The sequence below is a fragment of the Sardina pilchardus genome, chromosome 17, assembly GCF_963854185.1.
Source record: "Sardina pilchardus chromosome 17, fSarPil1.1, whole genome shotgun sequence".
NCBI lineage: Eukaryota > Metazoa > Chordata > Actinopteri > Clupeiformes > Clupeidae > Sardina > Sardina pilchardus.
This window is the reverse complement of record NC_085010.1, coordinates 4,401,067-4,472,870: the sequence shown is the minus strand read 5'-3', so window position 1 is coordinate 4,472,870 and position 71,804 is coordinate 4,401,067. Positions and strand designations below refer to the sequence as shown.

The window sequence follows — 71,804 nt, the reverse complement described above, 5'->3', positions numbered from 1 at the left end:
TCCATTACTGCTAAGTTTGCTATTCCTTTCCTTGAACAGAAACTATCCACAGGCTAAACCTCAGTGGTTTTCTACCTTAGCAGAAAAAAGGCACCAATTAGTCTGAGGTGATGAGATTCTCTGTCAGGAGAGAATTCTGTCAAAGATAAGAGAAGCTGCCCCCTCCTATACACATCAACACTCACAACACGCCCTCCATCTCATGTGTGTTCTTGCATTGCTCCCCCATTCCACATTGTTTCTCTCCAGCTCCCCTCCATCTCTCCCTCCCTCTCTCCCTGCCTGTTTTGTGCCTGTCTCACGCCCGTGTTTGTCCCGTGAATGCCTCCGCCCACTCCAGGAGTGTGCTGTCTCCTCTGCCCCACAGCACAAAGACCCAGTGGCATGCTCTCCGTTTTATTTTTTGTCCTCCGTTGCTCTCTCTCTCTCTCTCTCTTTTTCTCTCCTCCGTTTGACTTTGAACTTTTTTGTGTGTGTGCATGTGTGTGTGCCCCTGAGAAGGAATGACAGAGAAGGTTTTCTGAGCAACACCCAAAAAGAAAAAAAGAGACAAAACGACAACAAAAGCAAAAAAAACCGACTCCCAATAAAACCATGGCTGAAAGCATCCTCTGCGCGTCCTTGTAGTGTTCATGTGTCCTGTGTGTCCATCAGTTGTCCACCACCACAACAGTGTGTATCTTCTCAAACAGGAGATCAGCATGGCCTCCACCCATCCCCATCCCCGCCATCAACACTCTTTAGTTGCAGTCAACATCAGTGTGTATATATATATATATTTCTGTGTGTGTGTGTGTGTGTGTGTGCCTATGTATGATGAATTGTACGTGTGTCTCATTGTGCGTTCGTGTGTGTGTGTATGCTTGTATGTATTGTGGGTATTTCTTGCAACCACTCACTCACCCACAGCATGCCCATGAGCTTTAGTGCTGTTAGTTCCATGGCCTTCTCTGCTGTGCTGGAGCCTGTCTCCTTGACAGACCAAACTACTGGTGCTTCACTTGTCCAGTTCCCAGCTAATGACCAGCACTCCTGCGAGGCGCAGCCTGTCCGGCTGAATCCTGCTGCCCCCTCGAGCACCACTCCGATTGCTATTGGTTTCTGCCACGACGGAGACCTAGAGCCACTCAGCACCTTTGCTGCCAAAAGACACAGTTATTGAATCTCACCACCACTTCTGAGAATTGCTGCCACTGCAATCCTCTGTTCTGCTAAAGCTCATTTGTATTGCAGCCTACAGCTGGGAACGTCTGCGCAGTTCATTGTTGTACATCAAATAGTATTGAAACTGCAACATAAAACCCAGTGACTTACGCCAACTCTCTGGCTGTGATTGTCTCCAAAGTATATGCAAATGGCTTGTTTGTAAAATGTAACTCAGGACTGTTTACATATAAAAGTGAAGGCATCTAAGTGGCCTGTCAGCTGTAAGGCACAGACTAGTAGATGAGAGCAGCTGTTGTGAATAGAGAGCTCACTCAGACCATCCTAAATCACTTACCTTTGAACCATCCTAAATCACTTGTCTAAGAACTGACGAGCGGCAGTCATCTTGAATAAATCTCACTCGTAGAAATAGAAACCTGTCATGCATATTCAGTGATCCAAATGTTGCTCAAACACGTTGTCTCAGACACGAGACTGAGTGTGTGTTGTGCCTGTGTCACCCTGCGAACACCTCATGAAATGTTAATGTTGTCAGACATCAGTTGGGTGCTCAGAGAGCTGACGGAGGGAGTTGATTACGGTGAAGGAGGTTTTTTTTCCTCCTGTGAGTGCGCAGCCTCTGTGAGCATCTGTCTGGGCAAACTCACCATCCATCAATAACTAGAGGCTGGAGTATCGCAGGCCCCTTCATCAAGCTGACTGGTTAAATCAGCCGAGGGGGAGAGGGGGAGGAGGGAGAGCGAGAGTGCATGAGAGAGAGAGAGAGAGTTGTTCACCGTGCCACTGCATTCTGATGTGTAGATATGATCAGAGCGTCGGAGGGGACTGGAGGCAGGCCGGTGCGAGTCAGACCCACACCCAGAAGCACCCTGACCAGCGTGCTGCAGTTCCTGGGTGAGTGCGCTGTCCTGCATGCCATACCACACACTCCACATCGCCCCCTACAGGTGGGGGCTGGGGCTGCTCGGTTTGGTTCATGTGAAAGTGATGCGTGGGGGTGTGTGTGTGTGTGTGTGCTTTGTTTGTTTACGTCAGAGTCCCGTCCAGCCCCCCACGGGCTGAGGCCCCCGAGGACCCCCAGCCTGCAGGTGCAGCCCCCGCGCCGCCTGCTCTCCTCCCTGCCCAGCCACGGCTCACTCAGCATGCTGGGCAAGCGCAGCTACCAGCACCACAGCCGCGCAGAGGCCGAGAGGAGAGGAGCCTCCGCAGCGCAAGGTCAGCTGATCCTGTCCTCTCCTCTTCCCTATGCGTTACGTCACACACATATACTCATATATGGCTAACATATGGCTAATGTTGCATTTCTGCTCTAATAGATAACCCAGGACACATTGTGGGACCTGTTCTGGTAAGCTTAATTATTTATATATATGGACAGTATATGATAGGAGTGTTATATATACAGTATAGATAAATAGATAGATAGATGGATAGATAAATTGATTATGCTAAATTATTAACTGGTAAAAAAAGCAAATGATAGTGTTTGAATCTGATTCTCAGCTCTTTATCTCTCTCTCCCTCCCTCCCTCTCTCTCTCTCTCTCTCTCCCTCTCTCCCTCTATCCCCCTCTCTCAGCATAATGGGAAGAGCAGCAGCGGGTCAAACATGCGTGCTAGCAGCATGATGCTGCGTAAGCGCCGGCCTAATTGGATTGACGCCCCTGACGACAGCTTCTTTCTCGTTTCCCGGGAGACCAGGTAGGTTTGCTGGGTCATGTCTCACCTGCACGTTCTTCTCACCGTCGCATCGCAGCACACATTCACTCCCGTCTCTGCGGCCACTTGTGTCAGTGCCTGTCCAATGAGAACTAGACCACGCCAAAGCTAACTGACCCAAGGCCAGTTTGTGGAGAGACAATACCTAACTTTGTGCCCAGAGACAACAGACCCAGACATCTCTGGCCAGACACACATGGCCTCCCACAAACATCATGAATTCTGACTGTTTCAATCCAATCACGAAGGCCTCGATCCAATTTAACACACAACAATAAATCAAGACAGACACAAATGACAGAAGGGGGCTCTTGCCCCCTGGTTAACATTGATAGATATCTCCCTGGTTAACAGTGATAGACAGATGTCTGTCTGTCTGTCTGTCTGTCTCGTATTTTGATACTGCCCACACAATAGTGTTGCAATGACAGAGTGTAGTGTTTCTGTAATTTCCATATATTGCCCAAGCACTATTGCAAATGTATTTAAGATCCCTGTTGGTTCACGGAGGTTCAGTTCCCTATTTTCCTACATCCTCAGCTGTCTTTAGCATAATTGGCCATTTTGTTCTGTGATGAATGCTCCACAGGTAACTTAAGGCTGGAAAAAGACAAAAGCACACACAAATGCTCACACACATATCCAGTTGCACATAATCATGCCATTTATACACAATTGTTTTGATATATTTCTACATATCGTGCCTTGTCATTGTGAGAATTCCTTCCCTGTTAATTACACAGGGCATATTGTGTAGCAGGTGATTTCACCTGAGCTATTACAGCATTCCTGGTACGTCATTTGCTCAGAGCCACGGGAGTCTTTTTGAATCCCACCTACACAATAACTGAATGTTGATGCTCAATCAGAGCTGAGACTTCAAGGCCACGCTGTAACCTGAACGCGTCCATCCATAAAGGGACGCGGTTACAGACCATGGTCCAGTGGTGGGCAGTGCCAAAGCAGCCTAATGGACGACGCCTCTCTGTTCTTTTTCTTTGTGGCAGTGTGTGGGTCCCTCCGAGGTCCCCGCTGCACCCGTGCCCCACTGCATCATGGGTCACGTGTCATTGTGACTGTCTGCTAATGACTGGCTGCTTGTTTCATTTCAGTGCTGCAGCCGTTAGACACCTGCTCATGGTAAGTCCACTCCACACACACACACACTCCGCAGACACACACACACACACACACACACACACTCACCAACACAAACCTAGCTTACCTGTGGAGATCTAGCATCACACCAGAGAATAATATTCCCTAAAGCCAAGCATTGATTCCGGTCCTTAATGTGCAGTGAGTTGCTGCAACCAGATTAAAGTTTAATGACTGCTTGGCACCGGAGATTATTTCTTATCGCCTCCTGATACATTTTTCCCCTGAGCAATAGAGTGGGCCAACAGTTGATCACTTCCTTACTGCCACCGGGCAGTCTGTTGCAGAGAGGGAGCAGCAATATCAGGCTTCAGAGAGACACACAATGCAGACCCAAGAGACCTCATAAAATGGGATCTTTAGAACAACTTGTTGATGCAGGCCAAATGTCCCTTTCTAAAATAAAGATACATAGAATAGCATATGATGTTAGTCCTGAGTTTGTTTACATTTTGGTTGTGGATATTCAGCCAGTATATTTTCCTGTATGAATGACCTCAGACAGCATGATAGATTTAGTTAATGTAATTATTTTATTTAATAATTTCCGCTAAAATTCAAAGCCAAATTGCCCACACATATTCAAGATGTCTTAGCCCAGCCTCTGCGAGAGCCCAGGCAGAGTTAGTGCTCTCATATGAGGGCTGGTGGGGAGGCCCAGCTGGGACTTCAATGGAACTCCACCCTCCTGCTCACACCCACCCACTGGGCTATTAGTGGAGCATCAGAGTGAGTCACGGCCACCCCTGCGCCCTGCAGCCACAGCCGGCTGATCTCCGACCTCCTGGCCAGGGAGAGGGCGGCAGGGCAGGCAGGGCGCAGGAGGAGCCGCCAGCGCTCCTACGGGAGACGGGTGAGCCCACGCCAGGCACCAGCGCCAGCACCGCCTGCTGCTGCGGCTCCGCGTAAACGGCAGCTCTTCACGCGCGAACGGCCCTGTTAAATAATGATCTGATATCTCACACAGTCTAATGAGATGCCAGTTTCATGCATGCATGAGTGCATTGTAATTCTGTTGTTGAAACATCCAAAAACGCTTGCTTGTGTTCCACCTCAGTATGTGGGTATTACGTTCGTGCGAGCAAGCAACGTTCCATTTTCCACCTTCCATGTTGTTGCAGAAAGCTAAAATCCCCGTTCATAAGATGTATGTCTCAAATGCACAGGAAATGATTCGATCCCTGGGAAATGATTGTGTGGGAGTGGCACTGGGGCTGGCGTCTCATTCATCACGGGTCCACTGAGATTAGCCGTGAACCTGCTGAGGCAGGCCGGCCCTGCGCTGCCCAGCGCTCACGGGTGCCCATGATTGATGTGTTATTGTGCTGGTACACAAGCAGAATCATCTAGAATATTCAGCAGCCCTGACAAATGTACAAATCATCATGAGCGCCACATTTTTCTCCAGCATAGATCCCCCCCCCAACCCCGCCCCCCCCCCCCCCCCCCCCCCGTCTCCGCCCGCCTCCCTCCCATTGGAGCTGTCACGCGTGATTGGTGATGTGATGAGTTGATAGACACGCGTGTGTGTTAATTATCTTGAGATCAGAAAAAAATGGTGATAAAAAGAGTCAGACAATGCACTGGAACTGCATTCTCTTAATCTCTCTCCCACCCTCTCTCAAACACAAGCGCAAATGCATGCGCGCGCACGCACACACACACACACACACACACACACACACACACACACACACACACACACACACACACACAATTACACTAAAACTCACACACTTTCTCAGGCTCTCTCTCTCTCTCTCTCTCACACACACACACGCGCACGCACGCGCGCACACACACACACAGAGAAACATACACACACACACACACACACACAATCATGAATCAGTTAAATGGACCATTTGAAACCCAGCTCGTGACTTTCTCATTCGTTTCTCTTGCATTTTGCATGAGTTTGAGATGTAGGCTAGAGCCATAGTCCATCACTCAGATTATTACCACATCCCAGACATTTATTTGATCAGGTCTGTGGGTGTGCTGAGCTGATGGTCTCAGTGCCTTTGGATCCTTGAGGTCTCAATGAAAGTACAAATGAAATAAACATGAATCAAACTTTTCTGTTCAATAATGCACGCACGGGCATGAAGTGTCCACTGGAGTACAAAACTATTAGAATATCAAACACAATGTTGAGCATGCAAATGCATACACACACACACAAACTATAGTTTGTTTGCACAACTTAGAAGATCACTACAGAATAGTACTTTACAATAAAAAGGCATCAATCCCCCTGCAGCCCCTGCAGCAAGTACTGCAAAGGCACACTGCACCAGCGCATAAAACAAACTCACTAAGTCATATGTTTTTATTATTTATTATCATTATTAAACAGTGTTTTATTAATGGGCACCCTGTCAGTTAGGTTGTTACTGTATGCCATTTGCAGAATGTGACTTAGAAGGACACTGCAGCGAAGGGAGTACTTCACAGTAAAAGGCTTCAATCTGAGACAGATTCCTCTGCAGCCCTCTGGTTTATCACGTATTCCATACGGTGCAGCTGATGGAGCAGCTAATGGAAAGAGAGATGAAACCTAAAACTTTTCATTGAGATCACTGATGCAGGGTACAAGCTGGAGGAGACTTGCTGACTTAGCAGTGTCTGAACACCACCACTCACACAGTGTCTGAATACCAACAACCCAAACAAGCATTTAGAAAATCTCATCCTCAAACTCTGTCACACGCTGGGGCAAGCGCACCATAACAGGGCTGACTTTTACTCAGTCACAAGGGTAAGGATAATGCCCTTTTCTCAACTGATTTTCACATTTGGCCCTGGCTATTAGCTAAAGGGATAGATGTATTATATATAAAAGCAATATTGTTGCTATTTTGTGAATGTGCTTTTTAAATAGCTTGTTTGTCTATGTGCTTATAAGATAACAAAAGCATTTGACCAGCTAAGTGACTTTTCAAATGATTGCACATTCAGTCACATTCTTTTCTCTCTGTCTTTCTCTGGCCTCTAGGAAAGCTCGGAGGCTGCTCACTCGCTCTCAACTCAGAAAAGCTTGTAGGCAGCCGTGTGAGCAGATCCACCTGCGCAGGGTCTCCCAGGGGCCTCCTCAGGGGCCGGTGGTGGCCCCCCCTCACCCCAGCCTGAGGATGCGCGGTCCCATCGTCATCCACGACTGATCTCTAGTGCTGCTGGCCACCCTCTGCTCCGACCCCCTTCCCAACTGCCCCGCCTGACGCCTCTCATCCCCCCTTAACCCCCACGCCTCACCCCGCCTGCCCCACACTGCCCAAACACTGCTCCAGATCACTCTCCTACATCCCCCCCCCCCCCACTCCCAAAGAACTCCAAATCTTCATTCATGTGACCGCCTATCCTCCAGTATTTCAGCACAGGCATCTGATAGACTGCACAGAGTCTGTATAAATGCATCCAGTAAATCTTTCTTTAAAAGCTGACCTCATTCATTGCTGATATGATATCTACCTTCTAACTTCTGTCCCAGCCCTTGGCTGCTCCCGATACGGCCAGCTGTGCTTCTGCTTCTGACAAGAGTGGATAAGAGATGGCAGCTTTAACGTTCTCATGTAAAACAGGGTGCCACTCAGCAAGGTGACATGGCTGTGCAAGAACAGTGTACAGATTCCCTCCAACAAACAACAAAAAAATGGCAACACCATTCAAAACAAACTTCTCTGGAAAGATTAATGTGCTCTTTTTATAAAGTTATTAACAAACCTTTGAAGGATTCTTATTCTTTTTCATCTATCTTCTGTGAGTGCAAACATGGCAGTACCAATTTATGTGCTTTTTTATTTTGAGAAAAAAAAAATCTTTTCAGCCATGAAAATGATGTATGTACAGCATGTTGACTATAGTGAACAGACATTCATTTGGCCTTCCTCCAGTACAATACTGCATCAGCATTTGATCATATTCTACAACAGAGGAATGGCTAGCAGACCGCTAATGCCAGCTCTTTTACATCCTCAATCACTGGCTGCTTGAAGCCTCTTTTGATTATCAGGCAAAGCGACTGTAAGAGGACACCTGATATGATGTCTAAACAACTGCGGAAGTAAAAGCCTGGTTATTTCTCCCATGCTGTCTCTTACAGGTTCTATACTATCTCTTCTTCAAAAATTTTGAATATAAAATGGGACTTCTGGTGACTATGCGCTAGTCCAAAGAGCCATCACCATGGGACCCGCATCTGCATGTGACCGTTGTAATGATGACCTTTCATTTCTAATTTGTCATGTTTTTGTTGGTTTCCCTTGTATGTCACACGTGTTTGATGAAATATGCTAAATAAAAAACAAAAATTGAAACACATTTATGCGTATACATCTACAAACAGGCATGCACACTGTATGCATTCAGTCCAAATAAGACTACATTGTGTGACTGTGTTATGTGACTTGTAGTATATGAACACTACATTAGTTTACAAATCCCCTTTTGAATTGTGGAGCTGGCAGTCTTTCCTTCATTAGCTGAACTGTTTAGAAGAGGATAACAGAGGAGGAAATGATGTTGACCCATCTGATCTCATCAGACGTATTCGGTGATGAATCCTCCGCATTATTTCATCCCAAAAAGGATATTTTGAACGCGTCAATGTCTAGACACTTCTCTAGTCCACAGCAAAGAAATCCGTTTCAGGCTGTCTCATTACATAGTGGGGGTTGCAGAAGTATTGCCTAGTCATTCCCCTCCCTTAATTGAATAAAAACAGAAAATTAGGAACCATTATAGACATAAAGGGTCTGGAGTTTCTGAGCCCTGCTACCCTCATCATCATTGACTAGCACAACCAGTGGAGGATGTTCTGAGCCAGGCTGTTGCCACCAGACATTTTGTGGTAAAAACAAACAAAGCCACAACATGTTCTCTCAAAATGGTCTTCTTCTGAACAGCTAGGTTTCAAATGGAGAAGCTTCTTCTTTGGTACAATTTAAACCACACTATTTTAATCCTATTACTAAAAACATGCTGCTAGGATCTACTAGGATGCAGCAGAACCTTCCTACAAACAATGTCATCGTAAGAAATTAACAATAATAGGCTGATTAGATCATTGTAAATGCAGTTTAATTCTACAGAGAAAGGTGAAATATGTGTATGAGAAACACTTTTTTCCCCCAGATGTTCATTTTTTATACAAAGTGTACAAATAAACAGAGTACTTACATATTTGTATCGTTGTAGTGTACTTAAACAGTACACAAATGCACAAAATAGAGGTTGGCATTTTTAGATTTTCCATAATTTGAGAATGTAGTACTGTGTCAGTGGAGCTGTTCTCTCATGCCTTCAATGACCCCTTGTGGTTATGAAATGTGTTGCAAAAAATATCAGAACATTGGGAGAAGGTAGTCTATTCATTCTGAGGGTAGATTTAGGAAAAAAATCATCAAGGTGTAAAAACGCAGTATAAAACATGTGGATGATAATTATGATTCTTATCCAAGGGAAACCGTTTTAAATTGCACCACTTTGGTCAAAGTTCACACATAGGATTTACTGTCACAAAGCTGTGATTTGAAATTCCCTGACACTCTCCCGGTCCATCACTTAAGAGTAGGTATGTTGATGTGCTTGATTTCGTCCACTCTGTTCTTGTGCATCTGGAAGGCAGGAGTCACCCAGCGGCCACAGGAGCACTGCTCCCCATACCAGTTGAAGGAGCCCAGCTTGGAGGTGCACTTTGGACACAGGAGCTGAAACAAGGAACACAGAGGACAGGGAATCCATGTTACTGTGCAATGAACCGCACACTGGTTCTTCACTGGTACTGTTTATGTGTCCACAGAATTCCAATGGCTGATTCATGCTCTTTAGGATAAATCTCAGCGAGATATTATCTTTGCTTGCGCATTTCTAGCTATTACAGGTATATGTACAGTGTCCTTTTCGCCTCAAAAATATATCCCCTTTTCAACGTTTCTCAAGTCTCTGCTGCTTCTTCAACTGTCTCCTCCTCAGAACAAGTCCTAAAGCTTTCCCCATGGCATTCTACTCTGCCTCTGATTGCCTTTGCAGGTTAGTTGGTCAAGAGTGAGATGGTTAGTGTAAAAATGTAGCGGTCAGACCCACACAGAAACAGAGTTATTGGGTGTGGCAGAATGCCGGTGGGGTAAAGGCAGTATTCTCAGATCTGCGTGATTCTCACATCATTCACTATTACACTGCATACATTCTTAGAAGGTCCTATACAGAACCAAAAATGGTTATATTGCATGCTTCGTATATGGCACCCATAAATGATTATTTAAACAATTTTGAAGAGTTCATCATATTAACCCCTAAGGCCTGCATGGTTCTATATAGCTTTTTTTTTGTTTGTTTGTTTTAAAGAGTGTATTATTTGCAACTAACAGAAAGACTTCTACAGTATGGTGCAGTGTGTTGACTTGTTGATGAGGCTGAGAGGTGATTGACTTACCTGTCCATCCATGACTCCCAGCAGGGCGTCCTCCATCCACCGCACTGGTTCAATAAAGTAGGAGGTGCAGCTCGTGTGGTGTCCAACGCCAGGGCCTGCAGGCTTCTTGTGGGGAAAAGCATTTGGGCCGTTACCCACATCATGGCTGAGAATACTGGAACCACAGAAGAGTGTGCGCCTGGATGGGGGTTGAAACTCATGGAGGTAAGTCCCATAGAAGTGGAGAAAATGACTAATATTTTTGGCAGAGGGGATAACATACCTGCACTTCCTACATCTGTAGGAAATCTCTGTGTTTTGGCTTTGTCCAGGATCTGCAGCAAAGACCTCTTTTGGCAAATCTTTCAAATCTGAAGAGGTGAAGAGGAATACTGCTCACTGCAATAGTCATCTAATCAGAAATACATTTTCTCATATAGCTTATAATATAACATGAGGAATATTTCCTAATTCACTGCGGTCTGACCGGAAAAGTTAATAAGCAGGCTACCTGAGTACCGTTCCGTCAGATTTTTTAATCTGAATTGTTTGTACTGTGGCGAGGAGAAGTCCACTACGTATCCAAACGACTCGAACAATGTTAACTGATCCAGGAAATTCTCGTTTATCCTAAAAGTGTGACATTGAGACACGTTAAAACTATCTGTGCAAAAAAAAAAAGAAAAAGAAAAATCACAGCTTGAGTGAGTAATTTATAGAAATGGCTTACTTCACATCAGGTTTAACCTGAATGAGTTTACTTTGAGCTTTTTCAAGAGTTATCCTGTGAGTTTTCATGAGGTATGCTGCCACCACCGCAGCACTCCGACTTTGCCCTGCATGACTGTGAGACAAGTCATTGTCGATTAACCGTCTGTAAATGTGTAGCCTATACTGACACTGTCACTTGTTCAACCCATAGTCAACCCACAACATGGCACCTTACCAGTGAACAAGTACTGAAAACGAGGGTTCCTTCCCGATGTCGATAAATTGAACGCACTCGTCGAATTTACTCAGAAGATCAGTGGTCGAATCGTCAAGGGCCCGTACATATTTGGTGATGAACTGAGGCGGCAAATCTACTTGTTCCGAGTCCACAGTGAGAATATGAGTGATACCCTGACTTGATACGTTTGAGAGGTCTTTGAGGTCCGAGGCAGCCCCAATATAAAGACCAGATTCAACCAAAATCATGCTTATGAGAACAGAGACGACATAACATCAAATCTCTAAAAATCGATTTAGCCTAATGTAAAGCTAAATGCATGGACTAGTTACCCCTGCTCACTACTACCACGAGTGGGGATAGAGCAGTTTGTTGATGTACTCCGTCTGTGCAGTCCCGGAAGAAACAACTGCAAAGAAAGTTGGTTCCGACTTGATTATTTTCTTGACGCTGATGGGAAGACGTCAAACCTGTCTACCTCAGAAACAAATAATCAGCGTACCTTTGAGTCTGGCTAACAGCTCACAATTGCATTTGTAAAATGATGTATGTTATTGATGTAAAATGATGTAGCCAATAGCCGTTGCATGTGCCGACCTAGTCAGACCTTGAGCGCTAGATGGCAACAATCGACCTGACATATTATTCTTACATAGTCGAAGATTACTGGACTATCTTAGGTGGACTAACCTACTTCCCCAGCGTGTGTTGGTGGAAGAAATGTGATTGAATTATTTTAAGAATTAGCCTGTATGTATCAATAGGTGTAGACGTTTATAGCCTTGCAACAAGGTGCAAGGGTAAATTGACACTGGGGTAAGTAGATGTGGCTGATCTATAGGCTAGGGCCTAGGCCATGTTTAACATCTGATGGAAAATAGCTTACACGACAAGGACTGCACCTCTTGTCACGGACAGAGCTCTAATATACTGTTCAATTCTGGGCAGAGGAATGTAAGCTTCTTTGATAGCAGTTTGGCCAAATGCTGATGCAGCAGGGCCTTCCCGCTGGCAGAGCAGTTTTCATCACTCTAAAGTTCCCTGGAGAGAAGCAAACTTTGACAGAGAGAGAGCGAGAGAGAGAGAGAAAGAGAAAGAGGACCGACTATTATATCCTGTAGTTTAGCCACTTTCAAGATGATCCACATAGGGGATTATGTCCCCTTGATCAGTGTCACAGATGAAGAGTTCTGCAGTCTTATGAGCTGGACTGCGTACCATAGGCTGGGTAAACCCTGCCTGAGCTGCCTGAGCTGCTGGTGATTTGGATTTTGCCCTGCAGCTCAGGCTGGAAACCTGCACATCTATCTCTCCTGCTTCCCGTCCGCGTCTGCTGGGTCCAATCACAAACTAGCGTATCAAAAAGGTGCGCTGGATTGTTGGTCTGATTGGTTGAAGGAGTTTCCAAAAGCGTCATTTGAACTATGCCTGTTGATCACGCCTCTTATGCTGTAGAAACAAGCGCAGACTCCCCAGACTAGTGCTCAATCTTAAAAGATTGTGCTCAGTATGGTGATAGCCAGACTATACCACCTGACTGTCACAGGCCAAACTCTCTTCTCTGGTGCCAGTGGCAAAGTGCAGGTAGTTCACAGAATGGACAAAGGCAATCAGTTTATAGGTCTTTGCCACAACATGTAGCGAATGCTGGTATTGGTTAATTATGATCTAGAATTACTTGAAACACATTAAATGAAACTTTATTGTTCAAGGTGTGACAACATTTATGAGTTAAGCAAAGCTGTAATATACTTAGGCTGGTAGTACATAGTCACACACACGTCTTACATTGATAAATAATTCCCCATAACTCTTTGATATGTTTTAAATAAAGTATTTTATTTATATGTATATATATATATATATTATTCACATTAACAATAGTACATTTGGTAGGTGTGTGCGTGGTAAGTGTGAGGGTAGTGTTCATGTGTGTGAAGGTGAGAAAGTAGTGTTACAAGTTTAGAGTATCATTTTCATCATTCCCCTTCTTGGCTTTGTCTTTGTACATCAACAATAACTTTTATTTTCAGGAAACAGAACAAGCAAAACATACACAAACAAAGAAGTCTACGAAAAAAAGTGAAAACAAGTGAGAGTGAAAACTGCGGCTACAGGCGGAGCATTGCATGAGACACGTGGACGTATGAACAGCACACACACGAAGGGAGCCGATGCCCCTTATATGGGCTACTGTCTACCAGTTGAACTCACAACCCAGACAGTAAGTTAGATAACTCCTCTCCTCTCCTCTCCTCTCCTGCACCTCCTCTTTTCCTCCTTTTTTTCTCTGCCCCCCTGCCAGAGTCTATAGTTCCAGCTCACTCCGTGATATTGAGGATCTGTGAGGACAGGCCCTGGTGCCAGTTCTTCAGTTTAGCAAATCGTGGGCCTTTCACCTCATTCTCGAACTTCTCCCTGTGCAGGGAAGCAAAAGGAGAGGTTATGAATGTGTTAGAAATATTTTACAATACCTTTGGGTTATCCTGAAATGACACAGTGTATATTCTCTACACATGATGCACACAAACACCTGTACTATGAGACAGGAGACTGTGGCACACTCAGGTTTTCAGTACCTCGATTTCCTCAGAGCTTCCTCATCTGGGTCTTGCACTGTGAAGAAAGGGAAATATGAGAAAAGAACTAACATTCTCGATAATTAACTAACTGACTTTATTTCCATCTAATGTAAGGGGCAATTCCATTTAGGTCAGGACCGACTGAATTACACAGTTTATCTGTACTTCACCATCAACCATGTCTTTAGTTTACTTTGGGGGCTTTGTGTCTTTTTTTATTTAGGGAGCACACTGGACTGGAAGTGAATGGCAGAGAGAGATTGGATCGGGGAAACAACTGCAGGTAGGAGCACCTGGACCTGTACATGCTACTTGCCACAAACCCCCCAAAAATAAATTTTATAAATCCGAGGACAACTGTAGTGACTGAATAGAGGACAGGAAGAGATGAGAATTGGACTCACTGTATTCGGTCCCTGTAAGATGGGCTAGGATGCGGAAGGACTTGGACTGTAGGTTGGCTGCACGGCGAGCCCACTCGGACAATTCGGGGTCCTTCTCGTCTGGCTTAATAACGGCCTGGTATACAGGGGAGGCACTGTCTACCAGAGGGTCTTTAATTGGGAGAGTGCTAGAGAGAGAAATGTGTGAGAGAGTTGTCAGTATATCAGTCGGCTGTGGATATCCAGAGATTTATTCATTTAATAAAGTTAAGACTACTTAATGTCATAATTATAATAATATTGTGGACTTAATTAAAGACCCTATCAAGTGATTATTGTACAGTGTAATTGTTACTCCAGTTGAATTGAGAGTTTGGAGAAGCATATTTAAAGAAAATGACCCAAGTTCAATTCTGTCTGAAGAAGATGGTACACAGTTACACATAAGTATAGGCTTTCATTATGTGATTGTAATAGGGCAGAGTAATCTCTGCTTTACTGTTGCGGTCTACGATGCATCTCCATTTGTTGTTGTCATGGCACCAGTTCCAGCCCTGATTTTTTTTTTATTAATCAAAACCCGTCCATCAGTCAGTAGAGTGTATTCATCAATTTCAGTGTAATTGAAAACTATCTAGTAGAATGCGCTGCTGTCCATTCAACAGAATCAATAGAACAGTCTCCGGTGGTTTCCATGTCCTGTGGGCCTGGAGCTGAGAGCTGAGAGCGAGCCTGGGAATGCTCCTATCACAGACACAGACGCTGTATGGAGGTGGATGGGCATGCACGCGGCTGATGATGGATCAGGAGAGATGGGCGAGGTGAACGGGCAGCTAGTGGGCAGAGAGAGAGCGCGCTCAGATGGCTGTGGGGTTTACTTACTTAAAGGCAGCTCCGGGTTCTGGCTCCTCACTAGTGACGGTCACATGATGGGCCAGAGGTGGGTAGGAGGGCATTGAGGAGGGGTGGGGTGGGGTGGGGGGAAGGGAAGGGGTGGATAAGCAGAAGGGAGTTGTGGGGTGGTGCAGGTGGATGAGGTGAAGTGTTGGTGGTGTGTTGGTGGAGTGGTGGTGTGTGGATGGGGGGGGACAGAGATCAGAGGGAAAGCAGAGATGAGGTTGATAGACAACAAATGCAAAAGCTCAAAACCTAATCACAGGGGAGGCCAGCCATCCCAGACTACACACACTTCTCTATGTTTATATTTCACAGACTATAGATATAGAGCTACAGATTACAGAATCCACTGTACAGTTTATTGTCATCATTTACCATTCCACTATCTGCAATAATGAAGTACAATTCAATGCAAAATTTTGCATGGCAAATGCAAGACCCCATAGGTCAGAGGTCAGCAGGGAAGGAGATATTCCTAATTCTGCACTGCCAGAAACATTCAGCGCTATGCTTGCCTAAACAAGCGCAGACGCTGTGGACGAGAGGTGGTGGTGAGTTGCGGTCGAGTTCTGGCACGTACCTTGCTCCCTCGTGACCCTTGGCCTGCGCCTGGCCGGCGATGGCGTCCATGATGGCATCCTGTGAATACATACTGATGGGGGTGTTGTACTGCGCGTGGATGATGGTGGCCTTGCCACCCGGCCCCTTCACCTCAATGGGCTTGTGGGTGGACAGGGCGGAGTCCTTCAGCACACTGGGGTTGAAGCTGGGGACATACTCTTGACTGTGAGTGGCAGGAGGGCCAAGGGTGGCGTTTAGCAGGGTGGTGAGAAGTTGGTTAGAGAGGGGTTTCCACACAGGTTGGAGAGTTGGAGAGTGAGTAGTTGTGGTTGTGAAAGAGAGGGAAACAGAAAGGGATAAAACAGGTTGTGGGAAGGGGACTGTTAGAAGGAGGAAGCAGCAGGAGGAGCTTTTGGATGTAGCCACATTAATTGGTCTGCATTTGAGGCAGAGGTGTAAAAAACTCTGGCTTCACAAAGTCCTACCATGTATTGGTTCTACCTGTGCAATTAGCACAGGTGATATCACCACTGAGGCACCTGACTAAAGACAAAGTTGTTAAGGCAGAGCAAGATAAGCAAGCTTTATCAGGAGCCACTTCCGGGAACCTGGAAGTGCCCCCCCCCCCCCAACCTTATGTTTTACGGATTCCTGGAAGTGGCTACTGATTAAGTATCTTGCTCCGTCTTAACAATCTTTGTTAAGGATGTGAGAATCCGTAGATATTGCTGATTTAGTGAATGGTTACCAAAATACGGTAGGACATTTAAGCACTCCACAAATAGGCACCAACATGAGTGCACTATTACTTGCCACACATACCAGCGCCAACATTTTGAACTGACAAGCACTTGCTCAACAATGGATTTTATTGAGCGGTGCTGCCAGAGATCAATCTCAATCAGTATTGACACTATGGCAGCAGCAGAGTTGGACGCTACGTGTGGGGTTGTACTGAAAACAGTGGAGTCTAATGTATTCAAACATCGAAAGCAGATAGTGTGGAGAGCCTTTGCTCCCTCTAAAGCCAGAATTTTCCATTTTTGAATTTAGTGTTTAAGCTTGCTTGCACACACGCCAAGACAAACTTACTTTGATGGACTGAAAGACAAAAGAAGACAAAGACATACAGTATGTGATAAATCAAAACAACCAGATGGGGGTGCTGTTGTGCAGTCAGATGAAGTGAGCTCAATGGGATGTGTTGAAACAGTGCAAAGTTTCAGAACTAATGTGCTTTAACTAGTTGTGACTAGGACAAGTTCAGTTATATTTTATTAACGGTGTGGGCTTTTATCTCATGCTCATTGGTCTTGGGGGTTTTTGAATACTTAAATGAAGAGCAGGCAGGTCTATTTTCATGCACTACAATATTCCCCTCAATACACACTGCGCAGACTGTACTTTTTTGTCAAGGCTTATGATTTAAATGAAGCAGATTAAGCACATGCCCAAATGGAGCAGCTTCTGTTGATGTTGAGAGTTAGACGGATTGCAGATTTATCACACATTTATCACATATGAAATAACAAACTTCAAACAACACTCAACTTTATTGATACATTAAATATACTTTTAAATGTATCAGTACATGCATTCAAATGTAAGTCAAATAAACACATTCATCACATCACATCACATCAGACAACCAGCAATGTACACTCTTAATGTCAGAAGTAATGTAATACAGTCACACCAGTACAGGCCAGCACACACAAACACACACATGAGCAGATTGTACAAGTGTTGGTACTGACTTTCCAGCTGTGTTGGCGATGATCTACAGGAGAGAGCACAAGAGAAACAAATAGGGAGATTTGTGTTCAACATTGTGTTCAGAGGCACCCATATTTGAATGCTCAGGTCTATTCTGACTGTCATGCTCCCATGCTCATAATTTCATAGGCTTAATGTTCACTGGTATCAGAGACAAGCAAAAACAATGATTTAATTGTACTCTAAGTAATGCGTAAATTACCACAATTTGTACCAGTGTCTCAGTGTCAGTGTCAAGTTATATCAGTGTATCAGTGGCTGTGGTTGGTGATTAAAGCTGACGTGTTTGCTTTAACTCAGTAGCACACTTCACGGCTCATCATGAAAAGGATTGTACTGCCTCTAAATTATGTAACAATTACAACAACTTCATTGGATCAGTGTCCAAAGAAATTCAGCATGGCTGTGGAAATCATCTGCTCAGAAAGCAATGCAATTTTTCTCTGTGTAAGCAGCAGAGTAAATCATGATTTCACACAAGTTGATAGACCGCACATCTACTACAAAACCCATTCCCTCAATCGCAGTGTGATGACAGGGTACAATATAAAAAAAGAAATTCCAGAAACTTTTCTATCATTTCGATTCCATTTCCACCACAATAATCCCAGTCATCTTGGATTATTATTATGGGCTGTGCCCTTCTTCATCTACTGTTTCAGTCCTCAATAACACTACATATCTAGTGCATGTCATGCATACAGTCATGAATATATCCTTCCACTCTCAGCGTCATTAACTAACCATGGACATGCTGGCACGTGCTTTTGTCTTTTCAAGTCACATGATGCCATAGATATTAGTGGTGTACACCTCATTGGGAAGAAATGCCCAGGCCCACAGGTGGACTGTCTGTGACTGACAAGGACAGATGTGAGGCGTCCACAGCCGTGCCTGTGATTAACGTTAATGTAACATTATGTTTCCCTGAAAATGATGACACGATGATGACACACAAGTCAGGCTGCTGCATACTGTGTGGATTTAATGGGAGGACATACAGTTTGGCCCAACACTCTATACTGTCTTAAAGGTCATCAGGAGTACAACACGGATTAAATGCCCCCATCGAGTGTTAGAACAGCGGCACGTGTAACTGGCAGAGACACCATGTGCTGTCTCTTGGTGGGAATTCTGTTCCCGTGCGCTGCAAATAGAGGCTGGAATAAATTATGGAACATACCGGAGAGGGGTTAGATTTGGGATATGGGGGTAACCCAAGCCATAACATACCACCTGTAGGTGCTGAGAGGCAGAGGAGTGTTCATGCACATCGAACAGATTGTTGTCTATCTATATCAAATGCTTCAAATGGTCCCCAAGCATGCTCTCTAGGCTCTTGAGAATAGGCTCTCGCCAATGAAAACGTTATGCTTCCTAGACAGTGCTAGCTTAGAGGCTATTTTGTTTGTTTGTTTTAATCTGGCTAAAGCTTTCAAAGTGATATGAATGCTATGTGCCGGATATCTTTTAAATGATCGTGCTAGGCTCCTGGCGGCCAACTTTTCCAGGAAACGTGACACTCATCTCGCGGCAGAACCGTCATGAGCGCAGTCCAAAATAACCACTGTATGCTGTCATTGGAAAACGCTTGCACTCATAGAAGCAGGAGGCTTTTGCCAGGGTACTGTTCATGTTACCAAGAGTAGGGTTAAGTGATGAGGGCCGCGGGGGACTGAGGGTTGATATGGTCGGGGTCAGGTAAGCCTGGCATTCTCTTCAGCAGGCACATTCCCAGCTGAGCTTGGCATGTGAGGGGTTTGAATGTGCAGTGGCAATTACGCTGTGTTCTGAGTATCTAGCCTCTCTTAACTTCCACTCTAGAAGAGACTGTAGTAGGCTATGGTCCAGGTAAAGAAGGCAGGTAGAGGGCTGTGTGTGTGTGTGTGTGTGTGTGTGTGTGTGTGTGTGTGTGTGTGTGTGTGTGTGTGTGTGTGTGTGTGTGTGTGTGTGTGTGTGTGTGTGTGTGTGTGTGTGTGTGTGTGTGTGTGTGTGTGTGACTAGCAGTCTTTCATCTGTTCTGGATTGCCATTAATGACCAGTGACCACAGTGTGCTCTGGGCTTTATGGTGGGCAGCAGAAGTTCATCCAAGAGCAGCTTTTAGCAGCTTCTTAATGTTCCTGTCCTTTCTCCTCTTCTCACCTAACCTCCCTCCTACTCCCATCCTCTCTCTCTCTCTCTCTCTCTCTCTCTGTCCATCTCTCTCTCTCTCTGTCTATCTTTCTCTCTCTCTCTGTCCCATGCCTCAGCTTCAGCTGCCGAGAAGCTTTTTTTGAGAGGCTGTCTAGCCAAGTCTGACAAGCACTCTGTCGGGACTGTCCTCTGTGTCCTCCACACTCTGACATGCTTTCCTTCTTCTCCTACTCGACCCAGACGAGGAACATGTGGGCCAGCTCCAGCTGCTCTAGGCAGGTATTATGTAAATAATTCAGGTGCGAGTCCTCCCAGAGCTGCCATCTTATGTCATCACACACTGCTTATACAAATGAGGGAGTTCAGGGAAAGCCAGGAAACGACAGCTTTTTAAACAGCTGACTGTAGGGGAGCGGGGGAAGTCCACAGCCATGAAAAGATCTCAGAGGAAATCTCCTCACACAGCTAAATATGGACCAGAGGCCTAAATTATTATGTACGTTTGAGTGCACATGTATAGTATATGGATGTGTGTGTGTGTGTGTGTGTGTGTGTGTGTGTGTGTGTGTGTGTGTGTGTGTGTGTGTGTGTGTGTGTGTGTGTGTGTGTGTGTCGGTGTGTGTGTGTGTGGGTGGGTATGTGTGTGTGGGTGGGTGTGTGTGTGTGGGTGGGTTGTGGGTGGGTATGTGTGTGTGTGTGGGGGGGGGGGTGGGTGTGTGTGCGTGCATGTGTGTGTGTGTGTGTGTGCGCTTGTGCGTTTATTTGTGTCAAGCTGTTTGCCATACCTTCTGGTGTGGGATGACTGGCATTGGTGAGTCCATTCTGGGGGTTGCTGTAGGAACAGGGGCAGGGCGTCTCGACCTGGAACACAATGACAGCACCTATGACTGTGACTGCCTCTGATCACTCAACAGCTAGACCTTTACACATGGACTGTGTAAGATTAGAGAGGGTCAGCCCATCACACCACACTGTCCTATCCTTTATGAATGATCCTATCATTATCATAATCATCAAATTACAGTGATAATGTATCTCATCAGATAGGGGTCGTCATAATCCATTATGGCATAGCATCTTTTAGAGGCAGCGTTTAATACGTATCTCATATCAGTGTTATTAAATATCACCATGAGGGGATATCCACACTACAGCTTCGTTAACACCTCTTGGCTAGACGGACCTACAGAGCAAATCCAAAATTTTCCGAAGGTTTGATTGGGTACTCCCAGACTATCCAGGCTACTGATGATTCCACATATTACAGGGAGACAATTGCCCGCACAGTCATTCAGTTGTGTGTGAGTGCCCTCAACATCACTCATAGATAATTCACATAAAACTCCCCAAGTCTATTCAATATGAGTCCATTCAATATGAATATCATGTTTATGACTTTGTGAATTGTCTTGATGCCATTCTAATTTGTGACCCTGTAAAGCGGAACCAGTCGTTTCGGTCAAATTAATTAAATTAAGTTATTGTGCTCACGTGAACGGCCATAAACTAAGCTTTCCAACGATATGTATATCGAGGGTATTACACAAACTATCGCTAAGATAACAGCATCCAAAGTTGACATGGTTCTCCTGTCACGATATGCCAGAAGAGGAGAAATCACCTTTTTAAGCAGCGCGTGCACAACGGCAATGACAGCAAATGTGTTGAATCTTCTCCGGGTTTAACAGTCAAAACGTATGTTTTTCCGTGAAATGCGTTCACGATATGAAACTGTAGACTGTATACAGTCGAATGAGGCGAAAACGTGAAATTCAACATTTTAACCCGGAAGTTTGTTATTGTTGATTTTCTCAAAATAACGTTGTGCGCAAAACGACTGATTTCGCTATGAATGGTCACATTTGTTCAGTTCTACTCACTTTCTGTGTCAAACCAAGACATTAGTAATTGCCTGAAAAGTTCCTCTCTCTTTCTCTCTTCCGCATACAAATGGTGTCTGTTGCCTTAAAGTTTTCTTTTAAAGATCGTAGATAATCATAGCCTAATCCCCTGTGGAGGGTTACATTTACTCTGGAAAAATAGCAGCCATCTCTAAACAGTCTCCTGAAATCCATAACCCAGCGCTCAATATGAAAAGCAAGACTGCCCTATTACTCTGCAAAGCTGATCCTGTCAATCACTGCTGCTGGCCCAAAAAAGAAGGACACGAACCGAGAAAACAGAGAGAGAGTGAGAAAAATAGAGCTGTAAACGGGACATTAAATAATTCATCAAGGTGTGAACACACTCAAAATCACAGCATGCTCAGTGCACATTTCGAAACCATCAAAGGAAATGTGTTTGGATCCCCATCAAACAATCAGGGTAATAAAGCTCTCTAAATTGCAATCGAACCTAAAATGAAGGCCTTCTGTTCTAGTCAGATATGTGGGAAAGGAGGCTGTTGTGGGACAAGTGCAGGCAGATGGGCTTGTTTGGCAACATAACAACAATGATTTTTACCCAAATAGGAACATATTGCCCATATGTCACCTATTGCTGTTGAGAGTGAGGTGTGCTTCATCCTTCATTAAGGGGCATATAGAGAGAGATATGAAGCTAAGTGAAATGTGTCTCATCCAAAATGTCATAATATATTCTAACACTGGGTGACAAGTCCCCTTTGGGTCGGGAGGCTTTTGTTGTGACTAAAAGGGGGATAAGCCTCGCTGGGATTAGTTTGGAGTGCATCCCTTGAAGGAGGGAAGAGCCACAAGATAAATACAAACCACAGATCCCTTTGAACACTGTTTAGATACACCAGGCAAAAATATTTCAGCTTTCTCTTCTCTAAATTCACTTATCTTTCATCCATTGATAATGCTTTCAAATGATGCTGATAAGATTGTCATCCCCACCATCAGTCACTAAACATGGAGTGGAGTTATTCTGATTTGTGTGGATTTTGGGAGGTGTACAAGTTGTGGGTTCTAGTTTTCGTTAGTGTGTCTTTTCATCTTTATGATGTTGTGGGGTTCTTAGCTTACATACACAAAGGTGAGAACAAGATGTGTACTTTGTGTGCACTTGATCCTTTACAGGAGAAGTGTAATGCTGACTAATGTACCAGTGTACAGGGAGGATGCTGATGCTATGAGTCTGGCATGAATTGTCATACTGCAGGACTGGAATGTTGGTTTTGGACATTGCTGGTCTGGTGTGAGTGGATAGTGAAGATGGGTTTGGTGTAAGCAGTTAATATAACTCTGCATAGTGAAGATGAGTTTGGTGTAAGCAGTTAATATGACTCTGCATAGTGAAGATGAGTTTGGTGTAAGCGGTTAGCATACCTCTGCATGTTGAGAACGAGATTGCTGGTAGCTTGCTTGATCTTGTTCTGGGCCTCCAGGTGGGTCATGCCTTCCGTGCTGACGCCATCGATGGAGGCGATAATGTCACCCTGGTTCAGGTTGCCTGTTGCTGCCTTGCTGCCTGGTGAGATCTGAGGATAGAGAGATCCATCAGTGGGCACAAATCTCACAGGACTGCTGTCACTCTCAGCGCATTCCCTGAAAGACGTCTTAATACAGCCGATACTGCCAGTAAACTGCCACAAGCCACAAACGTTGCCCATGTTGGTATTTCAGTCTAAGGATTAACTACAATGGAGCAGTTAAATTATACAGTGCTAGGAAACAAAGTATAAGCTATGACCTCTGTCCTACAAGTTCATGAGTACTCCAGCATATGTGGGGGCTATTACTTACTATGACATGTTTGGGATGGCTGTGTTTTGTACATATCCTATTACTAATGCCGTAGCAGAGGTAGCGGAGATTCTTTTCATTATAATGACGCACAATTACACTATGAGGTTCTTTTTATGTATCATCTTCCCCCAAGAATGATTTTTACCACGTTTTACCAAACAGGCTTAAAGGAAAGCGCACAACAAACAAACAAAACAAAACCCTCCAACTGACTATACACCGGGGCCAGGGGTGCATGACTACTCTTACAGACAGCTCGTTAAAGTGTTAAAAATAAAGGCTGTTGTTCACGCCCACTCCCTCCAACCGTTTGACCCTGCGCTCCAGTACCCCCCTCCTCTGTGCCCGTCCATATGCTACCATCACTCACGGCCCAGGGAGGCAGCAGCATGGCACAGCAATGCCCCTCGCCAGCCACCGGTCCCCGAGGTGTTCCCTTAACGAAGAGGTGATCCTAAACGCACATGCACGGCAAAACTCTCCTCGGTAATATCCCAGTAAAAATACCAGCTATTTGTAGCTTTGCTTCTCAGCATGGGGTGGGTGAGCATCATCTGTTCCATGAGATCAGCACACAAACTGGGCTCATTAAGCCGGTGAGTTTCCACATGATAGCTGTGATAAATGTATAAATAATATAAATAATAAAATGTATAAATACATTTATCAGCCTCAAACATGCATAATCAGACATGGTGGACCAATGGCAGTCAAGTGACTCATGGCTCCCCTGTTTATTGTCAATATATCTCCCTCATGACAGTGGTGTCGTCATCCGTATGATGTTCTCCTACAGCTGGCGCAGCTCCAGTGTCTCCTACCCTCTTCATAAAGTCCCACCAGTAGCACTGACCTGCAAAGCCTCTGTAGACTCTCCCTTCAGCCAGGGTTTATTCGCCCTTTCACCACAAATAAAGGGATTTCGATGCTTAAAGCAGTGGGCACACTACGTTAAACTTGGAGCAGCCCCCCCCACCCCCCCCCCCCCCCCCCATCCTCTCCCTCAGCAGAGTTCGCTGCAGGCACGGAGTGGCTCCACGCTCGGATGCCATGAGCTTTTTTCGGGCTCCTGGTTATGTCGCCCATGAGGTTTACTGTTGCACTTTGCTTATGTAAGCGCTACATGGAAGAAAGAAGCGGAGGCTGGGTGTGGCTGCACTCAGGCTTCAGCAATGTTCAGTTTTCAGTTGAATAACCGAGACAATCTTTTGTGGATCAAGACCTGCAGACCCGAATAACTGGAACATTTGGTGTCCTCGCAGCCTTCTGTCGAGAAGGACTCCTCGCCGAAAAGCTTTGAAGTGATCAAGCCAAAATGCCGGTGTCCATCTGAATTCGCTGCCTTTGAAGACAAGGTCTCACAATCTCACATGAGTGATTCAGAGTGGTCACTAGGATAAAGCAGTTCTTCAAATGTCCAGTGTGTGAAAGTCCTTCTACACGCTCCTATGGGACCATTGCATCTCTTATCAATAATAGGGGCCTTTGGATCATTCTCATTTGCTGGCTTTGTCTATCTGTGTTGAGTGGCGAAGGGAACCCTAATTAGACGAATGATCAAAACCAGAGCCCTCACCGTTCATTAAAGCCTCTCCTCGCCCTGGCACTGGGAGGCACTAGAGAAAGAGGCAATTGGCACAGACTGCCACTGGCACACACAAAGGAGCCCCACTTTGATCACACTTGTCCACACGTCATGAGCGCCCTCATAAAACCAGTGTGAAATCGTTGTTTCGGCTATCAATGCAATTAGCCACAGAGGCCATGAAAAGCTTCGCCATTTGCTCTGTGTTGAGGCAGCTAAAGGGAGGGGAGAGGTGCCAAGCTGGGAAGAGCTCTGTGTTGATTGTTGGAGCTCTTGCAGCTGAAGTGTCCAGACCAGTGGCGATTAGGGGGACGTGTGTGACAGAGACTCCACCAGTGAGCCATTGGTGCGTGATTGACAGGTGCCCAGAGGGAGGCCGTGATTGTGATGGTTGATGATGGACTGAACATCCCTGCTGTGTCCCAGGCAGTGTCCTCTGGGATAGTTCCATATGCACAGAGCACAACCCATTTCCCATTATTACTGTCGGAGAGTACTTCACCATGAGAATGGTACCTTGACCTTTGGCTTTTCCAAACCCGATCTTCACAATGCATACCTTCCCCCTCCTCCCTATGTCAGAATGCTGTCAATACGCTAGAAGTCTCATTCATACACAGAGGCTGAGAAACTCCTACATATAACCGAGAACTCAAACAGCAAGAAAGCAAGAAACAGAATTGGTGAAAGAAAGAGGGGGGGGGGGGGCAGAATACAGACACAGCAGGAGAGATGACTATCACCCTTGCGAGGAGCACATTTGCCAACAGAACATGCTGAAGGGAGACTTTCTTTTGGCAGAGAGAACAAACCCCCTCACAGAAATAGCAAGAGTGTTATGAGTGAATATGAATGATGAAGGGTTGCCCATGGCCCCCATCAACATTCCCATGCATCTTTATTCAAACATATCAGGAGAGAGAGAGAGAGACAGAGAAAAGCAAGAGAAAGAGAGAGAGAGAGAGCAGCCATTGTCCTTTGCTGTCCATTGTCTTGATCCCAAACATATTTATGGCCCACCAAATCTGTATGAGCTCCGACCTTCACCCCCTCATCCCCATTCTAAATCAGTTAGCAGGCAGAGCCCTCCGCGTGGCAGGACGCCATCCCAGGCCCAGACATCAGCTGAGATTACAGCATGCTTTTTATAGGGGGCCCCACACGGACACCCGTGACTGATATGGACAGAAAGTGACTTATGGTTTTATGTGTAAACGATGTAGTGGGGCATTATTTAGTCAGCGAATGATTCATTCTGTGGTGCTGTGTGTTGAAAACATGTTTGTTTTGAGTGGTGGATGTGTATGGAAGAGAATGAAAGGATTGATCATTTAGCACTGAGCGTTGGAGCAGGCTAGTATTGCACTCATTGTTTAATCCGAGTTGTGTTTCTTTTTGCTGTGTGGGATGGAATGTAGGATGTCAGTGTCAATGCAAGATCACTCACTGCTGCAACACTAAGACCACTAAAGCAGGGGCTTTCTCAAAATGACATTTTCAAAAGGTTGCTGCACAAACACAGATCCATTTGTCAATACGTAATGGCCAATCTCACAGTCATGGGCTGAATGAAATGTCAAGAAAAATAACAAATTAGATCAAATTTATTACATTCTCTGTTTGTTCTTTGTCACACACAAAATGAAAAATCTATGAAATTGCATGGGATGTTTCTCCCCTTGATTTCCTAGTATAACCTAGCACTAAGACACAGACAGGTTCTTACAAAAGCATACATAAGCACAGGGCATATACCGTCTGTGCAATACTGGGCTATGATTTGTTTAAGGTTTAGCGAAACGTTGTTGATTTTTGTGCTACAGTCAATCAGATGACGGTCCTGCATTCTGTGCTCCTGAGGGCCCTGTTGATTGACTGGAGTAGTTTATGGCTCAAGCCACTATTTTCATCTCCCACTGAAAGAGGAAGGAAGCATTGTACACAAACACTGTTTTTCTGAGTACAAACATTGTACAGATAGCTCAAAGAACGAGAGCAACAATTATTTGAATTTGATAATTGAATAAATGCGATAAGAATCTCAGACTGTTCTTTTAAATACAGACGGGGAAGATATTACATAATCACATGTGACTTATAATGGTCAGCAAGTCTTACTCCTTGCATTGCTTATCAATACCCAAACTTCTGTAACATTTGACTTGCCCTGTCAGATCAATTTTAGTACCAAATTTGAGCGCAGATCTTTTTGGTGTTCAGAAATATTTTTCATATCCTTACAACCACCATGGATCCCCTGCTTTGCAATGAAGGTCTTTCCTGTCATACCCCAAGGCATTCATATTGAAAATGCTTGTCAAACTCAAACTCAGGTGGATTTTCTGTATGAATGTTCCCATATTCCTAATGATTCCTGTATTCTCCTTGATACTCTAAATGACTAATATTTACTTGCACTATTGCGCTGTCTCTCTCTCTCTCTCACACACACACACACACACACACACACACACACACACACACACATACTCTCTCTTTCTCTCTCTCTCTCTCTCTCTCTGATGTGTGTGTTTGGCTGGGCACACCTCTACCTGACCCAGCAGCTCAGTGCCAGACTGAGAGGTTGGCAGTGCCATCAGTCAGAACACATCTCACGTCCACGTGCACATCTCACGTCCAGCAAGCTTAGATTAAAGCCTAAAGGACTAAAGCCTTTTGGTTTCAATGAGCTTAGGCAGTAACACCTTGTCTCTTAGAGAAATATATGCCCAGACCACAGTGGGCGAGGGAGCTGGCAGTATTAGCTAATGTAATGCCCGCTCTGACTCACGGTGGGGGACCTTAAGGCTTTGGTGCTTGTGTGTTATGGACGGGGTGGGTCCACGTGAGCAGGTAACACTCCCCAGGGGTGACGACGGCTGGAACACCAGAGAAATAAATCATTTAAGGAGGAAACCAGACAGCTCCCTCAAGAGCCAAAGCCGTGACAAGACTATGTGTAGCGGATAGAGAGAGCCATCACAGCTGAATTGGGGGGGGCTCTCACCTTTCACTTACCCTCAACTTTAACACACACGCACGCACGCACACACACACACACACACACACACACACACACACACACACACACTCACATGTATGCCTCCACACATACACACACACACACACACACACACACACACACACACACACACACACACACACTCACAGACAACTATAGCACAAAGCACACCTCACCATCAGCTATTCATAGGCCAACAGACTGTAAATACCTCTGAAGATTCACTGTCCTAAGGCCATGGCAGCCTCAGCCCATCCATAAACAATAACAACAGAGAATGTTCTAGCACTGAGGTGTACCAGTCTCCGTTCCATTCCATCTCCATTCCATCCCCATTACATTACAAGTATACACTACAACAGATATTTTCAGTGACAGTAGAGGTGAACATCACATACCGGTACATAGATCTGAGAAATATGACAAGCTAGACTTAAGTGAAGGGGTGTGGTGCTGTGAAAAGCGTGTTAACATGCTGTACACTTGAAGTAGGTATGTAAGAGATAGCCTTAGTTGGTGTGTAAGAGTTTGTATTAAGCTTGTATGGACCACTGATAAATGTTTCAGCACTACCCAAGTGTAAGCAGTGTAATGGGACAGTGAAGTATGTGTATCTGGTTGGTTTGTTTGTGTGACATTTGTTTGCAGCAGGCAAGTGTTTGTTTTGTTTTGTTTTGTTAGTGTGTGTTTGTAGTTGTTAGCGGGTGTTGGAGTGAGCTATGCACTAGTGTGTGTGAGATGAGTGTGAGCGGAGAGCACTGGTCAGTGGATGCTGGACACCAGGTCCTTACCCTGGAGATGGTCAGGGGCATGTTGAAGTCCTTGCCTCCCTGCAGTCTGAAGCCCCAGGGCGCGGGGCCACTCAGGGTGACGGTGTAGTTGTTCATCTTGATCCGAGAAGTAAGTGGTGCGGGAGCTCGGGCGCTTCTTTTGAGCGTAGGGGGGGGGGTTGGTGGGCGACGGCAACTCCGCGGAGCGTTCTTCCAGTCACGTCTCTCCCTGTGCGCGGGGCGACGGCTGCCGGAGGAGCCTCTGTAAACAGTCAGCAACAACAACAACAACAACACACAGCGGAGTCAGACGTCGGCCACTGTGGGCCCTTAACAGCAGCAGTCTCCCTTGCCCACGTGCACACAAGCGTACTAGAGCCCTCGCTCTGAGCCCGACCCCACCCTCTATGATAGCCCCCAAAGACCCCCCTAAGCTCCCTGAATATTTAGTGGAAAAGGCGCTAGGCACAGGAAGGAGGAAGCGCTCTTGCCTGCTCGGATGGCCTGGACAGACAAGCCTAAGAATAGCCCCTCAGTGAAGAGTGCCGCTAGCGCTCCGACCCCCAGGCTCCATGTATGGAGTGTAAGGGGACACTGTGGTTGCTGGGGGGCACCGTGATTCATGCGGGCGAATTTAGCCTCGTCTTAGGCCAACACATTCTTCTCATCTCCCCTGATGGGCACACACACACACACACACACACACACACACACACACAGACACACACACACACACACACACACACACACACACACACACACACACACACTTACACACAACATACACACACATGCACTCACTCATTCCGTCTTTGATGAGACCACGCACATACAGACAATTACACACGTGCTTGTGCTCACAGACACACACACACAGCTCATTGTCTTTCAAATGGAAATATTGGCTCTTCTTTCTTTCTGTTTCCATCCTCTATATCCTCCCATTCTCTCACTTCCTTTTCTCTTTCCCTTTCTCTTTCTCTGTCTCTTTTTTAGCAGTGGACATGGGCACCCATGAAGGCGGTTTCAGCAGCCTAGTAAGCCGGTGTGACGAGGGTTAACCATCTTAGGTCCCTTTGATTGCTTTTCTCTGCATGTCTGTCAGTACGATAAGAGTTACATAATATGCATTTATGTGAGTTTGTGTTTGTGTGCGAGTGGTTGTAATATAATCCTGTCTTCTGCCTGTCCAGTAACTCACTGCTGCCACCACTTTGTAGCCGGTGCATGTGTGCTGGTGTTAGACAACCCCCCCACATACTTACACGTACACACACACACACACACACACACCACACACACACACACACACACACACACACACACACACACACAAATAACAAATAACAAATATAAAAACACTAGCAAACAATACCGTGTTAATTAATGATTTTATTTTAAAAAAATAAGTAAAAACACAAACACAAAACCAAATCAGCATGAAATCACTTCAGCTTCTAAAGCACACAACTGCTGACTGACCTCACAGTCACCCGTAAAATATACAGTGCATTCAAATCCATGGCGTACGTGAGAGAACTAGACATGTACCTGCAGCTAACCGCACACAACAGATGGAGGACGGATCTGCCTTTGAACCCTCCGTGGCCCATCACAGCCTGTGGGAGCCATAGATGCCCAGCAGACAACAGTAGAGAACAGTCCACCTCCAGCCGCATGGAAGCCGTATTTCAAATATGCATATCAAATTTGCACGTGTTTTATTTCACAACAGCAGAAACCACATGAACGTGAAAAAGAAAATACGTAATCTAGACAATCACTCGACAAACATCATCTGGACAGCTCTTACAAAGATGACTCACATCACTGCTGACATTACATTAGCACAGCTTGGATAGATAAATCATTTATTTGGATGGCAATGATCTTGCAAAACACTACAAATGATTACAATACAGCTCTATGTACAATATCCATGATGAAAACATTGTTCAGGTATCAAAAATATCATTACATTTATTCAAATACGTTAAGCAGTTGGACTAGCGGTCACTGCGGTAGATAAAACCTGGGGAACGAGCAGAGCTGGTGAATGTGGTGGAGGAGGAGATGACACAAGGACGGAGAGATAGAGATACGGAGAGACGGAGAGATGGATGGAAGGGAGGATGAAGACAAAGGGCTTTTAGGAGAGCGAGACGTCCCCGTGTGGGCTCGCCCAGCTCCCGGCTATCCGAGCTGACATATGAAGAACCACCAGGCCTTATTTCTCCGGCTCGCCTGGGCCACCTCAGGGAGAAGGAAAGACATCTTTCTGCTCTACGCTCTCCAGGCCTCATGCCTCGGTCGCTAATCTCAGAGACAGATAGCATCTGTCCAGGCCCCACAGCCTCATATCCACGGTGCCTGTGGGTGACACAAACACACACACACACACACACACACTCACACACACACGTGCATCCTGCCTGGTGGCCTCCGCAGAGCGCTCCTCCGGGGCACGGGAAGGTGCAGGAGGCGTGGCGATATGTTGGAGATGTCCATGCTGCGCTAGGTTTAGTGCTGAGTGAGAGGAGATCAGGGGAGCATACTGTACTGTAAAACAGAGGCTGGGTGTGACTTGGGCCAGTGTGTGGGTGGTCCCACAGGCATCTCTCTACATGAGGAGGGACACAGAGGCGGAGGAGTTTGGCTGGGCTGTGCTGTGAGATTTATACAGGTTGAACAGGAAGGACAGGATGCTATTTGGCTGACACAGAACATGTCAGCTAGTGAAAGATTCACTCTGAATTCTGCACTTACTGTATTCCCCATATTCACTCACACACACACACACACACACACACACACACACACACACACTATTTTTGAATCTTTTGCTTTTACCTTGAATACAGTGTGTATTTTCCATACGCCTGAGAGAAGACAATCTCAGCAGTTCCTTAACTCCTGACCATTTCCCTCAAAGCCCCAAGCACTTTAACCTCAGAAATTCATCAAACCAAAAACTTAAATTATATTTTCATATTTTACCACTTACACTACCTTGAAAAATTCATTTCTCCCAGGGCAGCCATTATGCTGTTCTTGCAGAGATTATGAGAAAGCTGTAGCTCTCCCTCTTTGGGGCTGGAGTGTTACTCTACAGTGCTGGCACTCTATCTGCTCTTTAACGCTGCAGGATTTGGACGCTCCACTCTACACCACACCAGGTCCTGGCAGCCATCGCACCCTCACAGGTCCAACCCCGCCTCCACCCTTTAGGACACTGCGCCCCCAAGCGCCCTCTAGCGCCCCCTAGCGCCCCCCTAGGGCCCCTGTCCACCTGCAACAGAGTGAGCCATGCGGGAGAAGAGCCACTGCACACTTCTACTCGTGCCCTGCTCTGCAGCGTTGCCGTAGAAGCCTTCACAGTCCGGCTTCACCGATGAAACAGAAACGTGCGCATAATTACATCAAAAACAGACGATGACGTGGAAAATGTCACACATTGAGGCAGGCGAGTGGAGGTGCACGATGAAAACTGGTTACAAAGTCGGGTCAAAAGGATGGGATTAGGAACAGTGCATGTTTCTTGTTGAGAAAGCCTTACTTGGACTTCAAGCACAGAGAGAGATAAAGAGGCTGGGGTTTAAATCAGAGTCTTAAGGCAGCGGGGGAGTGGAGGAGGAAGTGGCCAGCTCAGGGGCACCGGCAGGCTCCGCCACGCTGGATGGAATACTCTTTCCAGCTCGGTTGCCACGGAGACTGGTTGAGGTCAAGGTAGGGCTGGATTCTGAAGTGACAATGATGGAAGGTATTTGGCTCGAATGGTCCATGACTGTGCATGGCTGCAACAGAGGAGAGAGAGAGAGAGAGAGAGAGAGAAGGAGAGAGAAAGAGAGAGAGCATATCATTCTGCTTTGGAATGTAGGTTTCATTAAAGTATGTTTCTTATCTGGCCTGTCAGATTATATTTATGACTTGCTATTGTGAAGTGCAATGCATTCCTGTGCAAGATAATCCTTCCACAACTTTCAAAACGAGTGACTAGTTACAGGATACATTTTGTACCAACATTCTTAAGTACAGTATAACAGCAACTGTTCTCTATCTTTTCATTCATTTCCTTTCAGGCCCTACTTATTGAAGGTACGCTAAACTATTTCTGGTGATGGGGTTCTTTGAATATCCATAATTTCTTAGGAAATGAGGAAATAATTATAAAAAAATTCTCAGAGATTTGTAAAAGACCCCTGCTCCAGCCAGGAAAGCTTTTAGCATCCAGAATCCAATATGCGGGGCACATTTCGTTTTGCTCCACCTACAGAGGAACAACAGGAACTTTCACCCTTCATTCATCTCAGAGGGAGATCAGTGGCTGTTTGTTGTGGGTGATATCAGAGACCTGAGGAACAGTGGATCCACTTCCCAGACTTTCCCTTTGGGGGACACAATGCAGATTGGTCCAAATTGACCAGTTCTTTTTTGAGTGAGATGATTCCACCAGATGGCAGCCTAGAGCTGAAATGGTTAAGTACCAAAGGCCCCTTTAGTTTTTGGAGCAGAGATGACATTTTATGCTGAACGTTAGTAGTAGGATATGACTCTTTTCCTGTTTACTTAGTTTAATAGTTTGTGTAAATTGACCATCTTGTTGTTTGGTTAAAACAAAGCAAATTCAAAGCCCCTGAGGTCATGTGGTTCATGGGAAGAATTCTGTGTAAAAAACACAGATGTCTGATGCTAAGATCAAGAAAAATCTCCTTTGGGAAATTAATAGGATAAATTTATATAGTAGTGAGAGTCCTGAGAATTTGGTTCAAGTGGGGATCAGGCGGATGTATCGATATCAGTCAGGGGGTGGCGCTAGAGGAGTCTTGTTCACATCAAACCCATAGAGACTACAAGATTGTTTTGAGATTCTTGTCATCAAAACGGATTTTCTTGGAAAAATCTGGAGTATAACCTTTCATTAGTGGGGACATTTCAGGGGAAAAACAATGCATTTGTTCATGCAAAAACATCCCCGCCCTTAAAATAGCAAACCAATTTTTCTTTTCAGTGAGTCCCAAAACATTGAGAGGGGCAACCTTTAATCCATTAATGAGCCATGTCCACAAGCTTCCCCTCTAACCATAGGATACTGACAGAACCAGAGATGAGGAAGACAGAGAGAGAGTGAAAGATAGGAAGAGAGAGAGAGGGGAGAGGGCAAGAGAATATGAGCCAAGAAGAGATGGAATCAGAAGGGCAGAGAGAAAGAGAGATAAGGAGTCTGGACGAAAGATAAGAGAGGGTGAGGGGGGAGGAAGAGAGAAAGAGGCCGACTGCAATGAAAGAGACATTGCAAGAGGAGAAAGGGATGAGGAGGAGAGATGGAGAGAGGGCACAGCAGAGGGGAAAAGCCGAGAACCTGTCTAGTGCCATCTCTTCCACAATTAGCGCAAATGTGGCTGATGATGTCCCCGATAACAGCTCTCCCAGTGGCCACTGAGCCGTCACAAACACTCCCACTCCTCATCCGGACGCGGCACACACCACACAGGCCAACGAGGCGCAGGAGTGAGGCGGGGGAGCAGAGAGCCGGAGTCGGGAGCGTCACTCACGCATCTTCCATTAACTCCGGCCGACTCGCCGGCTCTTCCATATTTCAGAAGGGTCCTTAGTGACACAGAACGCGGAACACAATTAGGACGAAGCCTCCCATCTTTAACGTGACGCAGTGTCCCCTGGTGGGTCAGAGGTGGACGGCTCCGAAGTGCTTCGTCTGTGTCCTTTCGGTGGTCAAGTGGATGTGTGTTGCTGCTGTTTGATTGTGTTTTGGAAAACTCACTCAGAGACCGACTAAAACAAACTCATTCATGCAAAAGGAGGCAATCTGCCAGGCAGAGCAAGAGCCCTGAAATCAATAGCTGCTAACCAGTGAGGGTAGACGACTGGCCACGGTGACGTCAGTCAGGGAGACGGCGTCTGCATCCATCAGGGTCTACAGAGAAGACAGAAAAAGGGGGAAGGACACGCAAGGTCTGAACTGAAAGGCCATTTTGAAATGTAGCAATACACTGTAGATTTTAATAAACAGGTGTATTCCTTTGGAAACAATGATATAAAAATGATTGTTATGGCTGTCTCGGAACGGCAGGTTGGTCATTCCTTCACTGTCCATGCACACTGATAAGAGAAGCAGCAACAAGTAAAGACAGTGACGTAAGCACTGCACTTTCAACCCCACTGCCGCGCTAGAAAGAGCGGAATTAGTTTTTCCCGCTGAGAAGCAGGTCATCGAACGATGCCTTGAGGATATGGACACTCCCGCTCTTGGCCAGTTGCGGGATTATGAGAGGGACCGTCAGATTAGGCCGGCCAGCGAGGAAAGGGAGTCAGCACTAATCTGGCAGCGGAGGCGGTGGAGGCCGCGGAGAGCCGGCCTGGCCGGGCAGACACTGACCCACATCAGCCTGTGGAGCTGAGCCAGCCCATTAGAGCCCAGGGCCTCGTCCCTCGGACGGCCTCGGCTGGCCAGTGGAAAAACTAGAGGAAAATCAATGTCTCACTCACCCCTAACAAGTCGATATGTTCAATGGCTTGCATTCATTCACATAAAAAAAGGAAAATGGCGCTAAGAAATCTTCCCACAGTGTGAAACGCTGTGAAACTCTGCAGTCGCTGTTGCACAATCCACCCAATAGCCTTAATTCTTCTGGGGACTAATCTGATCATGTATGACCTGCTGCATTTATGCTAAAGCATGTCTCTGTCAGTTACACAACCACCTTGGCTGGATAACACGCTCTTTCCATTTCCTCGTATTATGGCGCACAAATGGATTGATTTGCTCTAGATTATTGCCTGTAACTGATACGTCTCTTTCCATGGAGTTGTTTTGTGATGGACCACTCACATTGTAGTTCTTTTGAACCTCAACTAGAAAATGGATCTGGTACACCACTGAGAACTTCTACTAATGGAATTATTTAAGTGGTTCCAGAGTACTGCTTGCTCATAAAATGTATAATATGTGCAAGTGGATTAGGTACTTGGGAGTTCAGAAATGATTTAAGACTGGTAAATAATGAGTGCAGTTGTTAATATTGGTCACACATGCATGGGTCACGTGCCGTATGAAACGAGAGTAGCGACTCACTCTGATCTGCTGAGACCGGCTGCGACCCACTTCTGTTGGGCTTTGGCCCGACTTCTTGTCCGCGGTGCCGGAATCGAGACGATGCACTTTGACCTTGAGCGAGCTGGTGGGCCTCAGGTTGACCAGCTCCGCAGTGTCCCGTCTCGGCACGTCACAGGACATCTGCCGACTGACCGGACGAGAACCCATGCTGGAGAGATCTCCGTCCAGATCTGTCCACCCCTGAGTGAGCACACACATGCCCACACACCCACAATTGAGCACTGACCGAGATACACACACTAGCCGTGGAGATGTGCAGGGCGGGCAGGGGCGAGGCTGGTTCTTACCGACTCGCTGTCGGACACGGAGGACAGGCAAGGCTTGACGGTGCGGTGGTAGTTGCTGTTCTCGGACGACTGGCTGGTGACGGTGGAGCGGCGGGTGGACATGAAGCTGCTGCTGGCGAAGCGGTCTCGGCGCGGGACACACATGATCACGCCCAGCCACGGGATATACTTAGCGATGGCTGACCTGAGGACAGAGAGGAACAGAGACCAGAGGGAACCAGGGACAAAGGTACAGCCATCACATGATCTGGTGATTGTAATATAGTGTGAATGCAAATTCCAGAACAGCATTACATCTCTGGGGTGGACTGATTTCACAGACCCATTCACAGATGTTACAGGGTTAATGCTAAATACAAGCGTCATAGGATACAGATGGAGCATGATTGCAGGAATATGATATATTATTATCCCTATCCTGAAAGCTCTGAGAGCATCTCTGACTGTGAGGATAAATAGACCATGACACATGTGGTTTGTGAAGTGTGGGGTAAGTGCTGTAACACTGCAGCCGACCTAAAACGGGGAGGTGAGCGGTGCGCAGGTGTATGAAGGGCTGGATTGGGACTCCAGCATTGATTTCCTCCTCTTAAAGGTTACAGTGAAAGATTGTGTGAGACAAGTGTGTGCAATCACAACATCTCCCATTTCTGGACTCGGCTGGACCGAGTGTTCAGCGAGTGCTGGATTTCAAAGCGGAGGGCTCGGGCGGCCTGCGAAAGCATCTTTCTCCTCTCCAGAGGAAGAGGGCTTGGAGTGCATAAACACCGAGTTGCTTGCTTGTTAGGAGGCAAAGTGAGTCACTCTTCCCTGGAGAGGATTATCTCGTTTTCCTTCAAAGGGCAGAGCGCTTCAGGCACCTGTACAGTTTTTGTTTTTTGCTATTTTTTCCTCTCCGCGGCCCGTAAAAACTGTTCATGAACTTCTAATAAAATTTGACACGATGATAGCAAACAGCCCAGTCCAGCAGTCCAAATATTCTGACATCTTTTCTTGCTTTCATGATTTCGGTGTCTGTTCTCGGCTCTATCTTACACCTGCAACAGAGTAAATTTGGCCTGACATTTCAAGTATATAAAGGAGGGAAAAAACAGCACTTAAAAACTCGAGAGCCTTTAGCGTTATGATAATTGTCACGGTTGATGTGTTGCCGAATGGAAAGGTCACACCTTCGCTGGGAATTCTCATTTCTCCCCTGAGCTTTTGAAATGCTGCCAAACAAACGTGCATGTGTTCCCCTCGACACGTGGAGTCAGGCTGGCCTTATGGGCCTGACTACTTATGACCTTACCGCTGCCATATGTGCTTTACGACAAAAACGGGGCGTGCTGGAGCTGCAGTAGCGTCGCTGCCAGACAATCGGTCAGACCTGGGCCTGCTCAATTCCTGTCACGTCTTTGTTCTAACATGTATGATTGTGTCTACAAAAGCCCAGCTGCCATCATTTAATGGAAGTAAAAGTCGGGTCACTAATTCTCCATTACTTCAACAGTGCAGCTGCCATAATTGCCGTGTGATGGTGATGGTGATGGTGATGGTGGTGTGTGTGTGTGTGTGTGTGTGTGTGTGTGTGTGTGTGTGTGTGTGTGTGTGTGTGTGGCAAGGGAGGGGAGGGGAGGGGGAGCATACTGTAATAACAACACACTGTACCTGTACTTGGGATGTGTGATGGCGTAGATTATGGGGTTGTGGATGGCAGAGGCCTTGGCAATCACCGCCGGCACAGAATGAATGTATGGTGTGAGTTTGTCTGCATAGCTAGAGGGAGGAAAGTGGAAGAAACAGATTAAACATAAACACGATGGACTCACAAATGGGTGTTGTATAACTCACATGAGAGAAGGTAATAGCTAGCTGAAAACTAGAGCATCTTCAGAGAAACAGGGTAACCTTGTTCTGCTCAAAAACATGAACATGTGGAGATATACAGTATGCACGCAGGTACTGTACTGGTATGTTGTTAAATAGTTATGAAGCGAATTATGATTTCAAAGATCTCAAATACCCTTGTTTTCTCATTGCTTAAAAGGAGAATATTCATTATATTCTCTCATTTCTGTCCATAGATACCTTTGGGAGGACAAGGTAATACTTTTGTCTAACTGTGTTTCTAACAATAATTAAGATTTTCATTGAACATATTTTGTAATTTCATGGGTTTATTTAAAGTAGAAAATTAGCTGCCTGGAGAGGTGACAGTGCAGTGAAGTAACCCTCAAATTTTGTTATCAAAATGGAAATTTACAGACAGAAGTCCAAATCATTAGATAAGCAAACAAAACTGCTACTTTTCAGCCACATCATGCTGTTGTTTACAGTATTAGCATGTCATTACCATTTGAAAAGATGAAAGAAATGATTACCAGTAGGTCACATTTATTCTGGTTATAATGAACCTACCAGCCAGGGAACTATTTCATTACTGATCAAACATAGACGACAGGAACATTCACTCACTGGCTAAATAATGAGACATGTTTGACACATGAAGGCCTTACATGTGTGGCCTTTAGCTGCCGTAACACTGTATTCTGACAGAACTGCTGAGCAGCACCCCTAAATGACCTTCACACTGAGGTTGTACATACACTTTTTTCAAAGTTTCAAATTATCCTACAAAAATACATTTATTGGATAATTTGAGGACCTCTGCATGGTTGTAACAATGGAGTATTATTTGAATGATCTGATATAATAGCCTGACATAATGTTATTGCTACTACACTGCACATACTGTAGATAAGGCATTATGTAAACATAGTGTTGCAGTTGCTGTTGTGTTTTGGAACCATTACTGTGCACACATGACTACAGCATCATTTGTTTTCTATGAGACCCGGCGTCTATCAGTTTCTCAGTTTCATCCTTATAAGAGCAAAATAGATATGGACATGCAGTATAAACAATGTGTACAGATACAGTAGGTACCCAAAGCACTTTACAGTGGAACCTCACTTCAACCACCACCAATGTAACATGTGATACTGTAACTGATCGGTTCAGTTGTTAAAGGATAAGACGTTTAAAGAAGTTGAGTGTAAGTTGTAAGCTCTGTATAAATGAACAGACTGACCCTTACCCAGCAAAGGCAGTGAGTGCCACACACGAGTATGGCGACCAGGAGATGACATAAAGGAGGATGACGATGAGAGCCACCTTCGCCATCTTCCACTCGTTCTGCATGTGGTTGAACCTCCTCACAGAGTCTTTCGTGCTCTCCCCATTGATTCTTCCCACCGCCCTGACAGCATACACAAGAGAGATGAGAAGTGACCATGCATAATAATCAAGACCATATTGACCCTCTCCATCATCACCCAATTGATTCTGCTGCACTGATATCTTAATCATTTGCGTCATGAGGAACTGTAACTGCTGTCTTATGGCTTGTGTAATCTTTTTAACTGCCCCCTTGGTACCTGTTGGTGTTGCGGATGGCGCGGAAGATAAAGAAGTAGCAGTAGATGATGACGAAGAGGGGGATGAAGAAGACGAAGGTGAAGAGGAGCATGGTGTAGGCCCTCACTGATGGAGTGAAGGTCATGTAGTCCCACGAGCAGGAAGTCATCAGGCCCTCTGGGACATAGGCACCTATAGCAACAAATGACACTGTATCAAAGTGTGTGTGTGTGTGTGTGTGTGTGCGCGTGCGCGTGTGCGTGCCTGTGCCTGTGTCTGTGTCTGTGTCTGTGTCTGTGTGTGTGTGTGTGTGTGTGTGTCTGTGTGTAAGAGAGAAAGCATGTGGATGGGTTAACAGGAGAGACAATGAAAGGAGACAGAGAGTGAAAGAGAGTGGGAGAAAGAGAGAGATAACCCAAAAAACTCACTCCATCCAAAGAAAGGAGGCAGACTCCAGCCCATGGAGTAAATCCAGGCCGCTGCCAGGATGAGCAGGGCTCGCTTGCGGGACATCTTCCCAATGGACGCCAGTGGCCGGGTGATCACAAAGTAGCGGTCCACTGCGATGACCATGAGGGTAATCATGGAGCAAATCCCGAACAGAGCCCCGCAGAAGGCATAGAACTCACAGGCTGCCAAAGGGGAACAACAGAGACACGACACTGAAACCTCATTTCCGAAACACTGAGGCACACTGAAACCATCTCATTAAGTATTCATTCAGTCATTCACTTTTTATTTGGCTAATTAAGCAGACAAAATGTAACACATACAATACAGTAATGGTTATTATTCACAGTATGTATTATTGGTGCTAATTTCATGGGGGAAGCCACAAGAAGGTAGGCTGCACTGTCTCTAGTATCTCTGTGTCTAGTATCTGTGCTCATTTCCAGTTCACTGAGATACTCATGGACACATTCTCCTACTCCTTCACCACCTCCAAGTGTGATTCCTTCATCTCCTTCTTCAAAACCAAGATCCATAACCAACTGGCCCATAGTTATCCCTTCTTCACCCCTGGACCCCCACTCCTCTCCCCCTCCTCCATCCCACTCACATTCTCACTCCAGTCACTGAAGCCGATGTATCCACCATCATCACCAGTATGAAGTCGTCAACCTCTCCCCTTGACCCAATCCCCACATTTCTCGCCAAGGCCTGCCTCCCCTCACTCTCCCCTCTCATCAACTACCGCCCCATCTCAAACCTCCTACTGTACTTCTGTCCAAAACCTTGGAACGAGCTGCCGCTACTCAACTTCAAATTCACTTCAACTCCAATAACCTCTATGAACAATGCAAGAAAGGATGCAAGAAAACTTTCTCCAATTCAACTGCAATGAATCAGAGATGCTCATAATTGATCCAAACTCCCTCACCAGAACTTTTCACTTAACATTGATGGCTCCAACATCACCCCCTCCACCAGCAACCTTAGAATCTTCTTCGGCCACACCCCCTACTTTATACCACGTGTCAACCACATCACCAGGAGACCATTGCAACAGCATTCTTTACTACCCAACAAAACTACCAATAAAGTACCAATACGACCAGAACTAGCTGCCCTCCTTCTCACCTCCACCCATCATCGTGACCACATCATCCCTCTCCTCCACAACCTCCACTAGCTCCCAGTCAAGCAGAGGATCAACTTCTAAATACTTCTCCTCACATTCAAAGCACTAACCTTGCCCCTATACCTCTCTGACCTCCTCATCTGCCACACTCCCACCTGCCACCTCAAGGTCCATCGATGCAAACACACCATCTGCACTAAACTCCAGATCTGAGGCAACAGGGCTTTCTCAGCTGCTGCCCCCTCCCTCTGGAACGCCCTCCCCCACCAAATAGTCAAACATCCATCCTTAAAATAGACCCTCAAAACTCACATCTTCAAACTTACTTTTTTCTTTTAAAAGACTTTCCCAACTCCTCCTTTTCTTTTTTTCATTGCCCACCTCTCTAGCTTTGCCCTCTGCTTTATCCATGCACCTGTGTGTTTTCTTTCCTCTGTTTATGTAATCTTGTCTAGTACTGTACATTGTCTGTTTGTCTGTACCTGTGTATAGAAACTGTGAAGTGTCTTTGAGTGTCTAGAGCATTATGAAAAATAAATGCATTATTATTATTATTATTATTATTATTATTATTATTATTATTATACTAGTCTTGCTCGGCTCCTCTCAATGTGTTCACCAAGGATGATGCTGGGAGTGGGACTTAGTTGAGCTGTTTTCACTGTCCAATACCATCTGATTTAGCAGCCCGACTAAAGGGTCACAGCTGGCCTGACAGCTAACCCTCTCAGGTGGGCGTCTTTTACCTGATGAGGGTCTGACAGGGCGAAGTGACGGCCAGATGATTAAATCCAGTCTGAAAGCATCAAACAGTGTGCAGATTTAGCCTCGCTTGAATGAGTTTGCTTTGATCTGTCACCTGTCTTTTTGATTCGTTTGAGGTTTCTTTTGTTTTGATTGAGGATGTTTTCTTTTTGTTTAGCACTTGGCACATACACAGACAACAGTGAGTTACAGTGACATCCAAAGTTAACATTCAGCAAAATGTTTGTGATTGTCACAAGGAAAATATGATTGCATCTTATAATGTCATATTTGTTCATATAAAGAGTGCATAAAAGGTTACTCAGCAACTCCTAAGTACCATCTAATATCAGTATAAATAATCACAACAAACAAATGGATAAATATAATCATAGAAACAGATTGACAGATTAAAGAAAATGGGTTATGTATTTACTTGTCTTTGTTTATGGATTATGTTTGCCCTGAGAGAGCCCCATTGGTAAGCTCAGTCAGGACTATTTGAGGAGGAATTCTGGCTTTCCTGTGATGAGCGTGTGCCCACTTTCAGAGATAAAACAGTATTAATTAAAGCCTTTCCCTGATGGTAGTCCAGGAAGTGATTAATACTGAAATGGAATGAGGCACAGACAATAACACAATGGGAGATGAGAAGCTTGGAGTAACTACGAGGAGGGAAAAAAAACGAGACCAGAGGAGTTGGAATGAAGGAAGGCAAGTAGATAGATAGTGCACAAAAAGGAGAGAGTGACAATGAAAGAAACAAAAGGAGAAGAAGGGGAGAAAATCAGGAGGCAGGACTGAGGGAAAGAGATTGAGAGAGAAAAAGAGGGAAAGAGAGAGAGAGAGAGAGAGAGAGAGAGAGAGGAAATAAGTGACCTGGAATCAAAACACAGGCAGGATTGTAACGGTGGGTGCCTCACTTCTGGGAAGAGACCATTAGAGGATTAGAATGCGATGAAGGTTTAGCTTTGTTCAAGGGATTTCTACTCAATCAAACAAATGAGGGGCGAGTGTCTGTACAGTATTTGAGTGTGTGCACGAGGCTGTGTGTGTATGCGCGCATGTGTGTGTATGTGTGTGTATGTGTGTGTATGTGTGTGTGTGTGTGTGCGTGTGTGTGTGTGTGTGTGTGTGTGTGTGTGTGTGCGCGCTTACTGTATGTGTGTGCACACGTGGGTGTATGTGTAGGTGTATGTGTGTGTGTGAAAGAGAGGAAGAGGGGATGCCTTTATATGCTTGCATCCATGTACAATATAATGTGTCTATCTGAAATATGTACCACAAGTTTGACCATATATGAAGAGCAAAACGTTCTGAAAAGTTCTGAAACAACTGGCATTTAAAGACAGTGCTGGTGGCTATGCAAAGGATGAGTGGAAGTCAAGTGAATTTTGATTCATAATGCGTCAGATCATGTCCACATTCTCAGAGTGTTGAGGTAAAAGTGTGAAGTTTCTGGAAGGATTACAAAGCCAAGCAGCCATGGAAAATAAGATAGAGGATAGACAGTAAAACTGCATCACTGCTCTGTTCTGAATTGACATGGACCATTTCAGAAGACGGTCATGAGATTATCTAATGAGTTGAGGCACCGGATCATGGTGTCTAATCGTCTACTCTGAGGCCAGAGAGGTCCTTCAGTCACCTAGGAGACCCGAGCCAAGCCAATAAGATCATGGCCATGATGGAAGGCGATGAAAGGCATTAATATCGCAGGCTTCCATATATAGCCACGGGCGTACAAATGTCTGTGGGTCAAATATGTGGCCATGAGTCTGCAATCATGCTTCATAATCTTCAACTGCCCAGGGAGGCTTTCAGGAGAACTGCACAACATGAAAGGTCATGGAGAGAAAGAAACTAATTAAAGACAAGTGTAAAGGAAGGGCAAGACAACTGGATATAGTGATAGATAGATAGAGAGAGTGAGGAGAGGATTGTCTGTGTCTACACACGTAACAGTATGTGTGTCTACTTGTTTATTACAATGCATTGCATTACACATAAAGACAAGAGCATGGCTACTCAAATGCCACATCACAAAAAAGGATGAAGTTAGACATAACTGCCTATTTGAAAGTCTAAAAGTGACAATATAACTCCAAAACTTTGGACACTAAAGAGTTCGGGTGAGGCTGACAGAATGACAGAACGATGACTCATGAGTCAGTGCTGAAAGAAGAGCTCTTCCTATTGTGAATTGAATCTTGAAAGGTTTTAGAATTCACATTGGTCCTTGTCACTCTACAGGGCTGTGTTGGTCGCACTACTGTTTGCAGAAATGGCAGAGATGATCAAAACAGCCAAGCGCCAAGCAAAGGTTTTTTTATACCATTGTTCTATCATCATTATGTTTCTCTTTATTTTATTTTATTTTATCTGATTTGATTTCTTATGTAGCCATTTTGTATGTTGTATTATATTATTATTTGTGATTTTGTTATTTTCCATATTTAGTCATTTGTAAAGCACTCTCGGTCAACCCTGTTGTATATCATAAATAAATTGACTTGACTTGACTAGTCAAATGACTTTCCCAGTAAAAAAGGCCAATCCCTTCACTCACGCATCATCTCCATCTCAGCATCATGAAGTCTACTTTGGGCACACAAAGCATTTTGCCATTCTGGACAAGGCCAAATAAAGTTCAGTTTAGCCCACAGGCCAGGACATACTCTATCATTACACATTCTGACAGCTACTTAATGGACATTTAATCCTTTGTTGACAAATAACTTCTACACGCAACTTTTAGTGAACACACGACATGCAGTTGGTCATTGTCAAGGGCACAGGGAATGACGTCATGGGCTGTTATGGACTTGAAAGTTAAACTACTGTGCAAGTTCTGCAAGTTCAAGCTTGTCTGAGCTGATAACTTAATTCTGTTGAAAAGCCTATAAGATGACAGGCTTGGGGCACATAGACAAAGGGAGCCTGGGACTTCCCCATGGAGGGGACATCTGAGGCTGAGGGAGCAGCAGCAGCAGCAGGCTGATGGGCAGCTCCTCTAGTCTTACCTCTCTCCCCAAAGACCCAGCGCTTGTGCATGCTGTTGGTGAAGAAGGTAGGCGTCTGCGTGATGCACATCAGGAAGTCGGCGATGGCCAGATTGATGATGAACATGTTGGAAGGCGTGCGCAGGCCTCTGCTCCTGCAAGACACCACACACACACACACACACACACACACACACACACACACACACACAGAATAGACGCATGAGAAGTTTAAAAACATGGTGTGTGTGTGTGTGTGGGGGGGGGGGGGGGGGGGGCAGGGGCGGGTAGTGTAAAGTGTCTGATGAGTCTTGTGATAAATCAAACGTGTGCGTTTGAAGCGCGACCTTCCTCCCGGGGCCTCTCTGGCTGTGAGGAGCAGCAGCACCCATCTCAGTGCCCGAGGCGCTTACTCAACACAGATGATTGGCTGGACCTGAGAGATTGGATAAATCTCTTCCCTCTGGGCTCTGCTCTCTCCTCCTCTGTCTCTCACACTCCTCCTCCTCCTCCTCCTGTCTCACGGTGCCCCCCCTCCCTCCTACTCTCTGCATGTTTCTCACTCTCCCTCAAACGCCCTCCATCTCCTCCTGTCTTAAACCTATCTTCTCTCCTCTCCCACTTTCATGTTCCATCCTTTCTCATGTCTTATTTTTCTTCTCTCCTCCTTTCATCAATTCCTTCTGTGTCTCTTCTCCTCTCATCTCCACTCCTCTCATCTGTCCTCTCCAACTGTCTTCCAGGTGTTTTGCTGCCAATGGGAATTGGCTCCAGGCCCCTCAGGTCTCTCTGTGAGGAGCATACAAACACATCACTGGGAGCAAAGCATGCTGGGCCTCGAGAGTACATCCCCTTGCTTCTGAGAACCATTTAAGAATCTGTCTTAGGTCAATTCTGATACATAATATTCCCCCCAGATTTCACTGAAAGCAATCCCAGCCTGATTCATTCCATGTGTGGGCCGCATGTTAATTATGGTTAGACAGTAGAGGACGAGATGGAAGAGTAACGTTCTAGAGGAAGGGTTCTAAAGAGGAAAGGTTCTATAAAGGAATGCCTCTTACTTGCAGAAGGCGTAAATGACCAGGAAGTTGCCCACCATGCCAGTGATGCCCACAGCTAGGATGACGGAGCCGATGGTGTAGTGGGCATGGTCTGGGACATCCACGGTGGGGAAGGGATAGCGAGCATCTCCCACCATTGCCACCTGGAAGCAAAGATGAGATTGTGAAACAGCTGATGACAACTGACAAATGCTGTGCAGTTATGGTATGGGATTGTGCGGTTTGACTGACAAGTTTCAGAAAATATGTGACATGACTTGTGCGGATTTAGTGTGTGAGCAGTTTTAAACCAACTGTACCTAAAGCGTACAGCTGGCGTTTAGTATAATGGTGATTCTGCCCTGAGAAAACTGCAGATAAGTTCCTCCTGGGATTATGGGGTTTCCACAACAGCATAACAGATGCAGCACATCTGAATGTGACTGTCACATACTGTGACCCTAACTGCTGTCAATCACTGTATCGACAGGCAAGCTGGAGCAATCAACTTGAATGTGAACCTGAACACAATGACAGGTCACAGCGGCACTTAGTTACACTTTCAGTGAAAATACAAATCGCATCAGAGGAGTGACAGAGCTGAATTAATGAGTTTATAATCTTTCCTCTTGGAGTGGATTAGTGTGTGTGCGTGTGTGTCTGTGTCTGTGTGTGTCCATCCATCCTAGTGTGTGTGTGTGTGTGTCTGTCTGTGTGTGTGTGTGTTTGTGTGTGTTTGTGAGAGTGTCTGTAAATACAGTTATTTCCGTGATATAATGGAATAATCCGTTGGCCTCATCAGACACAGAAAGATGCGGCAAAGATTCCTCGTGTCTACCCTTCATTCACCACCAGCATAGAAGGCCTGATTACTGTAGAAGATTTTAGATTTATTCTGCTTATCCAGAGTGGTTCAAATGCCCTTCTTAACATCAGAGAGATTCATACCTCCCTTTGAAGCAGTTAGATCTAGCAGAAAAGGGCACCATTGGGCAGATCTCACTCAAGGCCCTAGGTCTTGGCCTGGTCTGCTCCTCTCATTAAAGAAGAGTTTGGTCTGTTCCAGCGTATAGCCTTGATAGAATTGAGATGATAGCTAAGTATCATTTTGAACCAGACAAATATTAACGCCAACTGGAATGTTAGATTTCTCTCTCTCTCTCTCTCTCTTCTCTCTCTCTCTCTCTCTCACACACATTCTCAAATTATAATACATTTCCGAAGATGTTCAAACTAAAGCCATCTTGTGCCATTGCATTCTTACAGACATGTTGGACTTTCATCTTACAGTTTCCCAGTGGTATGCTCATTCTTATGCCCATATGCCCATACAGTGTTGTCTGTCAGATTGCTAGCTCTGGTGCTAGTTCATTTAAACTTCTCAAGGAGTTTGGCGAATTATACTGTAAGCGTAATGAAAATGTAAAAAAAATCAAATAAAATACTTTGTGGGTGTGTAATTATCTGAAAAATAATTGTTGTTGTTAAGATGGCTGATCCCACATGTTGACTTAAGTATTCAGATCCTTGTGACCATCAGCATTTAGCTCAGGTGCCTCACATTCCACTTGATCATCTCTGAGAGAGGTGCACAAAAGGTATCACGGCTGAAAATGAGCATCAGAGCAAAACCCAAGCCATGGCATCATGATGTCAAATGAAGTTTGAAAGCACTTGAGTATTGGGGACAACTTTGTGAGTGGCCAAACCCAAATCTGAATTCAATCAAATATCTCTGGAGAACCCTTCAAAAAGTCTGTTCACGGTTGGTCCTCATCCAACCTGACAGAGCATGAGAGTGTCTGCAGAGAAGAGTGGAAGAAAATCCCCACTTCCCGGTGTGCAAAATTTGTTTTGCCATGAAGTCTGGAGGATGTAATTGCTACGAAAGTTGTTAATTCAATTATTGAGTAAAGGGCCTGCATACTTGTCAATGTGCCATTTCAGGATTTAATACATTTGCTTTTTTTTGTTCAAAATCCTGTTTTTGCTTTGTCATGATAGGTTATTGAGTGTGGAATGATATAATTGGAAATAATTGAAATGGTTTTAGCTACAACATAACACAAATTTAAAAAGTGAAGGGTTGTGAATATTTTCTGACTGCATGCATATGTGTCATGCATATTTGAATCCTTGTGTAACATATTTTTGCTAAAGATGTTTGCCATTTGAAGTGAACTAAACAAATGAAAAGGTTTTCATCTTTACTGAAAATGCAGAAATGTAGCCTCAATTGTAAAAGTAACCTCAATTATAAAAATCATATACAATTATAAAAAAGTTCTTTAAAGTAAAGGCTGTTGTATAACTCGGAAAACTATTTCCAATTTCCCTTAAAAGGATAAATGTTTTTTGATTCAAATGAGATGATTACAAAAAATATTTCAGTGCATTTGTCTTATCATATAAACACATAGCTTTTCCCATGTCTGATGTTCCTAAAACACATAATACCCTCTGTTTTTAGACATATTAAATGTGACGTTGTAAAGTCAAACGGCCAAAAGAGCATGAGACACAGAGGCCTGGAGCTTACTGCAGGCAGTTAAGAGCAAGCAGCCACAGCCATTCCCTGCTTGCCACATTGCAGCACTCTATTCTCCACATTGCTTCACATTCCCCACTGAGACATTTTGATCACATTCTGTATTGCTGGAAGACTAGATTTGAACCCAAATGTACTGTATAGTTCTGATATTATTAATAAGGAGAAGCATTAATGTAATTATGAATGTAATAACAGTGAGACAATGTAGTTCGTATTGTATTATAAATGTAATAACACTGGTGTAACACTATTATAAAGTAGGCTACCAGAATGCTTTGAATAAAGATTTAACGGTCATGTTCATGAGGCCATGCTGCTCTCAGGCCAGGCATTGCATTTGCATTCCACAGTAGTGGTGGTTGATAATGCTGAAGTGTGCACCATGCTGAGAGTGTTTAAGCCACTTGTTTCTCTATCTCTCTCTCTCTCACACACACACACACACACACACACACACACACACACACACACACATCAATATCTTAATCCAAAGCAGCAATCAATGTCTATTTACTAAACCAAAAGTGGTGAAGTAGGTGACAGGTGCTGTCTGTGAATCCCCCCCACGCTGTTTGCCACTGTGCCACTTGAGCATGATCAGCAGTAATCCATAGAAATGGCAACAAATAGATGTGCTGTTGGGTTCAGGACATGGGCTGCCTTTAGTCAGCGGAGCAGCAGAGAAAAGCCCCTCATTACGCGGCGGCTCTTTTAGATGAGGACGGAACTCCAGCGCACAGCCTGCAGCACAGCTGTTGAGTCCACACTAGCAACGCACCAGGACCGCTCCCACAGCTGGGGCAGCGCAGCATGTCAGCGCACTGAGAACTGTGCGTAGGTGCACGCCTGTGCTGCTTAGAGGATGGTCCACTAGTGAAGGCCCCAACTGGACACAGATGTTTTCACCACAGATGTTCTACCCAGGGTCTCTTTTTCACAGCCACAACCCACTGGAGGGAACGAGTAACGACTTATTGACAACTTATTTGATTTTCACATCATTTAAAGTTTCCAAGATAAATGATGATCTAATAATAGATAAATTAATGCCAGATTACTTATTGGAAAAAATGACCTGAGTGTATATTTCAGTAATTGTCATGTTAGCTAAGATCTTATTTGTCAGTGATGATATTTCCAGTAAATTTACTTTTACAATGCTAATGTTGTATTCTACTTTTACATGTACATGTACATGCTGTATGCTAACTAAAGTGCATAACAATGTGTAGGAAGATGTGTATTTGGAAGTTGGGAGAGGGCATGTGGCAAGTGAATAATTGTAAACACAGGGATCAGTCAATTCAATTAGATGTCTGTTAGTTGTGTGGCATAAGCCCAGTGATTTTAGAATAGCTAAGGGATATTGTTGGTCATGACACAAAACAAAGCTCCTCAAATCTCACTCGGGCCTAGTTGCTGTGGAGCATTTGTGATATACTCTACCTTTCAGAGGTTTGGAGTCACTTAGAATTGTCCTTGTTTTCATCCTGTTTTATTTTTTATTTATTATTGTGTTCAAATGGAGCACTTAATGTGCTGTGTATAAAAGGTGCTATACAAATAAAGCTTATTATTATTAATATTATTATCATCATTTGCTCATTTGATGGTGAACTGTTCATCTGCTGTTATATTGCATGCCTTTCAACTCTAACTGACCTCGAACTTCAGTACAGCATCTTTGGAATGTGTGTGCTATTGACCTCACTTACACTTATTATATCTGGTTGATGTGTTCTCATAGGCTATATGTTGATAATTTTCTACCTCAAACACTCACCGAAAGTGTCTGTGGCTCTGCCTTACGTATCAGTGAAGTTTCCGAGAGCTCTGTCCATGGTTTGCCTGTGCCTGGTGTGTCTTAGTTAGCCTCACATGGAAGAAGAATAGTTTAAATGACTTTGCAGGTTGGGATGTCTGTGAAGGTATTGCCAATGCATAATTGTACAGGTCTCTCCACAGTAGTTTAAGTGCTATCTCTTGGGCTATTACACACACACATGGAGTAACAGATCAACACCGTCATGGCCACATGCACACAGCATTTCAGGCTATTGCTCTTATCTCCTCACTCCCACTTTGAGAGTCCAGGATGTGGCAGTGAGGCGGTGAGGGGTCAGTGTGAGCTGGCCAGAGCCCCCATATCTCCTGCCTTGAGCGTGACTGCACTCCTCTCATTAGTGCTGCTTAATGGAGCGGCTGGGGGTCCCCGGGCTCTCGCGGGGCCGCGTCACTTGATGTGGGGGGGGGGGGGCAGCCATGTGAGAGACACCTTGGCACTGCTAATAAAGAGTGCTGACCGGAGAAGTGGAGAGTTTGGTCGAGTGGTCAACGAGGCGCCCCAGCAGGTGAGGGCGGTGGCGGAGTCCTCCTCATGACTCAGAGTGGTCAGAGGCAGGAAGTCAGGTCCAGATCTCAGTGTCACTGCGCAGCATCAGGGTGTGCCACTGCACGCACGGCACGCTACTGTGATGTGGCCAGGAGAGAGGAGAAACTGGTGGGTGAGAGAGGGCTGTGAGTACAGCCAAATAGAGCGATGATCCCAGGGAGATTCAGACCATGTCACTGACCTTGGCTACCCTCACAGCAAACAGTTTTACCACCAGAATATTGCTGACTGTTATGAGTCAACGCATGTCACTTACACTGTCCTATTAGTATCACATACATACACTAATGATGAGAGACAAGAGATGGGGTTGTTCAGAGAACAGGTGCATTTCAGTGTAGTCTATAAAGGTGTCAGTCATGACTATTCTGTTGTACTGCTATACTGCAGAATGCTGATGCACCAGTCCTGCTCCTCTAATGCCTTTGTCTGAAGTTTTGACAGATTAGAGGGGATGCTGTGCGTATTCTAGTCGGCCGCCACAAGATTCTGTGATTGATCCTATTTAAAAAAAGGTGAATACAGAAAATCAAAGAGCTTCTTCCAAACCGCCCAACCTGAAGATCACACCAGGTGTGTTGCATTTCTCCCTATTCTGTCCTTTTCATTTAGATTCTTTCGTTTTCACAGCTGCATGCACTATTTCATTATCCCTGGCCAAATGGACAAGAATTGAGTCCGTGTTGCATCAGTTGTGCTGTTCTCTCCTCTCTCATTGTCCTTTGCCTGAGTACATTAGAGGTCATCACAATGTTATCATATTATATCACTGCTTACAGAAAATCCTTTCCGAAGAATTGGCTGAGGAGACAGAGCTCTGTGACGGTGCTGTTGTGTTTGGTCCCTGTGGCGGCTTAATCATCTCCTGTTTTTAACAAAGGCAACTCCAAGACATTACAGAAATTGTGAAGGAAAATGGAAATATGGGAGACATTTGGAAATATGGAAATATTGTAAAATGTTGTAAAATGTTAAATACTTCATACCTGAACAACACAGGAAGAATTCTCATGTATTTCACAGGTCAAAGGACAAGTTTTATCTCAACTGAAACCTTAGTGTCCAGTTGAGACAGATGCCAGTATGGAATCAAGACATCATAGAATCATATGAATATAAAAAAAATGAAACAGATTAGGTCACATAACTGAAGGTTAGTATGAATATGTCTCCCACTGCCACTGAGTGAAAAAGGCAAAAGTGGTCTCCTGCTTTTACAGCTGTTTCTGAAGCAGTAAAAACAGGAGATGAATTAGCTGCTACAGTGACCAAACACAACACAAACCCCACCACACCAAGCCCCCTCTCTCCTCAGCCAATTCTGAGCAGACAAGCAATCTCAATTCAACTTCTCGTTCCCCCTGTTCATTTCTCAGGTGAGTGCACATTCATCAATGCCGAAAGAAGAGGTGCCTGTCTGCATATGGAAGCATGTGCGTATGCTATAAATTAGTTAGATTTGTTCCCTCTATTTTCAGCTTATTGCCATTTCATTTGCCTGAACATTACTTATCCGGGAGAGACAGCTGTACTCACAAACAGCAGTGCGTAAGCTCAGCTTAGCATCCTGTAACTTGAGTCAGGATAAGTAGAATCTACTTAATCAGAGCAGATAAAGTATAGGGAGCACAACAGTGCCACCTAGGACTCCAACTGTACAACCAGCACATCATCCAGAGACTCTCCTCTGGCCGTATAGAGAGGGACCGTAGTTGACCAGTTCAAAGCAATTACAGCATTTGCACGGTGTCTTAGGGTCACTCTGTGTTTTTCGTTTTCCGTCTCGAAACTCATTCTGGTTGTGATATTTATACAATGCTGCTGCCAACACAAATCCCACTCTTAATCATTTTGAAATGTATACTTTGAGAGTCTTAGACCTTGAGATTTTCTAAGAAGTTCTCGCATCTGTTTGTTTTCTTTGTTTTTTTATCCTTTTTTCACATGACTGATAGTCTCCAGAGTCACGAGGAAGAATCACATTGCAAAGTGTGTCAGTCATGACATCACAGATCCATTATATGCTATAGGAGCTCTGCATACTATACACGTAGTGCCATCCATACCCCTCGCACAAAAGGACCCCCATTTCAGTCAAGCAACGCTCCACAAAAGGTTAATAGTTTCCATCATTATGGTTAATTAGGCAGCAGGTCTGCTTCTCTATTCATTAGGTGGCACATCCTGCAGTAGCTCAGCTTTGTGTCTTCCCATGCACTTCTCTCTCCTGTGCAAATTGTCATGCCAGACAGGTCAGTGCTGTAGGAGTGGTGAAGTCCCTGAGTATCTGTTACTGAAATGTGCCATTTTATTTGCATTTACGTAGTTACTTTTTTCAGTTATTGTTGCTGTTATTATTAAGTATGATTAAGTGACTAAAAGTGGTGACTGTTGAGTTGCAAAATACAGTATGAAAACCAATGGACCAGAAACATTCGCAATCCTCCTGTGACAATCAATGTGTTCAATCAGACAGACTGCTATCACTGTCTGTTTAACCCTTTACGTCTTTCTCTCTCTCTCTCTCTCTCTCTCTCTCTCTTTCTCATGTTTCTCTTTTTTGTATGTTTGTGTAATATGGACATTTAAAGTTGCTATAACAGAATAAACACCAGCAGTGGTCACATTATGCTGAATGTATTTATTTGTATCATTTGATATAGCCCTAATTAGATGTTCATGTGTACAGTACTTTCATGTAACCCACAGAAAAACCCTGTGACCACAATAATGCCTTCTTCGTGCCATGAGCTGAAACCATCTTCTGACTGTCCAGAAGCCTGCACACTTGGAATAAATACTCTGGCAGACAAGAATGCATTTCTGTTGCAACTATCATGCTAGATCTTCAAAGAAACTTCCACACACATGGCAATGGATTTGATAGTAATTTGACAGTAATACCACAGAGTGATTAGCTAAGACTTGTTAATCCTGACAACCTCATCCAGAACAAGATTCTATTAAGATTGTGGATTCAGTTCATTATTAGTGAATTACCATGGTACTGGTATTAGCCAGTAATTGCTGATGCTGTAATACCACTGAGTGATAGAAATGTCTGCCGTATGATAATGGCGCAACTGACAGTAAAACCGTTTGAATTGAAATTATTGTATAAAAAACTACAATACAAGGTGAAGGAAAATTGGCACACATGACAAAATGTGTCCACTCATATCCATAGTGCTGCTATTGCCTTTCATTTCATTTCACTATTTAGGACAGTTGATTAGGAGAATATAGGCCACATGTAAGACAGTATGATACACACCTGGCAAAAGTATAGCTGGCGATATTAAAGGTCGTGTCTAGTGTGCTCTAAGCACCCCATTTGACAAATGGTTTTCAAAATACTGCCTTTTCCCAAATTCTCCCTAAAGATATCAGAAGACATGCTATTGGATTCAATAGAATCGTCACTCCTGTTTGCAAGAATTTATTTATTTATTTGATATTCCACATAGTCATGCAGGCGCACTCTCTCTCGAGCGCGTAGTGAGTCATGACCGCTGACCAGTGCGGACAGGTGCTTCAGCGTTTGCTCATCCTGTTCACGAAGAACTTTACGGGGAGTTAGGCTGACATCAGTCACGAACTGTTGCCAGATTCAACTATTTCTCTGTGTACCTTGGACTCGAGGCCCTCAGTTTGCCAAGTTCAGTCGAACCAGAATGCACGTGATGAAATTAGGGAATGCAATGGTTACAGATGGAGAGGCATTACTTAACTTAAGCTTATACCATACCATATTTTTTTCTAATTTTCACAGATTTATCAGACTCCTATACTCTACTGTAAATGCATTTGACTTTGCACTTAACTAAAGTCTCCACAGAACCGCCAGTTAGACCTTGTACAAGTTTTCCTCAATGAGCCGAGGAGTGGTAGACTTCAGGATATCTACATGAGGGGATACTCCACCTTCTCCCACTTTTACAATCATTGCTCACACTCTTGTAAGATGATGACAATACACGATCGTATTTCTCCACTTTATCGAATAGGTCCGCCTCCACATAAATGATAAATGAGCAAACCACTTCATCTAAGCATTTCATGAATATGTTTTTACCACAATGTCAGGTATACGCTCACTACTCGCCATTCAAATTCTGTCCAAAGAATTCTGTCAAATTCTGTCTGTGTTTTCTGTTGAATGTGACATGTGAAATAATCGCTGTGAATGAGTCCATTGAGTATTTCCCATTCATGTGCAGTTCAGGGGCCTCATTTATAAAAGTATCGCGTAGAAACCATCGTTCATTTGATCTTAGATCATTTCTGATATGATCGTACGTGTGATTCAGAGAAACGAACGTACGCACAAAAAAACGTGCGTACGCCACTCTTGCAGATGTGGCCATTATAAATCGCAAATGAACGTGAATTTGTGCGCAGCCGGGTGATTTTAGGTCTCCGCCTTGTACACGCCCCCTCATCAATATCATTAGCATAGGCTTTAATGCAATCAATGGCTGAGTTGTACCTAAAATACATATATTGAAAACTGTAAAGGCCTAGCCTATGCCATCTGATGTTAACCTATGTGTATGCGCTGTTAGTTCGAATAATTAATTATAATTTTCCAAGCAGCGCTTTCTGGAAATAAATATGCATCCATGTCCATTGTCCTCTGCTTGCTTTTATTCCTTCTGCTTGCAGTAATGTAGTAGGCAATGTGTGGCAAATGTAGTAGGTTTACTTTGGTAATAGAACATAGTAGGCTACCTTATGACGGAAATACCTACAGTACATCATACTAATTTAGGCCAGTATGGCGTTTCCAATATGACCCAGGGTTAGATACTGCCCATGTAGCCTACGGCGGACTACATTATAAGCGAGATACTGTATGTCATGTAGACCGAACGTTTATGGATAGGCTATGTTTTTACTGTATAGCGAATAGTATAAGTAGTTCACCGGTCATTCTTCATTCATTCTGCGCGTCGGGATTCAAGCAATATCGATGTCAGCGACTGTTTACTTTCAAGAATGTCCAGTGACCTTTAGGCCTACCTTTATATATTTTTATATTTTAGCCTGCATTATCCTAATTGTTATTATCCACGTATTGCCATCTGGTCTTGGGCACTGCCATCAGACACAGGCTATGCAATCAGACGCATGCAGATCTAGTAACCCATGCAGATCAAGTACCCACACTATAACTCATTGCAACTCGGCCGCCATTATGAAGATGCAAAACTCTGCTTTTCAGAGGATAGATTATGTCTATTTACCTTTATATATTTTTATATAAAGTGGGTAACCCATGAATTCTGTGATCACGGTAATGCGCCTGTACGTGCGTTTGATAAAGGCAACAATGCAATTACCGTGAGAATGGAATGTTAACACCAAATTCTTGAATTTCCCCTTGGGGATCAATAAAATATCTATCTATCTATCTATCTATCTATCTATCTATCTATCTATAGATTATGTATATTTGCGATGTAAAGATGCTGAAAAATACCTGTCCATATATAGCCTACATTATAATATGATCTTTCTGTTGTGGAGCTTGGAATATCATGAACGCAAGTCATATTTCCCTCTTCTAAACAAGCGTAAATGGACACTTTATGGTCAATATCGATGGGAACATTAAATATATAGATGACTCTATGGCCTGCCTGCTTTTTTGAATGCTATGAAATAGATAAGATAGCCTAGACATGGCACGGGTGTAGTAGTAAAATAAGAAGTGGGTAACCCATGAATTCTGTGATCACGGTAATGCGCCGTTTCATAACGCATTCAGAATATGTTTGATTATGGTAGAGGATATTATCAAGTGTTTATAAAATAGATAGATAGATAGATAGGCTAGATAGGTAGATAGATAGATAGATAGATAGATAGATAGATAGATAGATAGATACTTTATTGATCCCCAAGGGGAAATTCAAGATTGGATTAAATGGTTCGTGTTGATGAGTGTTCATATTGTGAATGCAGATAATACAGTGTGCTTTTTCAATGTTAAAAGTTGAAATAGGTGAATACGTCTTTGGAGAGGTTGATAAACTCTAGTTTTGAAATGCCTGGGGTGAATAAACTGCGTTTACTTACTTTTAGCCTCCACTTTTAGCCTCCACTACAATATTATAGGATTTTTTCACTTTCCTTTTCCAACCTTTAAAAATTAGTTAAAACTTCAACTTCTATACTTACTACTTACAACTTCTGCTGATATTGATCATGCATATGTTAGAGAACTACATGAGATCGTTGGTCTTCTTGGAATTTTGAGAATTCATCGCATTTGGACCTCAGATTACTTGCAGTACCCTGGCACTACCACAAGGAAATGGTCGTACGTCAGGTTGGAACCTGACGTGGAGATAAGCACTTTTCCACGTCAAAGACGGTCTTTATAAATCTGAGCGTTGGCATGGATTTGAGCGTACGCACGGTCTTAGATCAAATCTGTGCGTAAGAAAGTTTTATAAATGAGGCCCCTGAATTTGCACGATCCTAGACACTAGACGGGCACGCGTGACGCGTCATTCACAAACACCGAAGTTCATTCGGTGCGCTCGTTTATTACACTTGCGCTTTCTTAAAAAAGAAAGAAACAATACATCCACAGCGCAATTCATTCCTCCAAATACACAATCTTTTGGACTTATCACAACCTAACGTACCGCCGCTAATGCATTGCTGGAGTAAAATACATCCCTCGCCACGGTGCGCAAAAAGACGCGTAATATACATAACAGCTGGTCCGCTTACCGAGGTGGAGAGAGCGGGCAGTTCCATCAATTTGTAGGCACTGACAGCGCTGTAATTCCATGGTGTCTCCGTCTCTGTTACGCTACCGGTACCGTGAGGATCCAGAGTAGGGGTGCCCTTGATGACCGGCGGGAGCGTGGTCATCATTGCCGGGCTGGTGTCCACGTTGACGAGAGAGCGGACGCTTTAGTTCCATAAACCGCGCATCACTTTTTCATTTCCCATTCACGGCGTGACGGGCTGACCGAAAGTGTGAGAAGTAGATTGCACTATGCCCGTTCTGCTTCAGCCTCCCTTCCCTCTCTAAAGCCCGCTGATGCGCTGAGTTTGGTGGCCTAACTACGTATGGGATGGAAATGTGTGTGTGGAGTGCGTGAGCGCAGACATGCAAGTATAGATTATAGTGTGCTTGTGGGTGTGCCACAGCTGTTCACCTACTGTATAATATCTGATAAGAATGCCTGCAGTGGAATTATTTATTTTTCCTAGAATGAATGTGTGTGTGTGTGTGTCTCTCTCTCTCTCTCTCTCTCTCTCTCTCTCTGTGTGTCCGTGTGTGTGTTGGGGTGAAGCAAGTGCAATTTCTATCTCTCTCTTTCTTTCTTTCTCTCTATCTCTTTTAGTCTCCATCCCAGGTTCATTCCAATTAATATGTAGTTGCCTCTGTGCACAAACAGACTTTTGAGCAGTGTTTTAGAGGACTGCTTCAAATGCCTCATTCTGTCCGCATAGCTAATGCATCCTGTAATTACACATGGGGAAATAGCTCAGCATATTTTTCACACTTCTACTTACAGTATGTGACCTGTTTACTTGCCTAGAATCCATACTTAATGACTCTCACGTACATTGCTTGTTTCAAGTCATCGTATCATCGACTTGCATAGTTAAATCCGTTACAAAGAACTTTCCCTCCAGGATTGAGCTAGGGTTTGTTGTGATTGTTGCCAAAAGTGACTCAGCTTTCTGCAAGAAACATTTGTGTCTTTTTGTGGTGCTCTTGAGTTCAATAAAATCAATCACAAATTATGTTATGACTTTGAATTATTTGTGGAAATATTATTATAATGTCAGACATTTGCATCCTCTGGACTGAGAGAAGAAATTGAGAGTGGTACGTCTGAACTGATTAAGCAAGTTTCAACAACCGCTCATGGTTTCACAAATGGGCAGCCATAGTGGCAAGTGGCAAGACATTGAGTTTGCTTGACCTAGTATGCAGGGAGAAAAGATCAATGCATTCACAATGAAAATCGTCTAAAGTGCTTTCCTGAGGTTAAGAACAGGATATGGGGCATTCTTGGGGTCAGCGACAAAGACTGCCTTTGTTACCCAAGAGCAGCGGAAAAGGGCTGTTTACCCAGTAAGTAACCATTGTGTAATCCGTCGACGTATGAATGTGTATGTAACAGTTTCTCATGATTGATCCTCTTGTTCAGCTCTGGCTGCTCTCCATATTTTCATCATAAGACTGGCTGCCCAGTGGGCTGACCAATAGCCACGCAGAGAGGCCAGATGGAGAAGAATGCCAGAGATTTGCGCTGCCATGCGCTGTTGAGGTTGAACCCAGAAAGGATGCTTCATTTCAGGCACCTGTACATGAAGAGGACATTGTGCTGCTTTGCACTGAAATGTAGAAGGGAAACAAAACGGGGCTGTTGTTGTTCAAGAAGTACCACAACATGTCTATTTCTTCAGTGGCACAAAAAAAGGAAACAAACAACACAAACGACAGAAAAGTGGAGAGAGCTCTTGGGGAGGAAGCATGGGGTCTGTTTTGAAAGGCAACCTTTCACCTTTGCCCTCCAACCTGAGCTGGCCATGCCTGGGAAAGACTGTCGGGGTCTAGAGTTCAAAATATAGATCACAATGGCAGACAGCGTTACGAGTGCCCAGCACTGCAAAAGTGGCCCATTAGTCTTTGTGTACTGCTGATATTTGAAAGTGCCATGCATTTGAATATGTGCCCAGGAGTTTTCCCCGCACTGTTCAGATTGCTATTCAGTTTACACCGTTTTAAAAACTATGCTTCATGCTGTTGTACCCTGCTATGTCTAACTTTAATAAATCAATCTGGATCTGAATGATTTTTAAGTTAGTCTGCACATTGTTGCCCCCTTCTCTCAGAACGTCTCCATCCTTCCTCATATAACTGCTTTTCCAATGACCTTTTTCAAGGTCATCGATAAATTCCTTGTCTCCATATAGTTTCTTTCGTCTAAGAGTGAGCCATCATTGCAGGGAGCTGTGTCCCTGGATTTGCTTACCATCCTCTACTCTTCTGATCAAACAGAAAGCTTCAGCATGATGGAATACACTGGATACACTGTTTGTTTATTTGTTTATTCATGCTAAAAATACAAATACTGCCTGTACTGTATCTGAACCACCTCATGCCTGCACTGCTGTGATATACGAGTAATGAATCTTTGGCCATGGGACATGTTAATAATCTCAATGGTCTTAAATTTGCAGCTTTGTGATTGACTGCTGTCCTTGGTTTGCTGTGCTTGCTTTTGGGTCTATGCTGATGTTGTCATAACCCGATAAGCCTATGAAATACCTTTCAATCCTTCTGTAATTTAAGTAAGCAACACCCATGGCATATAACAGTCTTTCAGAGCATTCTGGAATCTACTGGTTTAGCGCACAGACCATGGGACAGACTAGGTAACTACATACCACGCAATGGCTTCATAGTAGTCTTAAATCTCACAATCCCAACAGTAGATTGTATTGAATATGGCTTATACCAGCTTTGTCAATAAAAAAATATCTGATGTTAAGATGCAATGGCATATCTCAGTCTCTTGTGAGGTCAGAACCAAAACTTTGACAAAGAATTTGGACTTTCAGTAATTCTTTCTATCTTATTATCCTAACAATACAGCATATTATCTTCATTACAGTGTAGGGGGTCATCATACTGTGCTTGTTTAGTGAAACCCTGAGACCTGTCTTCAGTGATGACAGATCATTGTTTAGCTTGAACTACGAACTCACTATACAGTATAAATCACATTGGTCTGAACACAAACTGTTTCTGGTACTTGTGCTGTTCAACAACTTTAAATTACCATACATAAATAACAAGGTGATATTATGCAATATCTTAAGTGCACACCCATCCACACTATGTTAAGAATAACAAGCAACTCTAAACTGTCACCAGTCACCACAGCATAGAGTATGTCTAGAGGTTGTGACATGTTTATGACACATAGGAGGGAGCTGGGGCCTGTAGTGGACAGAGACTTCTTTCTCAGCACCAGTCTGCTGAGACATGGGGAACTTCCTAAGACAACTCCGTGGGAATGGCACAGATCATACTTCATATTGCTGAATGAACAAAGTTTATTGGATAATATGTGGCAAACGGTCAAAAGGGACAAAATTAAGAGCTTCCATAAACATTTAACCTCATATGACAAGCTTGTTGATCCAATATTCCAAAACAATGAATATTTATCAGAGATAAGAACATTGGAGTGGATACTTAATGGTGCTATTTCATGAGAGATTTATTGCGTTAATACTTAGGGACTTCATGCTCAGTTATGTTGATTGGTGAGGGGAATTCGGAGTGACTTTTATAGGTTACATCAGCACTGGACAGAAAGACAATAATATATTTCTGGTTCAGCGATAGAGAATGTGCTCAGAGATTTAATATGTCAGGCTTGTTTAGAAGCATCATAGACTTTTATTTGACTTGGATTTGATCATCATCTGCCTCAGTCTATTGTGAAGGGAATGGATTTTGACAGTGAACTGCACAGCTTTTAAACACCATCCATGTGTGGCGAATCTTGACAACTTCAACAGTGTTGGCCATTTGTTCTGTTCTAACAACTTCACAGATCTTGAAGAGATGTGACATATTTGCAAATCAATTTGCCATCGGTGCTGATATTTTGAAACGAAAAAGATACTGACAGAATAAATAAATGTACAAATAAATAACCAAATTAACTCAGCATGTCTTCCCCTTCCAATCAAGTTCTGTGTTCAATATTTCTTTTTGTTTAGCATTTATGGATGAAACATGGGGGTCCAAAGGCAATCTGTAGCCCTCCCAGACTGAAATGGAGTTGCATTTTATGTGTAAAGAGAATCATAACACATGCATGCAGAGTGTTGTGATGTGTTCTCTTATCAATCCACCACTTGTTGTTGGCAACCTTGCCATCCACAGGGAGATGCACCAGTTGGGAGGACCAGATCTGAGGCCGGTTGCTCATTTATAAACATTGCCAAGCCGTAGGCACCACAATCAAGCCTCAACTTTGACCTGAAACTTTTGGTGGTGCACTTTTACCAGACATAAGAGTTCAGAAGACTGCTCAGTGCTGAAGTTATTATACTCCCACAAGGGGGCAGAATGACCCATGCCCAACACACCTAAACTTTGTTCCATCTTTAATTTTAAGAAAAGGTCAACTTACAGTAATATGGTATTGCTCTTGTGACTGCCTTCCCTTTAAAATACTAAATCTATCAAAGAAACAACCTATGCCTAAGTTATAGCGTATGTAATTACTTGTGTTGTTTAGTAAACCCTCTCAAGACCCGAGCCACTTGATGTTTCCTCTCTCTGCACCTCACAGATTTTTGTTATCTTAAATGTACTCCTTCCCTCCTGTGCACTTCAGGCTCACCCACACAAACACCCAATCCTCACACACACAGCCAAACACCCCAATCTCTCTCTCACACAACCAAACACCCCATCTATCTCTCTCACAGCTGTCTGAAAGGAAGCAGAGGCTCATGGGAGCGCCAGGAAGCCGTAACTCAAACATGGCTGCCCAACTAAGGAAACAAAGACCATTGGTTAGCATCAGGGAGCCCAAACCAGTGAACATCTGAGTCCACCACAAGGGTGGTTGGTGGGAGTCCCCCCAGCATCCACACACTCACACCAGCAAAAATAAGCAAGCGAAGACAGGAAACCCTCCTGTGCAGCCAACTGCAGGAAAAGAGGTGCTTTCCCTTCAACACACTAATAATGAGACAATACATAATATTAGATGAAATATTCATCTGATCTCCATGCAAGAGATTGAAAGACTAAGCAATGTCTTCAATTATTAGTGAGAAGAGCAAAAACAAACAAAAACTAAATAGGTCAAGAATATAAAGCCCCTGCAAGTGGATCAGCATTTAAAAGACCAACCTTTGTCCAATAAGTTTGAAATCATTCCCCCGAGTAACAGTGTTATGCTAATAGTATTAATGACTTGTATAATAATTCCCAAGAGTAGCGGTAGTCTGCTAAATGTGTAATGTGCTCAGAGTTCTGGCACACAGATTGATAAGCGTATAAACAGAGCTTTATATCAGACTCATGGCTTTAATGCTGTACCCACTGCGGCAAAGAGTCCATTGTTATGTTTTTACTTGTTTGGCTCAATTCCGCAGTCCAATGTGGTGGTGAGTTATTTTGAATAAAAAACCTTCCAAGAAGATCAAGGGCAGATCAGGTACCTGGTCTAGCAGTCTCACTGTTCAAAGCTGCTCTGGAAGCCAGATGGGGGCGTAAGCCTGGCCAGCTGATGTAAGCCATGACGTCATTACACAAACTAAACATTGAGCAATTCAGACAAGAAGTAAGTGATTGTTCATAACCAATCAATTGGTTGACCCTGCACAACATTTCCGATTTCAGTTTTTGATAATGATAGTGAACTGGTAACTCTTCGATTGTGAAATTGCCAGAACAGAACAGGCTTCTGTATTTTGATGCAAACTGACACAGTAGCATAATATGGACTAAAAAGGTCATTGTCTGTTGTCCTTATTTGAAATGCACACATTTTTACATCAGTGAATCATAAACAGCTCCTTTAAACAGTGTATATGCCATACACATGGATAGCTAAAGACATGCTGTTGTCACCTTGGCTAACCCAAAAGATAAGGGTAGGCATACATTCCTCAAGATCAGGGATTAAGACAAACAGCCAAATGCTTTTGCTCAACAGCAGGTTGCTACACTTTACAATAATAAATCTTGTCTGGTAAACATGACTCCAATGACTCCATTCAAAATAAAATGGTGCTATACACACATAAAACACAACAGGCTTGCCTTTGAATGCAGTCTTTTGGTTTACTCTCAACTGACATGCTGTTGGCATGGGATCCAGGCACCCTATGTATGAATCGATGAAATTCCAGCTCACACCTCTCAGCGCTCCCTCCAATATTAAGTATTATTGACACAAAGAAGACACAGAATAGACATTCACTTCACTGCACAGTGCATCTCTCCCCATAGATTTTTCCAGGAAAATAGAGCAACAACAGCAAAACACCGAGGCCAGGAAAAATACCTTCAGAACACTTCAGAAATGATGAGGAGGTAGATGGAATCCCAGTAGAATTAGTAGTATAGTAAATAAACAATAACCATTAGATACTGTAATTAGTCACAAATAACTCTCTAATGACCTGGAACTCATGAGGTGCTGTTTAGTGTTTCATTCCAGAGGTAGTCCACAGTCACAAAGTTGCATAGCAGAATTGCCACTACATTGGTAATAACACAATGTTGTGTACCAATGGACATCCTTGAAGCTTGACCTGTCATTGATGGCACAGGTAAGTGGCATTGACCAGTTGCATAAATATAGTCAAATAATTGAAATTGTGGCTGGGAAATGGACAGCTGCATTAAATGTTATTAAATGAAAGACATTTAAGGTCAAGGTCAAGGTCTCTTCGTCCATATTTTATCTGCCTAAATTGTCACAAACAAAATCTCAATACGGTAAATGGCATGAGCTAATCCAGTTGCTGTATTTGTGTATTTGTTGGTCTATCAGCAATGGCATTATCCCACACAAGAAATCTATACTAAGAGATGCCAGAGCATGGAGAGAGAGGTCTGAAACTTGTGGAATGGTAAAGAAGGGCTTAAAATATAGACGTCCAATACTATATTCTGCTTAGTTAAAGACTCAGGAAATCCCTAAAGATCATGGAAATCCTAGCTGTCTGTTTACACTGTAATGACTGTCATAAGGAGATTCAGTCTGTTGCGTTGCACTGTATAGGGGCTATTCATATTAAACAGTGCAGGGTCAATACAGTGCCCTTACTCTGTCACAGGACAGAGCTCAGTTGACTTGTTGCTATCAAGAGAAGGGAAGGATGTGGATGATTAAGTGCATCGGTGAGTGAGTGGTACTTTCCAGGAGTTTTCATGTCAGGGCTTAAACCTCCCCTGGATTTACGGAGGTTGCCGCTCACTCCAGCATCTGTACGAAAAACCGGCTGAAGCCCCTTGTCATAAACAACAAACTGCCCGGGCGAGGTCATTTTTAAAAGACTCAGGAAACCAATTCTCTGTTTTTCGGAAGTGGGGACTCGTGCGAGAGGAGAGAGGTTCGTCTGTGTGACAAGGAGTCATCGGGGAGGAAATCAAGCAGTTGCTGTAAGATTATAACCCCCAGAGATCTCTTCCTTCCTCCGTGCCAGGATTTAGACTGATGGGAGGATTACGGCAAAACAGGGAGACTGGATTTTCAAAAAGAATTTACATTAATCCCGCAATAATCCTGTACATCCCTCCTATGCCTCAACACACAATGCTATAGTGCTGCCTTTAATGCAGCTTAGAGTGGCCCGTCGCTAGGAAGGAAACCTATCCAACAGAGCATGGGAAATGGACAGTGTATCTGTGTGTGTGTGTGTGTGTGTGTGTGTGTGTGTGTGTGTGTGTGTGTGTGTGTGTGTGTGCATTAGTAAATGGGGAAATTGGTAGAAAGGGGCACCCTTGACTATATACATGTATATATATAACCTATTGCACATTTGTGAGTGCTGAGGAAGGAAGGGCATGAATGGGGCAATCAAACGTGGAGGTTCTGCATCCTGTCTGTTCAAGTCCTGTCTGTTCAAACGCAATATTGCATCTCACAGGTGTTTCAGGATCCAAGTTGGAATTTAATTTCAATCTTTTTTATATATTTTAGAAGAGTTCATTCCATGCAGACACAAACCCAATGAATATATTACAGGAGGATAAAGTCTTATTATTAATATTAATATATTAGTCTACCAAATGAATGGACTTAGATTTAAAAACAAATCTCCATGACTGGCAAGATAATGATGAATGAAGAGAAAGCTGAACAGGAAGTTGGTAAAGGATGTATTATTTTGTATTCCATGTTTTGCTCTGACAATGGCAAATGTAATTTATACATCTCCAATACTTAATGCAAAATGAACAAACACACATCAGTGCCTGCAAATGAAACAGAAACCAGTTGGCCTTGAAATGCCTTGGGTTTAGGTTATGCCTCTGCTCTTGCATGCAACAGTAATGCTGGGATGACAAGAAAAAAAGAGATTTCATTTGTGCTTACATACCTGCCCATGGCGGATTAAGAACATAGCGATGCCCTATTTCTTAGACTCATCTCACTGCCGATACAGTGCGGCAGTATCTCATTGCAAAAGAGCAGAGAGTGTCAGATTAGGTCTCACAGCCCCTGCACACCCTGCCAAGGGATGCCCATGTACTGCAGAAGAGTGATCCTCAACCTGGGGGTCCCAAGATCATTTTTGGGGGTCATCAGATTGTGTATACATATATCCCTGACCATTTCTAACACACATATACAACCATCACTAGAAAACTGATCTGATTATACTGCAACACAAAAAAGGTTGAGGACCACTGTAGAATCTACAGTGTGTTGATTACACCCAAAAATGATAGGGCTACATTTACAGTAATTGGATTATATATTTACTGCTTCCTATTGTGTCAGTTTCTGTAGAGACAATGAATTTAAGTTCTGTGTTTCCTGTGAATTAATGGACACAAATTCTTAACAACTTTTTAATGGAGACAAATTATTCAACTTTTTCATTTACATAAAAATGTGAAAATGGATAGCTCATCCAAAAATGTAATCCAATCTGTTCAATTTAGGCCCACTAGATACCCTGGTTTGCTTGCCAAAGCAGTTCAAATGAGTTATTCAGAAAAATCCCTGTGATCAGACAGAATTGGTCATCATTATGTACGCGTTCTGCAGAGAGTCTGAACCACACATGAGACAGTCTGCTGTCAAACCCATTTATGCACTACGGCACAAGAAACCGTATACTGGCATAGGCCTATTCCGATAATTACAGAATTTCATTTCTGGCCTTTAACATCAGTTAAGACAACTTTCTTTACAGCCGGCGCTTAGTGGAACGTCTGATTTATCCTCGTCGTCTTGGGCTGCCCCACTGGGCTTGTCAGATCATTGATTCGGCGAAGGCTCTCCGTGAGAGATGCCTCCCTGGTGTAGCCTATCTAATCTGACAGGCCGTGGCAGGTTTACAGGAAGGACAAGGTCAGGCTAGCTCTGCCTTTTGAGAAGACGACAGGCCCATTTGTTTCTCGAGGCCCTGTCACTTTGCACGAGTTCCACACCAGTGCGGGTCAGGCGCTTCTCCACTGATGACAAAGGATGTGATTAATCCTACTCTCTTGCCACCACTTTCCACAAAAACAAATCAATGCATGGAGCAACTGTATCGACAAGGCAAGTTAACATCGCAGCGTTCAGTGGTAAGTGCCCTCGGCTGAGGTCCCCTCTACTCTGTGGGACGATAAGTAGAGAGAGAGACTGAGGGTTCAGACAGCATACATCTACAAGATGGTGCCCCACTGCATCTAATACGCACATGTACAATTAGACCATGGGAAGAAAAATGTATTGATGGGAATTTTCGAATCATGCACTTTATTCAATACAGTATTACTGTATATGAGAGGAATAGATCAATCTATCAATATTTTACTCTGGATTTCAAACATGCTCAAATAATATGGCACAGAACATTTGAATGTTCTAGAATATAGAATGGTTTCTGCAAATATATGACTTATGAGAATGTGTTTAAAAGGTCTCAAGCCAATACGACCATATAAAGGTATTAAACTGTCATTGATAAAAATAAAGTGATTCTGACTTTACAAGCAAAAATATGCAAGAATCTGTAGGAGTGGCACTAAATATTTTGTCAGGCCACTGAAAAAATATATACAACCCTTTGTTTGGAGGCTGGAGAATTTCCAATATCGCAGAAATTGTTTATTTTTCTCAAAAACAAAGGTGTTTAGATTAGTGTCTTCAACTTCTGTACTCCCCTAGGGTGCCAAGAAACCTTATCAACTAAACTGGAACTTCTCCAAAATCCACATCAGCTAGTTCACAATGCTGCAGTTGTTTCCTAGATGTTCAAAATGTTTTGTCTTTTGAGTACTGTAAACCACTGTTTTCCAGTGTAGGGATGCACTCTGCATGTCTGTGATGTCTGTTACACCAGTGCGGAGCACCAGACTGATGACAGGGGACAGTCCGCCTCGGGTCAGCTGCATCAGTGGACTGGGGCTGGGGAGCCCTGACCACAGGGGGCACCACTTGTCTAAACAATTCAGCAGTGGCTTCTCAGAGTGGACACAAGCAGGCAGACTAAACGTTGCTGTTAAACAGATTTAGCAGCGTACGGGTTATAGGCTCATGGACGATGTGTAAACATAGGAGGCAGGATCCATCTCCCGGGAGTTTGGGCCAAAACTTGTCTGGTAATTAACTGCTGTGGATCAGCTCCTCTCCTTCCAAACCCACAAACCCGCCTTATCCACCCCTGGGCCAGACATGGGGGGTGTGGTGTGGCTAAAGCTGTCGGATGGGGGTTGGCGGTGAATATCTGCCCCTTCGGACTTCAAAGAACTGGGTCTCACCAGGCCAGATATCGACCTTTCTCAGAGATCGTATCAATTGTGCCGCAGACCCCCACCCTCGCCCACAGGCTCATGATGCCCTGGTAGTTAATTAACCTGGAACCAGGGCCACTGGAAAATAACGGACGCAGAGGCATACGAGAGGTCATCAGGTCTGCAAGTTGGTGGGCGGAGGCAACGCATGCGGAGTGTCTGAAACCATTAATTACACCGCTGAAAACGAGGACATCCGATTCCACATGAGCACATCACCGGACCTGTTCCACACACACACACACACACACACACACACACACACACACACACACACACACACACACACAAACAAGACACCTACCAGCTGATTTGAAGCCTCTACCCAGAGAAAGACGCTACAAATTCTTCAAAGGCGCCCAGATTTCCTCAACACCAGCGGCAGGAGGTTGTCTTAAGTGCCTGGGTGAGGTATTGAGCGAGGGCCAGAGCCTCTAATCACATGGCCATTAGGGTTCCCATGCTGTGGCTCATCCTGAGGTCTGGTCCAGGCCCATTCAGAAGTGATTAGCTCACTGCTGCGGTGAGATGGGCCTCGCCAGGTAGACAAGAAAAGCTTTCACACTAGAGCGGAGAACACAATCAGTCTGATCATTCTCATCTGGCGTCTGTCAGGAAGACCCACGTCTGTTGGCTTAGCGCTTCTGGAAAAGGAAACGGAAATGATCCCTCAAGTCAAAAATCACAAAGCTCCTAGTGTACATCAAGCCTATCTATCTACAGTGGAAACTCTTTTGGGTGCTTCTTGCTGGCTTTTCCCAAGATGCAGCAGAGGTGTGCATGGACAGGAACCATGGGCAGGTCAGCACTAGCCGGAAGGGAAGTCATGCAAGTCATAAAGCGTGTGGGTGGACAATGCGTCCAGATCATGACGGTCCTCAGACATGACAGTAAATAAGATAGCATTTCTTATCTGCTTCTCATTTCTTGTTCAGTTTTTTGCAAATATTACTGACATTTCAAATGTTGTCCTCCCAGGATTCAGCAGATAAAAAAAATTAGGGAAAATGATGAGGTGATGGCCCCATTAAAACTGTTGCTAGGCAACGCAATTCTAAATATGTGCTGCAATTCAGGATTTCTGGGAATCCCGCTGTATTTCTGGCGTAATACTTTAAAAACCTGGGAGTCACAGGGATATGCAGGTCATCAAACGTGTGAGAACTAACAATTATGCCTCTATTAATCTGACAACAAGCTGCACATAAATGAATGAGTTTCTGCTGAAGAGCAGCACTGTTCTATGAAAAAGCCAAAGTGATTACAATAAATCACGTACGCTTGCTCTTAATTGCTAATGCCCGCACAAGTCCTCAAACCTTTATTTCTGGAAAGGGCTGTGGACTGTGAACTGATGTCCCCTAACCTTTCTGTGCAGACTTTGTGCATCAGCCTTGAGTCATAGGCTGTCTGCACAAAAAAAGACTGGTTTTGGGTACTGTGTGTGTGTGTGTGTGTGTGTGTGTGTGTGTGTGTGTGTGTGTGTTAGTGATACTGAGCTGTCTCAGTCTGCTCTGCTCCAGTGGAGGCAGGTCCCCTGGGGGTGTGTTTGGGTGTCTGATGAGATGAGGTGCCACTAAGGTAGTGATGGACATTTGCTTGCAAAAAAAATGAGTCAAGGAACTTATATTTGAAACAAAGGAGTAGCCTCAAGTGAATTTCTGTCCAGCTATCTCTCTCTTTCTCTGTCTCTGTGTCTCTCGTTCTCTCTTACTCACTCACTCACTCACTCACTCACTCACTCACTCACTCACATGCACACACCCACACACACCCACACACACCCCACACAAAGGATGCCTTTAGGACACTGATGTATTTGTCAGTTAAGTGTGAGGAAACACCTGAGAAACTCACATCACAACACATCATCCTTCCGGTAGCTTCTGCTCTAAAAATAAACCTGCAAAGTGAGATAAAGGGAGAAGACCTCAGACACGAGCCACAATAATTGAGCAGGAAGCCCAGAATTCGCATTCAACAAGGACCATCCTGAGACCAAAATAACCTCCCAGTTCTATTTCTCTCCTCCCCTGCCGCATGGAGCTCTCGCCGAGTGTATTTTTAGCCTCTCAAGACGCTTTTCATTCAGGCGGTGAGTCCTCTGCTCTGCTGCAAGCCCACGCACGTGAGACAGCGACACGTGCAGCCGAGCCTCACAAAACACGCGCGCGCACGGCACGCACACACACACCCACAGACACAACACACACACATGCACGTTGTCAGAAGGAACTGAATCAGTTTGCAGCTCACGTATAGGAATCAGGAGCTTGAGGAGCGACAAAGAGAAAGAAAGAATGAAAGAAATAATAAAAAAGACAGCAAGAAAGAGAGAATACAAGAATGGAACGACAGAAAGAAAGACTTCTCACTATGGGGGTACTGGCAGCTAAAATGCTGGTGGGGTCAAACCAAATGCCATAAAGAAGACCACATGCTGCCAGTTTATCTTATTTCTATCTCCTAAAATGTCAGACTATTAGATGTTGAAAGATGGGAAAGTACACTACTGGAAAAAGTCAGTGATGAAGATAATAGAAAAGAAAATACCATGAGCAAACTCTCTACTTTTCTAATATCTCCATTACAACTGAATCTGCAGTTCTGGCCTGGCACTGAGGAGGCCCAATTCCCCAGAGCTGCACCATGAGATTGGGTTACTAATTAAATACACCTATACTACACATTATTGATCTCATCATACAGCACTCCCCAAGGGAGCCACCGCATCTTTCAAGACTAAATCATGTGTGCGCAATGTGTTTGTGTTCCCTTTGTTCTCCGTGTCTCTGTGTCTGCTTACAGCGCCGCAGAAGAGGAAGAGTTTACCTTCAACAAAAGATCCACAACAAAAGCACAACCTACGGACCTCTGTGCTTATTCTATGGCCTTGCACTGTACAGCGTGCTCTTTGAGAAAGACGGACCGCAGAAGAGACGCTCCCCCCTGCGAAGCGTAGCCTGAGATGTGGTCGGCTGTCGAAAAATAAAGAGTGTATGTCCCCCTTTGATATCCCCTTTTAAAAAACACAAGTTGTTTGCTTTTGACGAGCTGCACTGCAATGCAGTGAATGAGTGGGCCTCGTTTTCCCTTAGTCATGATAAGATAGAGGGTGAAAACACTAAAAACAGAACATCAACGTGGCCCCCTTGGGATAAGTAAACAACTCATCGCTTGAAACAAAAAAGGAGAAACAAAGTTGCCCTGCACACATTTCCTGGAGAACATGTAAACAAACAACAGAGACGGAATATTGATTCCCTCCCCGATCATCTCCTGCTGTGTTCCCCCCAGAGAGAGTCCGCTTGGTTT

At 44.3% G+C, this 71,804-nt stretch overlaps 4 protein-coding genes across 6 annotated transcripts in view; 1 reads left to right on the top strand and 3 right to left on the bottom strand.

The window, feature by feature from the left end:
- mta3 (metastasis associated 1 family, member 3) overlaps positions 1-7,245 on the top strand; it is a 22,436-nt gene extending 15,191 nt beyond the window's left edge. Inside the window, exons 15-19 of the mRNA XM_062517760.1 lie at positions 1,969-2,061; positions 2,203-2,382; positions 2,484-2,515; positions 2,746-2,867; positions 7,042-7,245. Of these exons, the coding sequence (XP_062373744.1) occupies positions 1,969-2,061; positions 2,203-2,382; positions 2,484-2,515; positions 2,746-2,867; positions 7,042-7,207 (593 nt within the window). The 3' untranslated portion in view covers positions 7,208-7,245. The remainder of the gene's footprint in view (positions 1-1,968; positions 2,062-2,202; positions 2,383-2,483; positions 2,516-2,745; positions 2,868-7,041) is intronic.
- A 1,860-nt stretch (positions 7,246-9,105) lies between these two features.
- Positions 9,106-11,789, bottom strand: dusp12 (dual specificity phosphatase 12). The gene is made up of 6 exons (XM_062517997.1): positions 11,402-11,789; positions 11,186-11,299; positions 10,967-11,085; positions 10,739-10,826; positions 10,477-10,654; positions 9,106-9,751 (listed from the first exon to the last, which is right to left on the bottom strand). The coding sequence occupies exons 1-6, from the start codon at positions 11,650-11,652 to the stop codon at positions 9,602-9,604; spliced, it is 900 nt and encodes a 299-aa protein (XP_062373981.1). The 5' UTR covers positions 11,653-11,789; the 3' UTR covers positions 9,106-9,601.
- Positions 11,790-13,088: 1,299 nt separating this feature from the next.
- ldb3b (LIM domain binding 3b) lies at positions 13,089-29,241 on the bottom strand. 3 transcript variants are annotated; one of them, XM_062518437.1, is made up of 9 exons: positions 28,846-29,238; positions 23,028-23,179; positions 20,523-20,598; positions 17,585-17,607; positions 15,847-16,050; positions 15,252-15,281; positions 14,391-14,557; positions 13,984-14,020; positions 13,089-13,822 (listed from the first exon to the last, which is right to left on the bottom strand). In XM_062518437.1, exons 1-9 carry the CDS (start codon positions 28,939-28,941, stop codon positions 13,726-13,728), a joined length of 882 nt encoding a protein of 293 aa, XP_062374421.1. In that variant the 5' UTR covers positions 28,942-29,238; the 3' UTR covers positions 13,089-13,725. The 3 variants fall into 3 exon arrangements, with proteins under 3 accessions (XP_062374421.1, XP_062374422.1, XP_062374423.1); XM_062518438.1 differs by having other exon boundaries at positions 15,847-16,032; XM_062518439.1 differs by lacking the exon at positions 15,252-15,281 and having other exon boundaries at positions 28,846-29,241.
- A 2,855-nt stretch (positions 29,242-32,096) lies between these two features.
- Positions 32,097-57,742, bottom strand: opn4b (opsin 4b). Its single transcript, XM_062518804.1, has 12 exons — positions 57,701-57,742; positions 46,035-46,177; positions 44,992-45,125; positions 40,071-40,274; positions 39,663-39,834; positions 39,323-39,484; positions 37,894-38,001; positions 36,244-36,427; positions 35,925-36,136; positions 34,972-34,984; positions 34,691-34,756; positions 32,097-32,207 (listed from the first exon to the last, which is right to left on the bottom strand). The coding sequence occupies exons 1-12, from the start codon at positions 57,725-57,727 to the stop codon at positions 32,097-32,099; spliced, it is 1,536 nt and encodes a 511-aa protein (XP_062374788.1). The 5' UTR covers positions 57,728-57,742.
- Between the last annotated feature and the right edge of the window lie 14,062 nt (positions 57,743-71,804).

Coding starts and splice junctions, on each gene's coding strand:
- ldb3b (XM_062518437.1), bottom strand. CDS start 28,941: ATGAACAACTACACCGTCACCCTGAGTGGCCCCGCGCCCTGGGGCTTC. Junction 17,608..20,522: donor CAGTCATCCCACACCAGAAG/GTATGGCAAACA, acceptor TCTCTCCTGTAG/ATCATCGCCAACACAGCTGG. Junction 15,282..15,846: donor AAGGGTCACGAGGGAGCAAG/GTACGTGCCAGA, acceptor GACCGTCACTAG/TGAGGAGCCAGAACCCGGAG.
- opn4b (XM_062518804.1), bottom strand. CDS start 57,727: ATGGAACTGCCCGCTCTCTCCACCTCG. Junction 40,275..44,991: donor CTGGGTCTTTGGGGAGAGAG/GTAAGACTAGAG, acceptor CCCCTTTGGCAG/CCTGTGAGTTCTATGCCTTC. Junction 39,835..40,070: donor GCCTCCTTTCTTTGGATGGA/GTGAGTTTTTTG, acceptor TTGTTGCTATAG/GTGCCTATGTCCCAGAGGGC.
- dusp12 (XM_062517997.1), bottom strand. CDS start 11,652: ATGATTTTGGTTGAATCTGGTCTTTATATTGGGGCTGCCTCGGACCTC. Junction 11,086..11,185: donor CAGGTTAAACCTGATGTGAA/GTAAGCCATTTC, acceptor TCACACTTTTAG/GATAAACGAGAATTTCCTGG. Junction 10,827..10,966: donor TCTGACGGAACGGTACTCAG/GTAGCCTGCTTA, acceptor TCACCTCTTCAG/ATTTGAAAGATTTGCCAAAA.